Source organism: Leiobunum rupestre, chromosome 9 (assembly GCF_980474605.1).
Source record: "Leiobunum rupestre chromosome 9, qqLeiRupe1.1.hap1, whole genome shotgun sequence".
Taxonomy (NCBI): domain Eukaryota; kingdom Metazoa; phylum Arthropoda; class Arachnida; order Opiliones; family Sclerosomatidae; genus Leiobunum; species Leiobunum rupestre.
Window position 1 is genome coordinate 47,692,979 of NC_143392.1, and position 72,089 is coordinate 47,765,067.

Below are 72,089 nucleotides of genomic sequence, written 5' to 3' on the forward strand. Positions count from 1 at the left end.
GTAACAAGCTCTTCAAAAATAAGACGAAGCTGTACATTAACTGATCCAATCCTATTATAACGTAAGTGATATAAATATGATCTCGCAAAAACTGACTGTTATATAAATATAATTCTACATATGTTAAAACATTGTTCCAGTCGTAAAGACAAATCGAAGAAACAATTAATAGCGTCGCGTTTAACATTACTATAATTAAAAAGGCAAAATCAAGAAACCGTGTTTTCGGGCTTTTGTTGATCTTTAATTCATTGCGTAGTGATAATAGTAGCTTGGAACAGAATTCGACTAAATGAAGATAAAATATTGATGAATCGATTATGAAAACTGACGTTATTACATCGATTATCAAAAGAAGTTGATAAATAAAAGTTACATAATTTTTCGGGCTCAAAGTGTCGCAAATCGCGTTGTGAAATATATATGAGATGTAAATGTTAACTGCCAATAAAATCAATAAAGTAGATTTGGGAATATTTTTGATAGATTTAAAACACAAACTGTTGCTCGCCAAACCAAAGAATGTCAAAATTTTTGCTACTCGGCTAAATGAATTAAAGTTATCGAATTTCTTCATTTTTATAATTCATCTTCTTTTTCCCTCGCACTATATCATATTTCCAAATGCGATCTGTAAAGACAAGACAAAGAATCACTGCATAAAACTAATTTTACTTGATTAAAATAAAAGTGAATTGCAATAAATTGATGAATACTCCCTGATATTTACAAGAGAGGTAAATAAATCATAAATATATTGTGAATGATAAATATAGAAAAATTAAAAAAATTAACAATAATTAATTAATTAGTTAAGTCTCTATGCTATAATAAGACCGAGAGAATGAAACAAATTTAATATTAAGTTCTGAGAAATAATCTTTAAGAAATTGTATGTTTTCAATCCGAAAAATGTGCGCGCATCATCGTAGCTTGCGGCCACTGGATTTAAATAATCGAGTATTGTGAATTTTTCCAAACGGAGCTTTTAATTTCAGAATTTTTAAGTAAAATGTAACCAGCTAAAACTATTAAAATCGTTATTCAAGTTATATCACGAAAAATATACCACTTCTATTTCTCTTAGTGTTCGGAAAAATTTATCCAAAACCATATTACTCCTATGGGACACACTGGTAGGAAAAGATAATTTCAGCTCATTTCGTGTATTTGTTCTACCGGTGTTATACAGTAACTTTAGGATTTCACTTTGGAAGAAATTAAAATAGGGCTTAATTTTTGCCTGCTTTTTTATTTAGTTCTAATATATAATGTGTAAGAAGTCCCTATTATTTATATTTATAAAATATTCAAAAATTTGCAGACGCAATGACCAGCTTTATCCTGAAGTATAACTTTTGTATCTTATTCGCGGTTGTACAGTTACTTTGGGTTGACTGTGTTAATGTCGGTAGTTTGCACTTTTAAAAGCCATCCGAAGTTTGAAAATTGGGGGAGTTCTTGTGGGTATGTGGCAGCAATTTCGTTTTATATTTTAATTTTACGTTTAATAATTCGGTAATCTATATATGTTGCTACCCTTCACTTCCTTATTGAGGTAATAACATAATATACTTTGAACGAATCATAATCAATTAAGCTAGAAGGAACACCAATTTGTCATAAAATGGAACGAAAACTTTCATTAAAAAAATGAAAAGCGTACTCTTAAACCTACAACAAAAACTTCTTTAATTGGAAAATTAAAATTTTAATTTAGATCCTGTACAAAACACTGAATTTTTTGGTAATAATTTTATAAATGTTTTAAAATTATTCTAGTCAATTTTCGACACCATTTCCTAAATAGATAAATACTAATAATCAGATCGAAATGTATATATTTTAAAACCATTTGCGTAAATTTGAGCCTTGAAACCCAAATTTTAAAGGATAACGTGTGTACGTCCAGGGTTTAGATTTTGGAGAAACATTTTAAACTTAGTTTGTAGCTAGCCTGTTCCTATGCCAAACACTATCCGTACGATACGCCCTCTTTTTGTGGTCGTCGAAAACTATATTGATAGCGTAAAAGCAGACTTTAGATTTCTGTTATGGAAAGCTTATATTTGGTAATGTTGACATTCGAGAAGTCGTCGTCTGCTACACTTATTAATATCCGATCCGTTGTTGGTCCATACTTTGCCCTCTCCATTAAATCTGCCTTTAAACTGCTTTGATAAAAGCATTTTTGTTTTAATATCTATCTCCTTATTCTGAAGTGAAGAGAAGCACATTGTGAAAAACTAAATGAAAAGAGACTTAAAACGGTTTTAAAATTCACAATTTATTTATTTAGAAAATCCAACGTTTCGGAGGAACAGTTCCTCCGAAACGTTGGATTTTCTAAATAAATAAATTGTGAATTTTAAAACCGTTTAAAGTCTCTTTTCATTTCCTTATTATGGCACACAGTTCATAATTTCGCCACTATTCGTTCGAACCAGAAATATTTAGAAACCTGAAAAATGCCAGGGAAATTTGAAATAAAATAGAAACATTGATAGAGTTTAGAAATAAATTTTCTATTCGTGGGAATAATGTAAACGAACTTCCTATTAATCAACATTGTTTATCTAGCTCTCAGGCTAAAATGTAATCAAGCTGAGAATCGATAAAAAAATATTTTTCTTCACTGTATTAACCTTGTTTGCCTCGAATTTATTTTTAAGTTATCAAAAATGAATGGAACTTCCGACAAACCTGGGTGAAAACTCGGAACAACTCCTTCTGCGTTGAGTTTGCAAGTTCTCTCCCCACTGGTTTAAGGGGTTTTCCTCCGAGATCTTCGGTTTCCCCTTCCATAAAAACTTGTTGAGGTGAACGGTAATAGTGAGTGTAGGGAGCTGTTGGCTCGCGTGGCTTGCAGGGCTTGCCACCACCCTCCTACGCATTGTAACCCGGCCACCTGAATTAAAGGCTTTAAAAGTCGCTCGATGACTTAGGCCTAGGGTGGGGCCTTGGGTATTAGCCGAGCTGATTATTATATAAAAAAAACTTAACCATAGTCAGTAAATCGAGGTCATTGCCAAAATCACTAAATAGCGTATGAAAACGGAAGAAAATAAACTTTTATTTGAAAATTTAAACATGACAACACTTTTAATCCTTGCGAAGAATGAACTGAACAGGTTATTCGAGTATAAGAAAAAATCCCAGAAATCGATGATGTTCACGAACTCACCTAGTTCTAAAATTCGCGCCTTTTGAAACCTAACTAGAGTCATCCGAGGTACACGTTTAGTTAGTATTCACTTCTGATTTAATAAGTTACTTTAAAAAAGAGTAATATCTATTTATTAAACATAAAGTGCATAAACAAATTTAAAATACCAAATAAAATTTGATTTACCTGATACGATTGTCAAAGGCTAGATGAATTGAATATAAATTTTCTTATCTTTATATTTCTTGGGAATTTAATAGTACTCAACCAGTAGCTAACAGCGGTCTGAAGATATTTTGGTCGACTATGTTTCAAAGACACAACTTAAATAAAGTGACTACCAAAAGCAGCCTGGGTAAATGATATTCTTACACGAAAAGCATTTTTGGCGCGTGTGGGATATTATATCTTTCCATTATTCGTATCTTGCAGTGCGTTCAAAAATCAATAGCAAAATGTATCTACGGAAATATGTATTCTTTTCTGCTAAGAATATTAATAGACTTTGAAATATTTATTAACAATTTAATAGTATACTAAGCGTGTTTATTGACCCTTTTGCCATGGGGACACGAACGTGGAATAAGGGTCTTTTATAATATAATATTAAATAAATAAAGAATCATACAATGTTTTTCTTAACAGGGGAAATGAGTTTGGTGCGTGCGATTTGCACGCGCTTTAGAAGATGTCAATTTTGGCTCTCTTATACGTGGTGTTCGTAGACTTGTTGTAGTTGAAAAAACGCAATCATATAGTAGAAAAAGGAACGTAACTTGATTTTGCAACAAAGTGTAATACAAATAATTAATGAAAAACACTTTCGGCTAAATAAATCTAGCCTTTTCTTTTTACATTGTATCACATAAATATATATTTTTTTAAATTGTATATGTCTACCTACTATGAATGATTTTTATTTGCAATACACCTTGATGACTTAGGCCTAAGGTGGTGCCTTGTGTATTAGCCTAGCTGATTATTATTATAATCACTCCGTCTCTTCCCTCACTCAATGTCTTTGGCCACATATAAGTACCTTTAGTGCTGTTTATCGATTTCTTTTTATACCTGCACATCTTCTGTCATTTTTTTTTATATCTTACCGTTATTCTGGTAATAATGTCGTCTTATAAGTTGTGATATTGAATTAGTAATGCTGTTAGGTAGCTTTAATTTAAAGAAATCTTTTTTTTTAAATAACGATTATCGATATTCAGATTTTGTTGTGATTTCAAAATGGTTAATTTGAAATATATTGTAGCAGTTCAATCAATTAAGCGGATTTAGCGTATGCTAGAAATATACTTTAAAAGGCTTTGAGTCGCTGCGGTGCTGTTCGTTCTTTTAGATGGTTAATTTAATTAAGCATTAATCAAGTTAATATATCTTATTTCTGGTGGAATTACTTTATACTTTCGTGTGGAGGTGACTACAATTGGTTAAGTCTCTCTGTGGATGATTTTAGGGGTTTCGGAGATTAAATCTATATTGCATTGTATACACTCTTTTTAGAAATTTTTACTGGGTGCCGCCATTATCGTACAGGCAAACCACCAAAACCGGTTTTTGCATTACAATTCTCTTAGATGGTAAGTTATTAGCGGTCAATTATTTAGGCACGTTTACGAGTGTTTTTGTCCATTGTAATGTAATGGAGTAAGGTTTCGGTGCGGAGTGGCCATAGTGTGCAAACTATCCTGAAGCTGCACATGGTGAGACAGTACTAAATGCGACCGGACCATTTCGAACAGTAAATGTTTCTACTTCAATTGCCTTTAGGTTTTCTAGAGTTGTTTCTAGCTGCCCTTATTTTAAATATGCTAAGTATTCCAAGGTCTCTTCAGGTGAAATGGTCTAGATAACGATTTCCTCTCCATATTTTCTTGCCACGAAAATCTCTGGGAATTTCATTTCTTATTTCAAGAAGGTGCGTACATTTTAAATCGTTATTATCAAATATGTATAGCTAACACCACCCGTTTTGCAACTAGTAATAGGTTATCTAACTGGACCCTAGTTAGAATCTTCTTAATTAATCTAACACGTCGGGAACGCTTACTGGGAAAAACTCTCCTTTAAATAGCTCTTTTTAGGGGAATTTATCAGCACTTAGTTTTTCCTCATATGGTTAACTATGCAGTCATTCCAATAACGTTATAAAATTGAAATAAATGAATAACAATATAGTAATTTGGGAAACGGAGAAAATGTTAAAACTACCAGTATAAACAAAATACCAAATCAAGACTAAGAAATCGAAACATCGAATAACTGGAAAACAATGCAAGTAAACTTGGTTTGATCCTTTATGTCAAAACATGTATAAGCCAATCAATTTCAATTTATCAAGATTTTTTCCTTTAAAGCTTCTTTTGCTATGGAAACCTTAAGCTATGTTGCATAGCTTATATTTTTCCTATAATTTAACAACGACACAAAGTAGAAAATATGGCGAGAATCTAAGATTAGAAAAGGTTATTTCTAATGAATTAAAAAGGACCGGTCTCTTCAAGGGTAACGAAAATAAATATTTGCTTCTCCCTTTCTATTGATTACTTTTCCCTTCATTTATTCGCGCTCTCCAACAACTCTGCAAGCGCCTAAAAATATTTTGGTAGCTCCACTAATTTTTCCGTTCAATAAGCCTACCGCCTAAGAGATGTCCATTACAATAAGAATGCCAAACTGTTGTATATTTAATATTTACTATATTCCTTTACCGCGGATTAGGAGAAATGAAATCATCAAGCTGAGCTTCCACGGTTACCCGTCTGGAAAAAAATAATTTAAAAATTCAAATATTTACTTTTCTTGATTAAAATTTAAATTAAATGAGAAATAGCTACATAACAGTATTATTTCGTATCTGAAATAAATTTATGGTTTTAACAAAGTGTCTTGGGCACTAAAATTGACGATATTAATTTATCTTTTACCAAAATTAACTTTGGTTTTATACACTCAAAACGCAGTTTCCACGACCTATATTTACTTATGTTATTGTCATGAAATATATGTGGAAAGATTACCGGCAGGAACAAGAAAGTTTGGTAAGTGTTTATAAGTGTCATTCATTTATAAGGTTTGTTTTTAGGGAATTTTCTCCATAATCCTTGCTTGTCAGGTGGGGATCATCCTTTTCCAGAAGTTACGACAGTTGTTTGCCCTCTGGCCCAAAGTCTTAAGTAACTCTCCAAAGAAGAAGGCTTAACAAGATAAGACCGAATGTAACTTTCATGCCCCGAAAAGTACAAATAATTTTATCTATTTGCATTAAAAGCCATAATTTCAATATTTTTAAGAAGACATTTTAAGTTTTTGAAAAATCATTTTGTTAGGCAACAGTACTACAAGCGTAAGTATTAATATTTTTTCAAATTTAACTTTTCAAAAGGAATAATGTCTTGAATGCTACAGTTATACAAATAAACTGTCGATTTTTCTTTGTATATGTGGTATTTAAAATATTCCAACTGCATTTACGTAAAAACTACGGATTGTTACGTTTTTAATTTGTAAATATACCTTTAAATTTTTTGGTTTTTCCCCAGATGAGTTTGCGGATTTTTAAAAACTCTTGTTATTTTTAAAAGAAAAAGGATTTGCAGTTTTTGGTGGAATTATTGATTTGTATCGAAAAAATTCTAAATTTTTATATAGAACTTGTGGATTTGTAAATTTTGTTTTGAACATATCATAAATTTATTATATATTTAGGTCTTAAAAAAATTAAAACAATTTAATGGATTTTGAGTTTTCCGATGAGTGAACCAGATTTATCTCAATTACAGATCCCTTATTCCGTGTATTTTTGGTATTTTTAAAAGAGGTTGTTATTTACATGATAAATTTTCAGCTAACGGTGGTATAATTGAAGCACATTTGTAAAATCCAAGTGTTTAAATACAACAAAGAAACATTTTTGCAAATTCTGATTATAATAAATGGAATAAAAAGCTATTCCCTCCTACGACCAACTTCATTTTTTCGTAACTTAATTATTCAGTGAAAATCGGAGGATTTTAAGCAAACCAAGTCTGCTCTTTCACTCTCTAATTGAAACTTTTTATTTGCAACCTACCGGTGTAAATATATTTTTTTCCATAACTACGAAAAATACCCCGATTTTCGTAAAAATTAAAATTTTAAACAATTCCAGGTCAACAAATAGCCCTTACTTCTACAATACATAGTTTTTTGCGAAAAATGCTGGTACCAATCCAGTCCAAACATGCTGTATAAAGATAAAACATTGTTATGTTATGTTTTATTTTAACTAGAGCCAAAATATCAATAAATAATAAAAAAATTGATTAACTGTTTATTTATAGATATTAATTGCAACTTTTATAGATTTTATATGCAACAAATAAGTTTTTTATTTGGACAATTTTCGGATAACGACATAAAAGAAATGAACGGAAATTTTTTTATCAGAACGCCAAGCCCTAATTTTAACCATTAAATAAGGACTTAGCAACAGAGTGATCATTTAAAAATAAAACAACAGTTTTTAAAAGCCAAGATACTTCATGGTTAAATTTTTTTTGTTTATTTACATTTTGTTTATTTTACAACAAAAAAATTTTTAACCATGAAGTATCTTGGCTTTTAAAATACTGTTGTTTTTATTTTTAAATTTTAACGCCATGGTTTATCAAACCTTTAAAATTAATGAGAGTGATCATTCTCTGGACTAATACATAATACTATTAACTGTGAACTATGAAATGTAGAATATTTAAATTCCCAGGGTATTTTTATTGGAAAAGGAAAGTTTAAATTAGGCTATTAAATTTTGGAAAAATCCAAAAATATTTCGTATTTTTCGGAAAATAATTTTTTTACCGAAATATTAAATAATTAATTAAATTAAGTAAGAAAGTTGTAGAGAGTACTCTCGAGCCAACAAATAAAATTTGTTGTATCTGAAAAAGTCAATTATCATTTATGGCGTTTTTCTTTGGACTGCTCTCTCTGCTCCCGGAGTGCTCCGAAAGTCCATGCGTGTCCCATTGGGCTTCCGAGAGCAGATCCCGCAGAGATTCGTGTTTACCATTGGGACGTTGCTCCGCGAGAGAGTGGGCGATTTCTTGCTCTCTGTTGATCCGAGATAAGTGACGGATCAACGGATTCGGAGCAAGTTTTGTGGAAAATGGCGGCGGTCAGGGAAGAAGATTTACGAATTATTTTGTTATTATTAGAATCTTCATCATCAAGTTCAGAGGAGGAAGATTTTTTGGAACATATTTTTAAGGATAAAGCGGAACATCCGATAATTGAGGGATTTATTAAAAATGTAGTGCATAGATTTTCAAATGAAAAAATACATACATTTATTACTACCTCTACTATATTGTAATGTAAATGTAGACTGTTACAGTAGACTAATAAGAAAAAACTATAGTTTAGGGATAATTTTCGATTAACCCGTGAAATGTGTTATTCCCTCGTCGCGGAATTTGAAGCTTCAGAGTTCTTTCCATTAAACAATAAAGGACATGGTGGCCGTAGTGCTATTTCTGCCGAAAATCACCTTTTGACTCATTTTTACAGCGCTCTAGGCCTAATAAAACGCGTCTGAATTCTGTACAATAAAGTTGGAGAAACAATTGTTTCTCATTGGGAAAAGCGCGCCAAAAATACTGATCCGAAAAAAGTTACGTTTATCATTGGAAAAGTACTCTCGTCCGCTCTCTTAAGGATCGATGACGCCACACGTCAATTTTTTTTATCCGAAAGGGAGTTGAGAGCGGTTTCGGAGCAACCCAAAGAAAAACGCCATGTACAAAAACAAGTTGCAACTTACTAACTTAATGCTTACGGAGCAATGTTGAAACTAAACTATAATAATAATAATAATCAAATAGGCTAATACCCAAAGCACCACCTTAGGCCTAAGTCATCAAGCGACTTTTAAAGCCATTAATTAAGGTGGCCGGGTTACAATGAGTAGGAGGGTGGTGAAAAGCCTTTCATGCCACGCGAGGCAACAGCTCCCTACACTAACTAAGCCGTTGCTAGCAGTCCTGACGCTTGCTTGAGGGTAAGTAGCAAAGTATATATAATTATTTTATTGTAACTCTGACCGTGGAACCTCGGGTTGACAATACCATAAATTTCAAAGTCACGAACACCTCGGAGGACAGTGTGGTGACATGGAACCAACTAACTCTAGGGACGGGTCACATAAATACATTTTACCGCAGCTCGCGTGAAGAGCGTTCTTTAACAACCCCGCCCTCTTTTTTACCCACGACCAAAATTTGGTGATTCAATTCGGAAACCATTAGGGTCTTGACGCTACCCATCGGTAGTTTTAGAAACTAAAGTTCGTCTGGCAACGTGCTTTTTTGTAGAAGTTACGTGTACCTATTTATCGTTACCTATAACTGCAAATCTCACAAAATTTCCATCACTGTCATTTGTTTAATAATTTTCATTTACTTCTATCATGATTAATTTAACTACACAAACTTTCCAAGTCCTAAACATGTCTAGTATTTCGAAAACAAACGCACCTGATAAACAATTATTTCCTTGAAAGGGTGGCCGTTTTTTCGTTTTATCGAATTCCTATGATTTCATATGAATTTCAACTAAACATTACCACAGATTAAGCGGTTAATTGACTACCGTCGTAATTATCACAGCTTTACGGCATTAGTTATCTTTGCTACAAATTTTAAGCCTTGTTCATAACCCGCGTTGCAGACCGCAATTTTCCGCAAAACGTTTTTCCCCTTCGATTGTCGTCCCTCCCTTCCAACGAAAAAGAATCACCTATCCGGAGTTGCGCGAAATTATCGCTAGGCGCGTTGTCAAAATTAACTTTCCAGGTTTTCTTATTTGTGACCTGTCCCTAGCGTTAGTCGGTTCCATGGTGGTGATTAGGTCTACTATTAGGGTAGCGCCTTTTGCACAATTGGCTAACTCTAGTAGCACTACGATGGCCTTCATTCAGGAATTATTCTAACACAAACACTCGATATTCGAAAGAATAAAGAGGCATACTTATCTTAAATTAATGACTTGTCAGAATGATTTTAATAACAGAGTGTAATAATAAATGTCAAAAAAATATCCTTTGACAAAGCATTGAAATTCACCAAAAAACATGTTTTGTTGTATCTGGTAGTTCTTAAATGTCTAAGAACTGAATAATGTTATACTTATAACTTTAATTAGAAGTGTATCCACTATTTTAGTTAGATTAAACTGTTTTTTCATGATGTATTCGTATGTTGCCATTTGATAAAAATAAAAAGAAGGACCTTTTTCAGCTGTGTAAATTTATTATCTAATGGAAAATTTACTTATTTCGATAATATAATTTATTTTGTCGTTTCATAACTTTCGTATACAAACGTTTAATTTTTCGCCTTTTGGTGAAATCGTTGTTTTTAGTATACTACAAAATCTTTCCGATCTTTTCGACAAATTAAAATTTTTCTTGCCAATCAATATACCCTGAAATTTTAAGAACTCTAGTTTATATTCTTTTTGAGATAAATGCCCTGGGCGATCGCCCTGAGACACCCGACTTTAAACCTAAAAATATATTGCTTGTTGGGCTAGTTGGTTGAAATTATACAATAATAGAATTTAATAAATCTTGTTTATAAAATTTTGAAATCACGAGTTAACGATGAATCGTGATTTAAGGAATAACGCAGAAATTACATAAATAAATTTTAATGTTGTTCTTTTAATATAAATTTTTTAACATTTAATTAAGATTTTTTCACTTTATTTGGCCAATCACGAGAGGTATGCGCCCGAAAATGAAAGCAAGGAAGCAACTTCTGTCTTAAAACTTTATTGCTTTAGAATATTTATTAAAATACAATATTTTACGTGATAAATATTTTAAGTAAAATCTTTTCTTCAAAAATATATGGTGGTTTATTTTGTGATCATCTTTAAGTTTTTTTTTAACTTTACTTAAATGATATTCCCTTAAAAAGTGTGTTTTGTAAGAGATGGAATACTATACGGGTGTAAATGTAGGTCCAATCGGGGATTGAATTAACAAACCTGAAAAATTTTAAGAACGGCCATAGAACATTTTTATCGTTGAGTGGGTATATACATAATAAATTTTTCAATGATGTCCTCATTAAATTATTCTTTAGAGTTAGACTTGTACATGCATACATTAAAAACGTAATTATTCCGATCCAAAATCTGGAATTGAGAGGACAGAGATACTATTTTTTTCGTGTTCAAAGCATACCAGATTGTGTTTCGACATTAAATATCTTCAAAGATTATACAGGGTTTATACTTCTCATCCGATTCTGGAATCTAAATTAATTGGCAATATTATTTTATTTTCAATTTTAAAATTGCCAGAAAATATACAAATCCTAAGATTTTTTAATACGAAATTATATTAAAATCGAAAATAGATATAATAACATGATTTAGAAATCTGGCAACTTGTGGGGCATTAGGGAAAATGGTTAATATATTTTTGTCATAGTTTATGAGGTGTCCATGGCACGATAATGTTTATATTCCAGTGTTGCAAGACACAATCGGTAACTTTAAAAAAAAAGCTGTATTTTGACTTTTTGTAGATTACTTTTATATGTTCAGACATTTGTTTTGATTAAAATATAATTCAGAAGAATTGATTACTTCGCATTGTCGATTAAATCACACCAGTGTTTTTAAAAATTCTGGGGAGGAAGACGTTTAAGGCACTTAATTTATAACGGGAATTACAATATAAATATTAGGCCCGAGGATTCATTACAGAGCCCAAGAAGCTACGAACAAATCATGTAACATCACCGCGATTATTTCACGGTGCTGCCTGAGCGTTCCGCACATGCGCAATCTTAGAGTTAAGCGCATTAGTGTTTCTCGATGCAAATATATAGGTTTAGTCATCGGCGTCAATCATCAGAATTGGTTGTTCTTGATTTTCGTTGTTGGCGAGTCGCTCTCCCGGTTGGCGAAGTAGTCGTTGTTGGTCGGCTCTGGCGTCACCATTTGGTCTTTGAACCCTTTGTTGTGGGTCGGGTTGTTCAACCAATGGACACCAACTTCCATTCATCGTTGCTGACGCTGAAAAAAATGATTCCGGATCAATACAATTGGTACATGTATTATGGTACTATTTATGGAGAAGTGTATTTCCTTTTGGCCATAAATGCTTACGTATGACCAGATTAGTTTTTCAAAATTACCATTTATGTACGAGGTTACTTTTATTTGCAGAACTGATAAATAATAAGATAAGTTATTATCAAAATAGCAATGGATTTAAATTCTTCGTTCAATTTGCTTAAACACAACATTCATAAATAACAATTCCTTTTTCATAAATATATATAAACGACTGGTTTACATTTGCAGTTAGGCTAGATAACGGTTTCAAAACTATAAAGACCCAGCTGAAATATAACTAAAATTTACAAATGATTAGAATAGCTAACGACATTTGAGTATTTCAAAAATTTATCAGCGCTTGTGAGATTTTTATTAATGGGTAAATTGGCTAATCCCTAAATATTATCGTTAGTTGATAAATTGGAAATCAAGTCCTTAATTAAGTTTGTATTTTGCATTTGAGACCTCTCCTTTGCGGGTAACGTTTAGAACTAGGGCGTGCTATTGTCAAATTCTTATTTTAAAGATTAATTTTATTTTTCCATTATTTTTATAGCAGCAAGATCGTATTTAGGTTACTAAGAAAAGACAAGTTGGCCTTCTTATAGAAGTGGGACTGAAAATTGCTACAATAATGGCATCTGTTTAAAAGTGTTACAAAAACGTATTCGATGACTCCCTAATTGATAATCTGCTTTCTTTTTCGCTTTACCCTATATGATTAAAAAAAAGCGAAATCATTAAATTCAGTTAAGCTAATTCTCAAAGGTGCCACATGGGCTTAAGTTAACTTGTGATTTGTGAAGCAAATAACCTGTGTCATGATTAATTTGCGTTAGAAAGTGGTCTGAAGCCCTTCAAACCAACAGCTAACTACACTTTCTATTACCGTTCACTTCCGCAAGTTTTTATGAAAAGGAGAAATGGAAGAGCGCAGTGAAAAACCCCTCTAACGCGCAGTGAGTGGTTCCGAGTTTTCAGGCAGTACAAGCTTTGACAGAACCCAGCTCTTATTACTTCGAGGCGAGAGTGCTTCACCACCCCACTATTTAAAGTTAGTCTAACTAAATTGAAAGTAATTATTTATACACCATTTGGTTTATATAAAAAAATTAATACGATCAATACAAAAAACGCTATAAAGAAGATAATTATAGCTCACCTGGTAGCAAGACTCAAACGTTCTTGGTGTTTATAACCTTATCAGATTATTAGTTTTTGGTGGATTTACTTACGTGGTACAATTCCTCCTCGTCTTTGTTTCTTTTTTATGTCCATTCTGCAGGACCTCAAAAACGTGTGATAAAAGAGAAGGTAGAGAAGTCCGAGTGAAGCCGAGAAGATGGCGATGCCCCGGAAAGTCCAACGAAGTCCATAAGCCTCAATGAGGAAATATCCGATCACAGAACCCACAATTCGACCTATATGGTTGAACAACATACTTTAAAATACCAAGACTTTTTTCTAAGCCGAACAGAAAATCAAGATAAATTTAGTCAAATCTGGGGGATTACAGTATTTGTAAAAAAATACAATAAATTAAGGTAGAATTAATGCTACGTTAGTCCACCATTCAGATTTTCAAACCTCGTAGAAATTTTAGACAAGTCGAGAACAAACTAATGCGAAATGTTAATCAATTAAAACACGTGTAAAATTAGGTGCATACTTTTCGCTTGTTTTATAAAAAAGGTATCGAGTAAAACTTTTAAGCTTAATTAAACTATTATCTTTTTCTGGTGGAGATAATTACTATTTGTCAAGACAGAGTATTGGGGCTACACGATTTACTCCTCCTGATAAGCAGGAGTAAATAGAGTAAACTCCTGCTTATCAGGAGGAGTAAATCGAGTAAACTGATCAAGTTGTCATGCAGACATTTTGGGAATATGTTTTATTGGTTTGAGTCTATTTTATCGATTCCCAAATGATCGAACGGGTCCCATTTGATCGAATTTCCATTTGATCGAATTGCATTTGATCGAATGGCATTTGATCGAACGAAATTTGATCCAACGAAATGTGATCGAAAGCTACTGTAGGGTAAAACTACTAGTTTTTGGGAGTAAATCGAAAAGGCAACGGTGCATACGCGCCTACGGCGCGCGTACATCAACCTAACCTAACCTAACCTAACCTGACCCTATTTATATATATCAAAAACAACGGGCCGTTATCGTCGATGTCATAAAAAATTCCATCATATAGTGTATAAAGTAAAAATCTCTTCATCTTTGTGGCTTAATACAGTTAAAACAATGAATTATTCCATCATTATTCCTTCTGCACTTAAGCAATGAATTATTCCATCATTATTCCTTCTGCACTTAAGCAATGAATTATTCCATCATTATTCCATCTGCACTTCATATTGACATTCGGTAAAATAAAAACATACCAACTGGTACTATAAATACTTTTGAATTCGATCAAATAGTATTCGATCATTTGAAGGTTCGATCTTATGAAACAAATGACAAATGGAATTCGATCAAATGGAATTTCGATCAACTGCAACGTATAATGATCGACTGTCGATCACATATTTTTCGATCAAATGGACCAACACCGTTTTATTTGCCACCACAGAATGGGATTAACATGACGTAATGTTTTACATCATTTTGAATCAAATTGTTTCACCATTAGGGCTATTTATATATTTTGAGTTTTCAACGGTAATGTCTCGCGTTGACATACATTATTCCTATAGAAGCAGTTCAAATTTAAATATTCCTATTGAATTGAACTCCGGATATAAGAAAAATAATAAATTATAATCAGCTAGGCTAATACCCAAGGCACTACCCCAGTCCCAAGACATCTAGCCACTTTTATTGCCTTAATTTCAGGTGGCAGGGCTATACTGTGTAAGAGGGTGGTGGCAAGCCCTTCATACCTTGCGAGGCAACAGCTCCCTTTACTTACTATAACCATACACCTCAACCAGTGTTTACGGAAAGAGGAAACCGAAAAGCTCGGGTAAAACCCCTTTAATCAGTGAGGAGATAACTTGTAAACTTAACGCAGAAAGAGTGGTTCCGAGTTCTCACCCAGTGCCATAAACTGGGATCGAACCCGACTTGTGTTGTTGCTAGGCAAAAGTGCTGACCACTCCGCTACCCCACATTATTTTAATATTCAGTGATTTCAATTTCCCGTGACATGACTTCATCCATGTTTTCTCGCATAGAGCAAAATGGCGGCTATAGCCAAATCGACGGAGTTCAATAATTCTTTAGCATTTTTAATGCAGAAAAAGGTGACACCATCTGGTACGGAAATTGAGGAAATTGTTAAACACGCATATATGCATTTTGTTTGTCATATTAAATGTTACATATAACATATTTTAAAAAACGTTATATATCATGAAACAATTTCGCGTTTCAGAGGGGGTAACACATCTTTCTCAAAATTTGTTTACCGATTACAGGTATATGAAACTGAGCACAACGCTACAGGGTTGTACACTGAACTGAAAGTGATCAGTTAATCGGTCCGTAGCTTTATTATCCAAGGAAATAACAAGCCGGCCCAGGCCGTAATATTAGTTCCACATCAGTGTATTCGAGTGGGCAAAGCCATACACCCTTAGTAGACACAGGTAGGCAAACTAATACAAAGCTTTTGAGGCTTTGTGATTTCTTATCGTTGGATATATAAATTGCCACCCTAAGTGAAAGGGTGGATGCCACCCACCATCAGGAGACCCGGGTGGGCAAACTAATATAAAAACTGTTGAGCCCATGTGATTTCCTATAGTTAGATATACTATTTACCATCCTATGTTAAAGAGTGGCCACCGCCCACCCTCAGGATACACGGGTGGGCAAACCAATTCATAAGCTGTTGAGGTCATTTGATTTCCTATCGATAGATAGACGTAAAGTATCAAAGGTGAAATAGGTAAGCAAAACCCGACAAACATAATTTTTTTTAAATTATTGAAATTAGTGGAAAAATGATTTAAAGAAATTCTTAAACTGGGATTTAAATATGTTTATTTTAGGAAGCTTATATCAAACATTTGGGTATGGTTCAAACACCAAAATTCCTATTATTGCACAAATTAAAAAAAAGATACCCTTGAATGTAATTAAGCTTAAGTCCGACTGCTTTGGATTTTTTGGTCTCCCATATTCTAAGTACATAAATTCATTCTTGATTAATGCATATTGGTTTTGACTTAACTTGCCAGGTAATTTGACAAAAAGCTATATTTTAAATTTCGATCTATTTGTGGTAGAGCTATAAACGGGTAGTCTTTACGTGAACTTGTAAGTTAATATACCTAAGTTTTCCGAATGGTATACGGCAAAGATTATCGTAATAAAAATTTACCTTCATAGATATAAAACTACATATGCCCGAATGCCCCTAGTTTTTAGATGAGTATGGGAGTCCAATAATTAATAATGGCGGTAAGTAAGTGTGTGAAGGGAAATAGAGTCTTCAATGCTTTAACTTTTTAAGCGTACGCGTGTTCTTAATAATATAATACCTTCTCCCGATAGTGACTTCAATGTATAATTGTTTCTCTATGGTTCTATTGCTTTTATTACCCAAAAGGAAGTTCGTCAGTGTGGATTGAACTCGTAGTTTGTCTTGAACCTTTTGTTTGGTGTAACGAGTGATGAAGTTTTTAATGTCTCTTGTTGATTTATTTAAATAAGAAAATAAGTATCTCATTGTGGGGCTTTTAGAGCATTTATAAGTACATATGGGGAAGAGGGCATTTAAAATTTTCGAGCTCGTTTATTCGAGTACTCACTTTCGAGCGAGGCATCTTAAGGGAGTGTGCCCACCTACCACTGCTCACCACCCGAACATTTAAAATTTTCAAGCTCGTTTTTATTCAAGTACTCACTTTCGAGCGAGGCATCTTAAGCGAGTGTGCCCACCTACCACTGCTCACCACCCGAACATTTAAAATTTTCGAGCTCGTTTATTCGAGTACTCACTTTCGAGCGAGGCATCTTAAGCGAGTGTGCCCACCACCCACCACCCACAACCCGACGCGAAGTTTGAGGTTCACTTGACCTTAAACTCCGAAAATATACGTAAAATAAGGAGGAAAAAGGGACTAGAATTTCGACAACTTAACTAGCCAACTTCCCCCACTGACGAGAATACAGTAGAAGTTCCGAACAAATTATGGCGAGCTTCCAGTGGCCGAGAGCGTAAAGGCGTAATTATTTGGAGTTTTTGACTGGCCGTTTGAGAGTACGAATCCCGGTTTCGCCAAAACTGCAAATTATTTTCGCAGCGCCATCTGCCGTGTCGTTGCTTTCCACACCAAACAAACAAACAAACAAACACACACACAACACTTAACGACAATCCATCCATAGCAATAGTCCCACTTCGATATATATATATATATCTCGATGTGGAACTAAAAACGGACTGAAAAGCTTACCTATTCCAAAGTGAGTGAGCAACAACATGTAATGGGTACGCAATCGGTAGCGGTCTCCTCCTCCGGCACGAACCACGGAAGCGATGGACTGTCGAGTGTTGGCATTGGTGAAATTGACAATGGCGTGTCCGTACGAGACGCAAGTTATCCACACCACGCCGAGAGTGAACGACTTCATGGCCTCAAACGGATATGTCCAGTACGGATCGCTGACAAACGATATGCCAGCGTATCGTATTCCGTAGAACAAGAATCCGAACACCAACAAGTGCGCTCTACCGATATTTCGGACCAGTTCCTTGGACACAATGAGGAACGGAATGGTCCCGATGAAAGCTAGGGTCCATTGAATTCCAATATTGAATTTAGTGGAGCCGATTTCCGCGGACACGTAATGCGGAGGAAGAAACGTGTCGAGGATATTCCACAAAGAACCGAGCACAATCAGCAGAAACACGAAAATGACCATTTCCCCGACCCAATAGTTACTTTCGCTTTTACTTGAAGCCGTTGCAGGATCCCTGATTCTTCTTTGTGGTGAATTTACAACGTATTTGCCTGAAAAAGTAATAATATTTGTGTTAATTACATCGGTTATTATCGTACATTTTTATATAATAGATCTAAACAAAAGGTTTTCAAAGTCATAAAAACCGTACGAGATCAAACCAAACTAAACTCAAGGAAACTTCCATGTGTACTTCCATTAAAAAAAAAAGCAATTCAAACTATTTTCACAAATTTCAAAAACACACCGAGGATCCTTTTTGGGACGCCAGAATTATAATTTCAGACTTTATCCTTCATATTAAAATATGGACTAAAGCCTGGTTCACACGGGCAGTGTTTTCCTGGTTTTCTATATTTTCTAGTTTTACCGCCTTTTCCCGTGGTTCTGGCGCGCAGTAACACGACTGTACACACGGACAAAATATACCGGATTTTATCACAGCGAGCACGGATAACCTTTTTATGACGGGCGATGGGCTCGACCAGTCAGCGAGCGTTATGCCGTCACGTGGTAGACGCAAAAATTCTTAAGCCTACTTTTAAAGACTTTCAAAATCGCTCCTTATATCACGTGACAGCGAAACGCTCGCTGATTAGTCGAACTCAAAGAGCTTCAAAAACCGGGAAAATAAAGTAGAGATATTTCAACATTTTTTTCTCCGTTTTCTCGTTTACCGGCAGCGCTGACGGTGGAAAAATCCTTTAAATTTTGTCCGTGTGTACAGTCGTTTTCCCGTGCGCCAGAACAACGGGAAAAGGTGGTAAAACGAGAAAATAGAGAAAATCAGGAAAACACTGCCCGTGTGAACCAGCCTTTAGAGTGCTCCAATTTCCAAATGGCCCCTGGGACAGAATCGGTTTAACCCGGTCCTCCTAACTAAATTGGCTAGATGTTGCGACTATCAATTATGTGTACGTCTTTTATAAAATATAAAAGACTGTACAAAAGTTTATAATATAAATGTGACAAAATAAATATCCATCTAGTCCAGGAAAATAAACACGTACTTATAACAAACAAACTTTTCTGGAGTTATAGTTTAGAACGTCGTCATTTCATATATATTTTCCCCACACTATTCCGCAACATATTTTGAAAAAACAATGGAAGCCGGAGAAGGTGCTTTTGTTGGCTAGGGATATGGATACTTATCACGTAACACATATAATATACAATGTTCTTGATGACACTTGCCTTTTACTCCAGCGACTGCCACTTCCAACGGTAAGGCTACAAGTAAGGCACTCGCTACTAACGCTAATCCGTCAAATAGAAAGAATGGCGGCGAGTAATCGGGATGTTTGCCTTCTTTGTTCTCCAGCGAACTATAGTAGTCAATCAGAACCCCGGAAATCGGTGGGAAGATCAATAAGCCCAGAGCCGAAGCCCATCTGCTTCGGCCGTAAAGGCCATCGTAGTCTCTCACGGATGCTAATATGGCCACTTCGAAAAGAGCTATGGTGGCAAGAAGACACGCGTCACCGATGGCTCTCGCTCCAGTGTAGTACAAAAAGGTTAGCAGAGGGTCTCCAGTGACGTCGTAGCAGAGTACGGGTGTTCTTGAGCCCTTCAGTTGTACTCTGCATCGAACTGAACAGCCCGCTGGTAAGGGTCTGCAGAAAATGTCGTCATACGATTTCCCACGTACTACCAACGGGTAAACCGGTCTGAACTTGCAGGCGGAAACGTAGTCATCCGGGTCCCGGGGTTTTATGTCACTGCTTAGAAATCCGTCGTTGAGAAATATCTCTTCCAGAGTCGTCTCAATATTCGGGTCTTGGTATGAAAGGAAGTCTTGGAGAGGCGCATCTTCCATGTCGTCTGCGTACCAGTTACGAAGTCTCGAATGAAACGTAAAAATCCTACTGGTGTTACTTTCCAACTCGTCAGCTGAGTCCTAAGTACAATATTATAAAATTAAGCTTCAAATGTTTATTCAAAAACGAAAAATTTCTTAGAAATATATTAACGTCTACAGCAATATATGTGTAAAGAATTATTTAAAATTGTTATAGAAATATAAAGAGGCGTAAAGAAATAAATAGAAATGAATATAAATAGAAGAATTATTTATAATTTGTAATAACCTGAAATAAATTGAAATATCAAGCAAAGTGTAGAATTTTATTAAGCGTCTAGAAATATTATATCTATTAGCACAAAAAACCAAAAATCTATTTTTTTTAAATCAATTAGACAATAAACTATTATGAGTAACGTTTGTGCCCGGAGTGATTATGCAAATTATTGGAGCTCATAAATGTATGTATTTTCAAATGAAACCACGGATTTTTTATTCAAACATCATACGTTATATTTCTGACATATAAAAAGTTGGTTTCCAATGTCCAACGATAGTAGACATTTATCCCAAATTAAATAAATTAGGTTAACTCAAATATTGATAACCCCTCGTTTAAAATAGCTAAAAATAAAATAGCTTAGAACGGAAATTTGTTGAGACTGAAGATATTTCTTTGCGAGTCCCAAATGGCAGATGTGTACACCACGTAACAGCTCAAAATTTACAGTGTGTATTACCTCGCTGATTTTAAATATAAAAACTACAGTGCTGACTACTATACTTATTTAAAAACCGTATTTCCCAATGTAACAGTTTGTGGAAGGCACTATTTTTCATTTACCTATTACGAAACGTCTTTGTAAACGCGAGCAGTGGTGTACGTATTGAAAACGAGTAGCGAGACGGCACCGTTTTCTCTTAGAATTCCTTTATTTGAGACTATGAGGGGAATTCGAGTACATGAGTGCGAGTTGGCATCTCAAAGCTTACCAATACTCCACATGTTTGTAACGAAATAATAAGGCCTATAGAGAAACCAATACTTCATCAATACACATTTCTACTTATTCATGAAGTCAAAATAGCGGCTTTATGGATAAAAGAAGGGGGAAGTTGAAATTGGTGAACCTCAAAGACGGAAGGAGTTCCTCCCTGTGGATCATGAACGTGGCAGAAATTGCCATTTTCGCTGCGGAAGCAAATATGAAGGGGGAAAGCGGCGTCCGGCGGCGGTCTTGTGCCCTGATGGCCGTGGCAGATGTAACGACAAGACGAGATTTCGAATTCGGTGAAGTTTGATGAAGATGAGGTGGCGTCGGCGCAGGAGTTCCAGTTCGGACATCTCTCCATTCTCAGAGCGTCTCGACAGTCGAAATCCATTTGGGGAGCTCGTGGCGTTCGCAGTGACCTTGAATTAGAAATATTGACTATTTTATCACAGAACATTCAAAACTGCTTTAACTTAGCTATAACACGAAATACGACCAGCGAATAGGGTTTTTTCTAGTCTAATCTTGAATTAATTAATTAAATCAATGAATGTCTAACAAGTAAGTTGCTTGGGGTTAATTTATCTTCGAATTGGTGTACAAACCCGTAGCTTTTATTATACTAATGTGATTTAGTAATTGGTTACAGATTTAGCATTACCAAAGCCTATGCTAAATTTCATATTCCTATAATCGTTGTATACATTTTAAGGGAGTTGCTAACCTCACTCGAGGTTGAACTAACGAACTAACTAAGGATGTTAAGTTTTTGCGTATAAAATGTCGATAAAATCAAAGTAGGAGAATAGGATGGAATTTGTACGTGGTCATTTTTATCCTTCAAACGTAGTAAGCTTCCAATTGTTAAGGATAAAAAAAATTTCGAACGGGAACGTTTTAGCCAATAAAGGGTAATTTCTCTGGAGAAATTTACCCCTATAGAGTGTTGTCGTCTGAAACCCTGCGACGTCACCATTGTAAATTGCCAATTGATAAAAAACGGTAACTGTCATGGCGGCCACTATTAACACTACAGCTGTGACGTTACAAAGTTTCAAAATCGTATCAGACGACAACATTCTATTATGAGAAACGTCCCTTAAACGTGTTTCATGCGCGGCCCAGTGCCGGCGTTATAAAGTAGGAAGGTAGGCTACAGTCTTCCTAAAATTAAGAAAAGGAGCCCCAAAACCTACCAAATAGTCGCAAAAATTTAAAATTAGTAAAATCCTTTCACAGTTTATTAATAAATTATTTAAACGTTCAACTGTATTTTAAAGTGACCATAAAAATAGATATTTTGAAGGTGGATAATTATTATGATTATTATATTTGCTAATTTTAGGAAAATAATGGTTCCACTGAATTATATCAGAAATACATGTACCAAAATTATCAGAATCCTATTCCTCTAACGCTAAACACAAGTATTGATAAACATGATGGTCAGAGCATCCTTAATATAACCTTTAAAGGTTCAATGAAGTTAAATATCACCACGGATAAAAGCGTAAATGTTGATAAATTAAAGCATTCATTAAAATGCATGACTGGTAAACTAGGACATATATTTTGTTTTGGAATTAACCCGGTTGAATTTGAAAATTCAATTTGCACAATGCCAAAGAATTTTATTGAAATACATTATCCATTTACACGATACCAATCTACTTAATGGTCAGTTTATTACGAGATACCAAGAAACACTAATGTTAATTCTAGAAAAGTGAAAAAGGTACAATGTCGGTTTGTTGGAAATAGCATTGCCAAACTAAGAAGCGTAAGGCAGAGAAATCACCAAGTACAAAGAAAAACCGCTCCTATATTTCAAGCAAAAGTATCCAAGCTGGAGGCTGAACTTAAGCTTAGAACAATGAATTTAAATGCTGAGAGTTCTGCAGAAATGTCAAATGAAGTAAAAATTATGAACAAAAAATTCACCTCAACGGTTGAAGAAAGTTTAAATTCTGTAAGTGGTCAAACACAATCCATTATAATGGCCTCATGGGAGAATGAATTTATGAAAACCAATTATTAGATCAAAGAGTTTTCTTTTTACAACAAGAAAAGTCAATGACTTCGCACGTACACGAGTGGAACGATAACATTAAGAATGACGATAGTTGTTTGCAGCCGTTGCCCTTCAGCTTACGATGCTTTAAGAAGTTTTAAAATGTTGAATTTACCAAGTAATTCTACTCTGAGAAAAAATATGTAATCTTAACCACAAGCCAAGGGTAAATTAAAAATACCTGGCTGAAGAACAAATGAAAATTGAAAAACCGGCTAAGGGTGAAAAAATTCCCAATAATACAGGAAATCTTATATTTGTGGAAGTACAAGTTATTGACAAAATTATGTGGAACAGCAAAACCTATGAGTTTGCTGGTTTTGCTATGGACCAAAATGACGGACCAGAACTAACAGACATATATATGGATCCAACACCGCAAGCGCAATCTCCTACCCATTACATCCTACAATATCTGTGGAGAGACTGAACTTCCTGGGTTAATGATGTGACCTTATTTCACTCCAACCCATACATTCCAACAAAAAAATTAATATCAACTTAATATCAAACTCTCGAGGCTTTTGAACTGTACAATTTTAAATGCATTAAAATAGTTTGTGATGGCGCACAAAGTAGGAATTGTTGTCTTACATTTTTCTTCAACTCTTTGAAATAGTTTAAAGAGCTCCAATAAATAATTTTGTATATTTTTGAAATCTAACAATTCTAAAAACAACGCCTTTCTTTTCACAACAAACGGACGAATAACTTATTTTAAAAAACTTAATCGTCTGACTCGTCTTAACTGCTAAACCTAGGTGTGCAGACGGCGTTTACAAGAATTTCTTTTGGAAACTGTTGACATAATTCTCTCTAGATCGCGCATTCTATTATTTTGCTCTGCCTGAGGGAGGGACAATTTTTTTAGCACTTCTTACCCTTTGCCCCCCTCGTGACAGAGAAAACATATCCCGCGAAAATAGTGGCTTCCGATAATGTAGGTTCATGTATTTCTGATAATATGGTTCCCAAAAATAAAATAAGCGGACTCCACCTACTTAGCCAACCACTATTAATGGTCCTGGCTTCACTAAACATCAAATACGCCCCCTTGTAACAAAGTTCCGAACTAAAAACCTTGTACACAAAAAATATTTTGGATGATCATACACGTTAAATTATCGTTATAAGATTTATAAAATATGGCAAAGCACCAAACAGTGGGAAGGAAGTAAGCCTACAAGGGAAAAAATTTCGAATAATAAATCTAATGGGATACGCTATTTAATAGAAAGACTAATTACCGGAAGAGAATCGGTGAATTTCATATGCTGCAGCTAAAAATTAAGTGTAGTTGTATAAAAACGAAACCACTGGTAATCCATAACTGTTCCTTCGTCAAAACGTTCCACGATTTAAAAAAAATAAAAACTCAACCAGGAACTTCGACTACTAATTAATTTCCTAACTGCAGGTTTTATTTGTCGCTATCACGAAATTTCATAAAGTAGTAAAAGCTTTAAAAGTAAAAGTACCTGGGTACGACGAGCAAAGTTGTGTACGATAAAGCGGCGATTATTATGCAGAAGACGGCACAAGTCTTGTATCTTGAACATTTTTCCGCCAGAAGTCCAATTAACGGAACCAAAACAATAGAAAATACAGCAGAGGCGCAATTTGCCAGGAACGTCTCTTGATTGTCTAAGCCCAAGTCCTTAGCGTGCAAGTCCAAAAACGGCACTAAACATCCGATTGCTGAAATTAAACGAATTCAATTTCATTGTTTAAATTAAATAAATAAGCTGCTGGAGTTTTAATGAAATATTAGATTAAAATATGTTCTCAATTATTCTGAAATTAACGTGGAGTTTTAAATTTTAAAATAATTGATTATGTTTTTGTTTAATGTATGTAATCAAAGTCTAACAATTGGATACAAAACGAGGCATTTGGCTATTTTAATGAGATGGAGCGCAAAGTCCTTCAATTGCGATATCGCTATAGTTGCGCAAGTGCTTTTAGGTAAAACCTGCTTCGCTATATAAATCAGAAGAGTACGAATATAGATTGACAAGTTGGTGAAACTCAAACAATTAATTAATTAATGACTGGGAAAGTTATCAATCAGCCGAAGCTCTTAGAAGTAGAGGTGTTTGGTATTAAGTTTTAATGCCAACTACTTTGGAATAATTAGCTGTCAGTTATTCGGTGCACATAAACTGGATTTAATCGGTGTCCTGTATAAAAATTAAACCCCTCCGAAATCTAAACTTACAATGGTTACGCAATTTTTAAAATCATTTTACAAAATTACCATTGCAATGAAAAAAATTACTTGTACCTTAATTAAAACCAATGAAAGCTTAAATGTATCAATATTTACCAGAGTAAAGAAAAAATCCTAATATTGAAAGTGGAAGCAGCTTTTTCTGTTGACGCCTCTGAACTTTTCCCAAAGTTGCCATGTCTAAGGCTTGTTTGATTTACCATCAGATTCAGATTCGTATTCCTCCACTACAAATATCAATTGGAAAAATTCACTTCATGGAAAGAGTAATTTTATATAGTAAAAATCACGGAATCGTGTAATATTTATTGAACACATTTTATGATTTCTTACACGTTCCGTTTTCAAAAATTAAACCAAATTACTCAATAATTTCTAAGAAATTTAATTAAACACTAATTAAAATTATCACAAACCAGAACTAAATCTACTCCTAATGGACGTCACTTAATTTATGAATTCAAATATTTGTAAGGTTTTTATAGACATTTTCCATGACCGAGTTTTCTGTATTTTTTAAAATCTTGGGATTGAGAATAAAAGAGAAAACGAAACGATTGAAGGGACTTGGTTTCATTTTCAACAGTGAAAAATTTATAAGCAAAGTCCGTTAATTACACTGTGATTAATAATAATAATAATTTAAGTGATTGTAACACATTTGTCATAAAAATGGCAGAGACGTTATCCAATCAACATGGATTGGAAATTAAATCATTGAAATAACTCTGAGCGCCTTAATATCAATAATATATTCCCAGCCCTATCTCGTACGTATGTAGGTATCTGAGAAAATACGAGTCGACACGTTTTTGGAAGCAATAAGATCTTAAGAGTTGGAACATGGAAGATAGACTCCTACAATAGCAGTAACGTATAAATAAGTTTTATTTCCCACATATAACTATTTACCTTATTAAATTTTTTTAAATCTAATTGGAAAATTGGCACAGAATTTCGTTAAATGTCAGAACAATCTAAGTAAAACAAGAGCAAGAGTGATTTATATATAGCCGAACCTTTCCTGTCAGGGCGACTAGCTTAACTATTAAAAAAGACGCGTGAGTGATGGTTTAGCAACGAAACTAGACATAGCGATAGAGTTATTATTAAATAACGACTGCACCAGGTTAAATGCTTATAAGGAGAGTACCCGAGGTGTTTATGGCCAATTGTTTTAGAAGTCGGGCGTAATGTAGACCTATATGAGATATGAAATTTACCAAAAGGAGACGTTGCACTACCCATTCGATTAGCCATGGCAAGCGAAAATGTTTTTGATCACTTAAAACAAAAAATCTCCATTTAAAAAAGCATGGGATTTTCTGCGTTTCACAGGGTCCTAGCCACGAAAACTTTTAAAAAAAAATTGAAAGCACGAAATGGGTAATTTGGACCACATTTAGGTAAATTTCATCAAGTTTGGCTAAATTGAAACATTTTTGGGGTAAAATTGTAAAAGGTTTTGGTAAAAAAATTTACAAATCTTATTGTGCTTTAAAGTGGTCACAAACCTTTTCGGTTGCCATGGCAAATCGAAAGGGTACTGCAACTTCTCGTTTTGGGAAATTTCATATCTCATACCGGTCTACATTACGCCCGACTTTGAACAAAATCGGCAATAAGCACCTCGGGTACTCTCCTTGTTAGTATATTTAACTAGAGCATAGGGTAGGATCCAAACAAACGCTATGCTAAATTGTTTTAAGAACACCAAACAAACTATTTCAAATAACGCAATAAAATATCTAAGGTCTTATTTCTTCCAAATAATGCCAGTTCCCAATGGTGTGTCTTCTAAACGCTATTATTTCCTCACTTCATCGGTTTTACGGTTCTTACTACGCATGCGAGTTTGTGAAAATATAGAACCACCTGCTATGATAGGCATTTGCGAGGAAATCTCTCTTCTTTTGCCTGCGAGTTTAGTAACCCCGAATGTTCATATTTCACGTTCTCACGTCTCTCGAGAAGGAGTCGAGTCTCAAGTCGTGCGGAAAATGACGGACCGAATTACGATCAAAAAACATCAAAATGGGAAAAACCAGACCTGTAAAACTTTACGTGTTTGCGACGATGAAATGACTGCCTTTTTGGCTATTTTTTTTTTCATTATGAGCTATATAAACAAATTATATTTTCAAATATAATGGATAATAACCAAATTTGCATAATTATTCTTTAAAAAAACCTTACTAACCGTTTTCAGAAATTTGCGCAGTTTTTTCGTTATAATAAATATAATAGTAACGGAGTTTTAATTTCGTTTTGTGTTTCATCTAATTATAATCATAATAAAAAACATTTCAATTGAAATGATAATATGACTAAATATATACCTTGACAAATACTTGTATTAAATTTAAATAAATTACACATACATTAAATCACAATAAATTAACTCTAATACCGAAATCTTTGAGCTTTTCCGGGACAAACTTTTATTAATTTTAGTTATAATTATCTTTCCTATAGGTGCATATCTAAGAATTATATAAATTTATTGAACTGTTTTTTTTTTGGATGACAAAATTGTGACTTAGGAATAAAGTCCGTTCTATCTTCCAAACTCACTAAAAAGCTGGGTGTTTGAAGATAATTGTCAATTAAGTCATGAACTTGACTCAAGTTTATAGTGTTCCAAGTTGTGTGAGCTGTTGTAAAGGGCGCCGGTTACATTTGAATATAATTTAATCTATAGGATTACAAATCATTTAAAATTTTAGTCTGATGAAAATGAGAAACTGATTCAACTACTAGCTTACAAATACCTGAACCGCAAGAACTCTTTGATTTTTTTTCATCTGGCGTAGCTCTAGATATTTATTGCTTCAAGTCCTCATTTAACTGGCTCTTCTTTAATTAAATCAGATTTAGTTATGAGATAAGGTTTTTCTATCGCCCAAAAATAATCACGAAGGAAGCAACAATTTCGGAAAATTTATATTCCCAGAGATTTCCAGGTCTCTCCGTAGGGTCATTCCACGACAAAGGGCCACAGTTTGTCAACCCTAAACCCCCAAATTTCTTTAAAATTCGTTCGTCGCGTTCGTTTTGGCGAAAAAGGCGATTTCTTAAAATTATTTCACATCCGACGTATAGTTTTTGAGGTATGAGACGTTGAAAGATTGCCAAAAATGCCAAAAAATGGCTAGAACCTCAAAAATAGGCATGTTAATATCTATATGAAAAATTATCCAATTTTAATGTTACAAAAATAAGTTTAAACATTTGGTATATTTTACCCTTGACCTCTTTAATATAGGTTAAATTCTTTGATTTTTGCGCTTAACCTAGGTTCTTTTTTATTTTTAATATTTATTTCGAATTCCCTGAATGTATTTCAGTAGAAAATGTTAAAATCCCAGTATAATATTTTTAGTCCTCGAGAAATATATTTATATTAATATTTTATTTTCCGGTTTTTGTCTAAAATTAACTTTATCCAAAAAATGAACGATCAGAATTTTTTCAATAATTGTCCGATTTATTGAGACGTTGCTCATTTTAAATATATTTTATTGTGTTTTCAGATTAAATTTTCCATAACCCTTAAAACTCAGCCTAAATTAATTGATATCTGACTTTTACTCGGATATTTGAACTCAACAATATTTACAACCTGGTTTTGGATTTCCCGGAGTTTTTGTTACTAAAAAATGCTTAAATGGCAGTATTTTAATTGTCGATGATAAAAATATTTTGTTTTAAAACCGTCATTATTTTAGATTACATTTTAAAGGAAAAAGGGTTTATTGGTATTAATTTATATAAATTATACATTTATCGAGAACTAAAAATATTATACTGGGTTTTTATCATTTCCTAATGAAATACATTCAGGGAATTCTAAATAAATAATTAAAATAAAAAATAACCTAGGTTAGGTGCAAAGATAAAAGGTCAAAGATTTGTACCTTCATTAAAGAGGTCAAGGGCCAAATGTACCAAATTTGTAAAACTATATATGGAACGTGCAGGAAAATGTCTGTCAATCAATGTTTGTTTCATTAAAATCAGACAATTTTTCATTAAAATATATACTTGCGTATTTCAGGAGTTAAGGCCATTTTAAGCATTTATTGCAATTTTTCAATGTCTAAAATCTCAAATACTAATCATTGAATGACACAAATATTTTGGAAATCGGCTTTTTCGGCAAAACTAACTTCAAGAACGAAAATATATCTGAGGGGTAGGGTTGACAACCGGTGACATGCAGGCGAATTATTTCCTAAGATTTTCATATTTCAAGAAAACTTAAAATTTCCTGTTAAAGTAATTTGGTCGTTGATTTCATTGAATTACAGCGACACTGATCACAGACTTAGAAGAATTTATATTATCGTTTTGTTTAAAAATAGGAACTTAAAAAAATACATAAAGAAAACCAGTAAGCCGCAATAGATTTTATAACAACTCCGAAATATCAGTGAAACAGGGGCAGGTGCAGCAACGGGCTTGCACCTGTATGTAAGCGTTCATATCGCACAGGCCACCATTCAGAATCGGATCTCGTACGTTCAGAGTCTTGGAGTAGATACGCATTATCGTGTACTTCCGAGAGTCAGATCGTTACGCACGCATCAAATTAAGCGAGACAATTGCTGATGGCCTGAGTTTCAGCTGAAGTCAGTCTCATACAAATATGGCAGTGGATCTCAGTGCTAGCTCCTTCGTTATACGCTGCCAAGAGACTTTGCAATTATGTTTAGCCTTTTCACATTTAAGCTTCATTGCTTCCTTTTAAAATAGCATTATTTTTATTGTTAACCTTCGAAATATAAAATTAATATAGTAGATATATTATGTTAATTATACATTATATATTATTAATTAATGGAAGTAATAAAGCTTTAAGCGTTAACAACATTTCAAAGTCTTTTCACTTTGGTAATCAAACACTTAAATTTGTATGTATTTATAATATCTGATTTCATTAAATTTGCTGAAATATTTAAATTTCAATTAATACATTCAATTTAATTCGGACCTTTTTAGTGCAATCTTTTAACGTGCTTTTATATTTGGAAAACTTTTACAAGTTAAAACAAAACAATTTAAATATGTTAAAGTGGAAGTTAACTCAGATCGTTTTATACAACTGCCATGTACGGTGGATGAAATTCTCTTAAGTACTATCAAACACCCAAGCATTTTTGTTTAGACAATTATACAGGGTGTCCATTTATAATCGAAAAAGTGATTTTTCTCAATAACCGTTGTAGTTAGAATTTTGAAAATTTTTGTGTGAATTATCAGTACCGGGGGCCATTGTTGAACATAATGTTTATCGATTTTAAAATAATATTTTAAAATTTTGAAAAAATAAATTTTGATGTCTTGGAGTTCGTCAAATTTTGCCAATGAGAAAAATGTAGAGCGACGTCGAAAACATAATAATAACGTTTGGTCGTTGAAAACACAATCATTTTCACGAAATTACACGCGTTTGAAAATTGACTTAACGGGTAAACAAAATAATTGGAAAAATAAAAAACTATAATCTTTTGGATGCAGTGGAAGTCGTAAGACAATATTATTTTTAGGATGAACTAAATATTATTTTTATTTATTTAATGCAAGATTCTAAATTTCTAACTCTCATTTAAATGCTATATTACCCTAGAACATTTTCCTTCAGTAAATACTCGGGGAACCTTCAAGATATCGCGTATCTAATTTCGGAGATAATGTTTATGGACTTTCGGTTATTTTTCATTAAATTTCATTTAATTAAATAAAAATAATATTTAGTTCAGTCTAAGAATAATATTGTCTTACGACTTCCACTGCATCCAAAAGATTCTAGTTTTTGATTTTTACAATTATTTTGTTTACCCGTTAAGTCAATTTTCAAACGCGTGTAATTTCGTGAAAAATGATTGTGTTTTCAACGACCAAACGTTATTCTTATGTTTTCTACGTCGCTCTACATTTTTATCATTGGCAAAATTTGACGAGTTCCAAGAAATCAAAATTTATTTTTTCAAAATTTTAAAATATTATTTTAAAATCGATAAACATGATGTACAACAATGGCCCCCGGCACTGACAATTCACAAAAAATAAATCAAAATTCTAACTACAACGGTTATTGCTAAAAATCACTTTTTCGAGAAAAAATGGACACCCTGTATATTTATGTACAATAACAGCTAGTCAACTATCATGGTTAGATGGATAGAAATTATTTAAAAATATGAACCTATTTAGTCTCAAAGCTACATCCAAAACATTATGACTTAAGTTTTTGGTTATTAGTAAAATGTTTTTACTTGTAACTCTCGATACCTAAATATTACTTTTCTTTTAAAATAATGCTTCATTAACGTCTATTGACAGTTAAAGTTTTCGACGAAACCTCTTTAGCGTTTGTAGCCCACTGCCAATACTATCTGAAACCGATTTTGAAACGGGATGGTTAGAGTTAAGCTTCAATTACAAAGAACCCATTTTTCTGCCAGCTTTAAAATATATTCCAAAATATAAGCACGACTTTACAAGAAATATTTTTTGGGGAAATCCCGAAATACATTTGGAAATATATTTCCTTATTTTTTGAAGGTTTTCATGGATTCAGAAGCCTCCATATATCTAACGACTCTCCTATTATTTTATGGAAGCCAGATATTAAATAATACTGGGAATATATTAATGCGGCAGGTGCCTCTGTATGATTAAATATTAACCGAGGTGCTTCTGAGGGTATCGTGGCCAAATGATAATTGTGAATAATGATAATTAAATGATTAGAAAATTAAATTTGTAGGTCCCATTCATGTGCACTTTAATACGAAAGGGCAAGTGGAGGATAACCAGCTTGAACAAACGAGACTTATTCTATCCATTAAAATATAGTGAAACTACCAGAATTTAGTTGGTTGTATGAGTATGTATCGTATATAGATCGCTATATTTTTAATGAAGGACGTGGCGAGATAGGCTTAACAGTTCTTGCGAAACAACACTTGGATCTTAGGCAAACGATTCACGAAATTATAATGGGATGAAAAAACTGGTTTAATCATTTGTTTTGTACTATAGTTATAAAAAATATAGTTAAAGGGGTTCGTTAGGTAATTTTTGAGGTTGGTTTTTTTCTGTTATTATTTGTTATTAGAAGGATAATAGAGTCTAAAAGAAGGATTTTGGAGCTACTTAAATATGTAAATATTTTTTAATTACTTATAAATTTTGCCTCTTTATTTTGTGCTCTAAGACCTATTAGTTCCGGTAAGTAAATTTTGTAATTTCTTTTAATTTGATTAGGGTTTATCATTTTTGCACTTTTTCATTATGAATTTTTCTACCTTACAAAACTCGGAACTTATTTGGTACAAGCTAATTTCGGTGGAAATATGTTCATCAAAACCAACCGAATGTTAAAAAACTACTGATTTTGTCATAAACGAACATGTCTTAAAACTGTCTGCAATATTATCAATATTTGCTGATATTTCCAATGTTACCTTTCACATGACATTGCATATTGAACATCACTCACGTCACAATATTATCCAGAGCAGGCAATTTTGAAAATAAATTTACTTTATTTCTATGTATAATGCTTGTGAGACCATATGAAGCGTGTTAAGTATAAACTGAACACTTAAATTTTGAATTTGTTGGGACAATTGTGGAAATGACTACCAATAGTTTTAACGTTTCATTTTGAAATATTTCAACGAGCTACGGCTTCATTGTAGCTTAGGATCTTACGGGTGATCCTCATAATACATCTAACATTCATCAAAATGCTTAAACGCCATTCACAAGTTAAAATAATTGTTTTTCAGTTTGAAATATATTAACTACTAAAATATTAAAGTCATGAGAATATTAGATAAAGAGAGCGTGCTTTATTATTTTTATGGTATGAATTTAAAGGATCTGTAGCTGGATTTTCATATATCTAAAACTCAAACATATTTCCACAGAAATAAACTTGTAGCAAAATAGTTTCGGGTCAAAACTAAATTTGAATGAGCTATGGTTGCTCTTATAAAGCTCAAGCCTAGAATTGAATAATCTGCCATTGATAAGAGCGTCAAAATCAAAACTCTTAGAAGTTGGCTCGAAATGTTTGTTTCCCTTTAAAGACATACTGAACCTGTTTATTACGAACTGTAACCTTCGGGTATCTGCAAAAGTAAATACAGCTAGTATTATCAAAATCTCGCGTTCCGGTTGATGGTTTTATATTTATGAGCATTATGAAAGTTCCTCCGCAATTATGGCCTTCTTTTACTTATTCGTCACGGATTGCTTAGCTTCAATCGCGGTTTTTTTACTTAAAATTCGATTTACATTCCAAAATCGCGTCTGCGCGGAATAAAGTTATTTCCGTTGAACATCTTTTGACAGGAACCGCGCTCGAATGTGCCTCTTTTTTAAACACAAAATTATAATGATACTTCCGTTTGCAAAGAAATGCATCGCTTGGACCCGATTCACCATTCAACGGTTTTATACTTCCGGTAAACTATTCGATTTAATTTAAAAGTTCTACAGGCTCTACGAAACTGGCATGATTTAGTTTATTTGAAAGGGTCTCGTCTCGTAGCAGATGTTTGCAAAGTGATGTCTCTTTCGATTAATTTTGAGCAGTCTAATTATAAGTCGTTAGTACTCCTCATAGCTATAATTTAAACGAAAAGCCATGATGTTTTCCACTGATTTTCCTTTAAATTCTATTAGACAAATCTTTGTTACCAGATTAACAGTGTTAGATTAAAGGGACACAGCACCGTTTGAATGAAAATAAACTCGCTCCTCCTCTTCTTTGATAGCACATGTGTCTATACATAGTTCTGTTAGTTGGCAATTCTCATTTCTACAGATTATTATGTCGAAAACTTATACTACTTAGAAGAACAACTACTTGTTTATTCGAAATCTTAATTAGCGTTAACAATTATGCAATACGTTATTTAAAAATTAAACTCAGAAGAATGTTATTGGAGTCTTTAACATAATTTAAAAGTTACAAAATTGCTAAAAATTATTATTCATCCTAAAATACATCACTTTTTCCACACGCTTTGAGATATTTCTTAATAAACCTCTTATTTTAAATAATTTCAACTATTCTTTGGTAATTAAAGTTAATTATTCTATCAAGTAATTTGATTAATATTCAACTATTTTAAAATGGATGAGTTCTGAGGGTTTATCAAATAAACTTAATTTTATCCATTAAAAAATAAAAACCACCTTTCAACGAATACCATAAAATCCTTTAATTAAAACAATTGAAGGATTTTCGCGATTTTTAAATTATATTTTAAATATGTATAGTGTATATATTATCAAACCTGGTGGTTCTTATTTTAATTCAGCACTACATACACTAGTTTCAGGTAGTTTTCAAATAATCTAAAAATAAATTATTGATATTATTGAGATTATTAATAATTTGAGTAAATTAATAAAGTTTTCATTATGGTCTTTTCTGCAATTTTCGTTAACTTTTAATAAAATTTGTATTTTACTGCTTTACATTTAAGTTGGAAAATCTACCATGTTAATTTAATTTATAATTTCTGCGTTAAATGCATAATTACCCAGTTAATAACAGATTAAACTTACGGCAAATGGAAAACGCATGACTAAAATGGCCCCAAGCCAATATAATTAAACGTGTAAGTAGCGTTTCATTTTCATAATAAGGCGATTGAACCTGTGGTATTTCGCAAAACCGTTGCCGGCTTAATCTGTGTCCATCTTTTAATTGGATTCTTACTAGGGGTTAAAGTAAATCGATTACATTACGTTTAAGTCGAAGCTAGGCTCACTAAAGAACACTGAGCCAAAGGCTAAAAATAATTCGGTGTATCTCAGTGTAAAGTCTCAGATAACGTTTAGCGTAATAAAGCCAGGCCTAATGTTACCTAGTAGTTGTTAGCAAACGGATAAATAATGTTAAATCTACGTTGTCCTGGTTTTTTCGTGTTCCGAAGTAAATACTGGTTTCGACTATAAAGTTCGAGTTTTGGGTTATTTGGAAGTATTGGCCAAGGCAGAGACGATGGTTCCCCTCCGTTGCTACCGCATTTCGGTAACCCTCTTTTTGACGCTATAGGTCTTTGAAAACGCGCGAGGCTTACGTGTGGAGAAAGTGGGCCACCGCAAGTGGTCTCGTTATGAACGGCAAGCTATTAAGTTTCCCACGTGTGCCGGGAACGTCTAGAAGCGTTTTAATAAGGGCAAGTTAACATGACGTCCGCGTTCTGCACTTATAATCTTTTATATTATAGAATACGGGGGGGGGGTGGATAAAGAGGCGAGACGCCAGGGTAACGAGGAGGCCGAAAGTAGAGAAAATGTCTGGTTCGCGGCACCTAGTTCGTTGCGAAATCTCGCTTCGACGCTTACAAATTTTCGAAATTTAATAGGGCCTCTTCTATAAAAGCAGCTTTTTCTGAAATGGTTGACCATTATGTAGTAATATTTATGTCAAATTTCCCTTTTGTCATTTCGTTTTAAATAAACAACTATTGACTTTTCTACAACAACTGCCAGTATAAAAATAACAAAACAGATTTAACCACTTGACTCAACAACCATTTATTCTCTGAGGTATCTTAGGTGGGTGTCACTCTCCGTGTATTTCATGGTGTACGAAACCATTTCATACTTACAAACACAGAAAGGAATTGAAAGTTTAAAATAAATTTAGTGTGACGAGAGTGATCTCATTACTGAGGACGATAACAATTTCAATTATTAATACTAGGGTAAATGTTTTTACATTTCATTTTAGTTCTTGGTCGGAAAAGATTTACCACCTCTATTTTGTATATTGAAATTAAATATTATCAAAAAAAATATCGATCTAACAATCGCATTATAAACCAATAAATTATAATATAATAAAGGTACTTATACTTACTTTCAATACAACGAGAGTTAAAAGTACACAAGAGGTTTTATAAAAAAACCTTTTCACTTTTGTAAATAAAATCTCTTGTGCACTTTTAACTCTCGTTGTATTCCCTATTTCAATCTATATATTAAAAAAATAATATAAATAAATTATAACAAATAATATAATTATTAAGGTAATAGTGTTAACAATTTATTTCAACTCTTGGTCTGAAATGGTTTACAACCTGTACTTTAAGGATATTTATATTAATTATTATAAAAACTTTGATATAAATTTAAAGGTTTTCTAATAGTGTAAAACCATTTTCACTTTCAGAATAAAACGCCATTCTGGAAAATACCAGCGGCATTATGGGTTCGAAACGAGAAGAACCTCGAAAGCCAGATTTTGAAATAGAAGAAAAAGGCGGGAGGGGGCCGGCGATGAAATTCGCCTGGAGGGAAATGCTTCGTTTCTGCTGAATATAATGGCTCGCCTTGACCCCTCTCTGCGCAGTTCACCGGCGGAAGAAATCATTTTCTCCGAATGAGGTCTATAAATTTAAATATAATAGAACTAGAAATACAAAGGAATAAATTCTTAACGCAATTGACGCCACCGGAATATTGGATTAACTTTATCCGAAAACAAATTATTATATCTTTGAAAATAAATTCTAGAGAATGCCAAAAAAATAGGAAACAACAGTTTGGAAGAATTTCCTTGGTCTTAGGATGTGAGCTACGTATTTTGGCTAAGCCGTCATACGTTTATAAAACTGTGTTTAGGAATATTAAATATGGGTTTGCAGATACATGATTAATAACAATTTGTTATTTCGAAACGTATGTTGCTCAGCATTGAAGAAATAGGTCCATATTGAATTAAATTATGTGAGACGTTAATTGTTCTTTAGCCAGCCTTACCCTGAACGCAGAAATAAATTAACTAAATTATTTAAAGAATTTGACATTTTTTTTACCAAACATAATTACGAAACGAAATTTGTAACCAAAATATTCAATGCACGTGAAATAATTATTAAAATTGTAAAATTTCCTTATCCGTTATTAGGAAGCATAGATAGAAACAATACCTATGAATTCGTTAATATATTTTTTTACAAAATGGAGATTATATCCAAAAAAGGTTAAAATGCGTAAAAGTCGGAAAACGAAAACTATATCGTGTAGTGCATAACTAATATTTGACTATTATTATGAATATAACAACATATTTTAAATATACATCACGATTGCTTTACATAACTCTGCTAACAAATTCAATTAAGGTAAAAAGTAAAAATGCTGCCGAATCTAGAAAATGAAGGATATTACTTATTTAATTTTGTAGAAAGTTCCTTTACCCGCGCTATGTCATATAAAGCGTCATCGTGCGCGATATGCACTCTAAGACGCCTGGTTTGGGATATAAGTGGGAAGTGTGATGCGTCTTTAGTCATTGGAAGCGTTCGCTTCTTCCATATATATATCTCTGCGACTCAGTTTCATCTATTAAAATTGTATTTTGACAAGTGGCAACGCAGCTGAGCGTGTGTGTTTAAAAAGGAAGTCGGAAATTTGGTCCAATCTAGGGTGCATTACAGACAATGACTTCGTACGACACTCTTAAAAATCAAACTCCTTGTTGATGATTCAATTCTCATACGCGAGAGGAAAACTGCTGCGAGTCTTTTCGAATTTACCATTTACTGTTGGTATATTTTATTGTTGTAATAAATTATAGTAATTATTGCATAGAATATGTGAATGTTTCGTAAAAAAATCGACCTTAAGCTTTAAAACAAGAACAAGTCAAATTTAATATTTTACCAAATTATCTATTGATCACCTTTAAACAAATATGCAATTTAGTTGCCCAAAAATATACTTATAAGCCAAAGAAGGGTGTAACTAGTCTAGTATTTAAACCGCTAACTGGAAATTTTATTAAGGTACAGTATTTAAGTCTAATGTTTTTAAATGAAAGCTGAGATTTCATTATTAGGATAAAGTCGTATTTTCAGCGTGCCAAACCAGAGCACTGCTCAATTTTAATACGACAAAACTTTAAGACTGATTAGTTCCGGTAGTAAATATAACAACCAGAACGAATATTTTTTTATAGTGGCAGATTACAATGAAAAAGCGATTGTTGACCTCCGAGAAAGCGTCAGTTATAGCTTGAAAAGCCGACTGAAAAAACATTAGCTTATTTCCCGGCCATATTCAGAATGAAATAGAACACACGCAACGCTATTAAATCTATTTTAACATAACCGTCAGTGTCTTTAACTCAAAAGGTTTTTAAAGATTTTTTTAAATACAAGCTAAAATCTTTCTTTTAGTATGGCACATACTAAAAGAAAGATTTTAGCTTGTATTTAAAAAAATCGCATAAAATATACTTAACATACTAAATTTATGTTTTTAAAACAGGTATAAATTATTACCCTCTAACGTCATCGTTATATATTTTAGTGAACCGGTATGCATGCCTATAACTTAAAAACAGACTACGTTTCGAAGGCTATCTAGTGGGTGTCTAGATTGTATAAACGTTATTATTAGAATACCAGCATATTTTTAAAAAAGGGGCTTAATATTTCCACAATGAATTTCATTAATACGGCCCTTAGGAATTAAAATATTACGAACGTCACAGCGTGTATTTCATAAATTTGAACAATAATTTTCAACTTGCTATTGTTTTCTGTAATACAATTTAGATTGATTTTGTTTAACTTCTTTAAAATTAGAGTTAAATTATTTACAGCTGTTATGATGAAGAAAATTCTTTCCGGATTACCTTTCTTTTGTTAAAATTAGTTTATGATCGATATTTTGGAAACGGTGATTTATCGTTTGGAGAAATACAGTAAGCAAACAGGAGCATAGACTAACCCACTCGCATAGCGTGTAAGGCCCTTAAAAGCGCATGAAACATTAATCATAACGAGCTAACTTGTTTTCAAGGCGTGAATAAATAAAGTCCGATGAGCGATATTGTTGTTTTTATAGTTTTTATCGTATAAACTTACGTTTTAATCCAGATATTGTACATGGCCTTTAGGTCAACTTGTTTATTTCACGCCTCGAAAACAAGTTTATCTGATAGCTTTCAACTCTATGTGAGTGGGTTACTCTATGTACAGGAGTAGCCAAAAATTTTGAAGTTTATTGGTTTCTTCGAAGTCGGATTCATTGATTCATAGAAAGATAAATTAATATGCACTTAGTTCTACCTTACGAAAATAGCTGGTGCCAAGCTAAAATGAACCCAACATAGACAGATGGGCTCTTACCTACTGGTATCCACCCCCACCGGTTTGCTACTCCTGTATGCCGGCTTTTCTCTAAGAACACGTTGGCCTACCACCAGGATATTTGCGACGCGGGAAGAAAACTTACAGGGAAACTGGCAGAGTTAAAATAGGGAGATAAATTGACTTCATATTTTGCTACATCTTTAAAAAATTCCTATAGACGCATTCACATATTGCCTAAGGGAAATATGCAAAAAGGGGCGAAATCCACCAGAGGTACCTTCCTATTTAATAATGTTTGAGATAGATGGCGACACTATAAAATTTATGAAAAATAAACTTTTAAATTAACAATTAATTTTAACAGTAGTTAACAATCCAATCAGGGAAGTGAATTTTGTATTTTAAAGCTCGACAAAACCGTTCTCCACTAAAAACTGAAAACTTTCAACCAATCATTGAAAATCAAAATTATGATGTCATGTTGCTATCAGAGCGCCATCTACTAACAAATAACGCCATCACCATGTTACCTCGGATGAATTTTACCCATTGAAAGTCATCTTTGCCCGTTGAAAATTATAAATCAGGAAAATGTCTTGACTGAAAAACGTCACATCATTTGAAGAATTTGATAATTAAACGTATCACAATTTAATCAAGTAGATTTACAGCTAGCAACACCTATTTGTAAAATATTCAATGGCGAACTATGTTGTGTACGAGATTTTAAATTATAGTTATGTTGTCGATGATAATGAAGAGACTTTAATATTTCTTTATCATTGTTATTGTTATTTTTTATTTATATTAAAAATATTTAATTGGATATTGTAATCCATATGTTAATATCAAAAATATTATTACAGTTTAAATTATTATTATATATTTTAAATCATTGAACATTTCAACCAATAATTTCTATCAAATCATATTTATTTTGAATTTCTTAGTTTATGTACAGTTTCGTAACCTTTCCCGACATTTTATCTGACTTTTCTTAAAGGGCCACAAAAACCTTAAATGATTTTGATCTCCTTTAACTGAAACCCAAGTTGTGAGATATAACATTTTTATAATTTCGCAAAATATTTATAATGAAATGAAAGACAAAACAGTCTGATAATCTACCATATTAATTCACCTCACCAATAATCAACTCATTACATTACATTTTGATAACAATACTTTCATACAGACGAAACTAATTAGTGTGTTGAGTATTTACTATGGTATGAATGTGGAAAGTGACTACATCGAAATTAACAGACTTATATAAACCTAGAAAATTACTTATTTAAATTAAAGCTACAATAAATTAGGAACGCATTACAAGGATTATTACCGATAGTTTTTTCGTTAAATTGGGTTAGTCGTATGCGAGAAGAGAAATATAAATATTCAACACCGCGCGCGCCCGTAAAGGTACACGGGAAAATCATCTACATCAAAGTACAGCTGCTCCGAATACAGTATTTAACATCCTTTTGCAATCAACTATTATTAATTATATGATTAAAAATAAATTAGGATTTTTAACGTTACGATTAATAACGACGCTGAAAAAGTACTAAAAACTAGTTTTTCTGAATATCTTGTGTCATTTTCCACGTAGAACAACTATTAACATTTAATTAATTATATTTTATTAAATTATTTAATTGATGACGTTATACAATAGAATATAATAACTTAAAACCTCTTTAAAACTATGTATGGGTATTCTGACCAATATAACAGTATGGTAATATGTATTTAAATTATTTATATATTTTTAAATGAAATATTTTTGTGCACTTGTATACCTACCTTTTAATTAGTTTTTTTAGTATGGCAATATTTGGTAATGCTTTCCCTATTAATTTTAAAATTAAGTATTTTAAATTGCGATATTTTTTCAAAAATATCATAACCACTAATAATCAAACAACATCGATATAAAACAAAATTGCGATGACATTATTACCTATTGTGGTCCCAAAATATTCCCAATGATGTAAGCACTACAGTTCGCATCTATTTACATTTTGCCGACTGTACGATGGCACGTTTGGTAGCAAAGGCTTCACAAACCGGACTAACTCTCGTTTAAAATACGAAATATATATATTTTTTAAAGTGTAAAACTTGCAGCGAAATCCCACACGGCCGCTCAAGGTAAAATTCCGTGAAAAAATGCGCTGGTGTCTCGAACACGGGCCGAAAGCCGTGGCTCTATTATCAAAGCAGCGGAGGGAGGGGGGAGCGCCACTTTCTAATGATTCCCGCTCATCCGCTTCGAGTCGGGTGGCAGCCCTCCCTCCCGCAGACTGATTGACGCGAACAACACCGCCTCTCTCGCTTGGAAGCGGCTATCGAATAGTCAACTGGAAACGAACTAGCCACAATTTTATACGCTTCGTACGAAGATTGAATGTCGCTGAGGACTTAAAGATCAAATTAAAAACAACACTACTCTTAAGTTATAAAAAAAACCATATTTAATAAATTAAATTTATTTTTACGTGAAAAAGAGACAAACGCTTCGGTGACTTCAATGTATTGAGGGCGAGTTCGAAATGTTTTGTAATTTTTATAAAGATGACTCCGCATAAAAACATAAAGGTGGGAAGCGTCTGTAAATGCACTTCATGGACGTGCAATTCAAGATTCGCGGAATACATAAAAAAATGTTATTCATAATTGAATTTCTTGTGCATTTTAATAATATCATCAACGGTGTTGAGAAAAATCATTAGAAACTAAATTGATTTTGTTTTATTTTTGAATGACAAAAATAAGTAGGCTGGTGGCGTGTAATTCCGGACACTTTATAACAAATGATTGAAACTTAACACAAACTAATTTTCTGAAAAGAATTAATACTGTATCTTATAATTTGAGCTTATAGGCCAATTTTAAGACAATTTCGGGGGGGGGATAACTCATTTTTATTTAGAAAAAGCCTTTATTTAAACTACTAGTAGCGTCCAATTCCGGACATTTGATTCTAATTCCTACTCGCTTTTAATTCCCGATCACTCCGTTTTAATTACAAAGAAAAATATCAATGTAAGTATCTGAAAAACAAAATGCTGTTCAGTAATGAAATATTATCTAGTTTTAGGAGTTTAAAATGTGATATTATTTATCTTAAATGAGACATATTAGGTGATGGTCCAATGAACTTACTCTAAATACTATAGCACAAAAATTGGCGAAAATTATTTGAATGCCCGCTGACCAAGGCTTATATATAAATTTTTCCTCAACTTATAAAAACTATTAATTAACTATCTATTTCAAGTCACATGTATTACCTACGTGCAAAAAATATTTAATCATTCTTAGGTATATTAGTAAAATCAAAGCTATTACCATAACCTTCGTTAAATTCCATCTCGAAGAAGAAGAGAACGTCGAGTTTTCAAAACGAGCGCCATACCTAATACGCTTCACTTTTTAGACGAGAAATACTTATTTCCGCACCTCTTCTAATTCCCGAAAGAGAGAGAAGCGTAGGTCGAAGGGTGAAACGCGCCGTCCGCTTTTGTGTCGTAAATCGCGGGATAATATAAAGTGTTGAGGAGAGTAGTTTAATCTCGGATGAATAAGCTACTAAATTGTCTTAATTTCGGGTGTTCAATTTAAAATAATCGTCGATAAATGGTGGGTGAAAGAGTATGGTTTCAAAGTAGGCGGAATTGGTTGCCTGATAAAGTTTTTTATAATCATTCCTATTTTATTAATTATCCCCCTTTAAAATAAAGCACCTCTTTCGGGAAAGTCGCGAACTACGCAAAAAACCAGCCTCCGCACTAGACGGCGCCATGTTATGGGCATCGAGTTTTACGAGCTACCGTCTGTATGGCTGTAGGGAATAGCGATCTGGACGTTTTTGAATTAGTATTTTAATAATTTTAATAGTTAAAAGTTCATGGTAAAAATGACAGTACAATGTGTTTTACTATTATGTACGCAAACGGGTTCAAAACATGTTTTGGAGGATGGCACGGAAATTAAAGTAAGTTCAATTATTCCTTTTGGTGGGAGCTAAGACTAGGCTTAATCATGTCTTCTTTTTAAAAGGATTCATATCATGGTTTTCCAAAAGAGAAAAATTTAATGAAGATTTGGTTAAGAAATATAAACATTATAATATCACTCAACATACGAAAGTTTGCTATTTTCACTTCTGGCCAAAAATGGCAAGCGGAAAAGGCTCTTGAAAGAAGAAGCTGCCCCAACTATTTTCTCATGGAATGAAAATACGAAAGATAAAGAAAAAATTGTTAGACAATCCTCTGTTTCTAGAAATAAGGTTGACAAAGCTATGGAGACTCTCGAACCTACTCAACCAATGGAAAACCAAGGAGCTAAAATTGAACAAGCTGTTGATTTGGAAGACGAAGAAGAAGAAATTGAAGACCTGGATAGTGAAATGAAAAAATAACTAAATTTACTAAAATTAGTTTTAAATAGAAAAGATGACGAAATTAAAGCATTAAAAGAGGCCAATAGCTGTAAAGAAAAAGTTATTAGGGAGAAAGAAGTTGGAATTTCTACTCTACTCAAGGAAACTACAACTGGAAATAGTGAAGTGCCAAAATTAAGGGATCAATTGCTTGGTGCTAATCAACTAATTGAAAGTCTTAAGGAAAATATAAAAGCTCTTGAAAAATATGTTTTCTCAGCTAAAGGAGCCAATTTTTCTAAAGATATAAATATTAAAATGCTTGAAAGAACCAATGAAGACCTTAGCTTGCAACAATCTCGTGCCATAAATTACTTTCGACTGATTAAAACATAGAAGCCCAAGAGATGTATCTTTTTAGACTGGCTTACCAACATACGAGAAATTATGCAATTTATATGATTTCTTAAACCCGGGAGAATATGTAGAAAATATCAAAATGTGGAATTCTGTAAAAAAAAAAAAGCGAATGTAAGGAAAATTACCCCACCAAAAATTCCAAGAAGGGTCGAATGAGAAAACTAACGCCTCAATATTAGTTTCTCTTACTCATGATGAAGTTGCGGTTAGGTCTTTTTCATCATGATTTGGCCAATAGGTTTGGAATATCTGAGAGTACGGTCAGCAAAATTTGCATAACCTGGATTAATTTTCTTCACTTACAACTGGGACAGGTGTGTATTTGGCCAACTCGTAAATATATAGATGATTACATGCCTCCCGAATTTAAAGAACATTATCCCTCAACTAGAATTATAGCGGATGCAACAGAGGTCAAATGTGAAACATCGAACTCATTAGTCCTACAATCGGGAACTTATTCTAACTGTAAATCCACAAACACCTTCAAGGGTTTGTTAGGAATAAATCCAAATGGATATGTTACGTCATTTGCAACTGAATGTAGAAGTTTTTATCATTACAAGCTTCTTCGGTAGTGCAGGATTTCATAGAATAAGGACATTTTATTTCCAGGATTCCATATTTGTCTTCTTCAGTAGGATCATATACCAACCTATTGGGAGAGGATCCTAGCCAAGGTTTAACTGATGATATTATTAAACCTTTTCGGTTGACGATTACTGGGTGACCAATAGATATTAAAACCTCCCTATATTTCTGAGCTGCCACATCTTCAAATTGCTTCCCATAGATTACTGCTGCTACTTTTCCTAAATATTTTGGCTTAAAGAAATTATTGACTCCTACATCTGACCATTCAGACACCCGTTTACAAACAGCACCAAAATTGGAACTAGTCAATCTGTTTTCCTTATGTTTTTTCCACAAAATACTCGCAGACTGACTTCTAGTATTTCTTTCAATAGCTGCAGCTTCGTCGATTTCAACCATTAACTTGTGGAATATTGCATCCTCTTTTTCATTCGGAGGTAGGTACGAGCCTTTAATTTTCCATGACTTCGGTAAATGAGCAGGAAATATTACTTCTGGCACCGTTTGATTATTCGTATATGTTTAAAAATTCTACGTGAATGAATTAGCTGATACCCACTTTCTACAAACGACAATTGATTACTTAATGGAGAACCAGCTGGACAACCTCCGAATTTAATATTTAACCATGGATGGCTTGAAGTATTCGTGGATTCAAGAAGATCAGCGAAAGCGTTATCACCCGTAACTTTTAGTTTTGCTATTTGGATTTGGTTTGCTCTGACAAGTTTTTTTTTTGACTTCTTGGACTAGTTCTTGCTTTATACAATTCATCGGTTGTGTACTTCCACATTCTTCCAGAGATTTCCAGTCTATGTCCATGACATTTAAAGCATAAATTTTTGTGCCCCGAGGCCTGTTCCCCCGCTGTGGTAGCTCAGTACAACTAATGAGGAGACGACCCGAGGTGGTTCTCACCGATTTCAAAGTTGGGGGATTGTTAGACCTAGATGTAACATGAAACCCGTTAAAGGGAAAAGTTACGCTGGGCTTCCGTTTTGCCATGGCAACCAAAATTGTTTTTGACAACATAAAATGAGAAAAAGTCTATGTAAAATAACATGCGAAAATTACAAATTCTAAACAAAACATCAATAAATAAAAAAAAAATATTTTTAAAAAGTTTTTCATTTTTGGATTACTTTGAAAAAATAGGGGGGAATAAAAACCATTTTGGGTGAACTCGAGATAATTTGAATAAATTGGTCGAAATTTTAGGTATAATACAAAATATTTTTCAAACTTATGCCGTGATAACTGACATATATTTTCGCCGATAAATCTTAAAATTTCTACATTATATTATCTGAACGATGTTACCAGATTTTTAGATTTCGATAGAAAAACGACACCATTTTATAAAATGGCGGATACAAATATAAATCATGGTGCAATAAGTTAGGTAATTTGTATCCGATTAACCTGAGATTTTCGACGTTACGTTATCTGCCCGAATGAATTCGTACGATATATTTTTATAGAAATCCGACACCATTTTGGAAAATGGCGGATATCAATAAAACTCATCGTGCGATAAGTTCCGTAAATATTCGTCGATTAATTAGAAATTTTTTTGGTTTCATTATCTGCCCGAGCTAATTAGACCTTAGGGTTTTCCAATAATAATCTGACGCCATTTTGAAATATGGCGGATATTTATGATGCGATAACTGCCGAAATTATTTGTCGATTTATGTGAAATTTTTTCCATTACATTATCTGACTGCATAAATAAGCCCCTTACACTGTGATAGAAATCTGACGCCATTTTACAAGATGGCAGATATCAATATCTCATAATGCGATAACTGCCGAAATTATTTGTCGATTAATTTTAAATCTGCCGTTTGCAAAATAGCGCATAAAAATGTATCTCTTGATTGTTATTGGAAAATTATGGGGATATTTTGGCAAATTCAACTAATATTGGATAAGTTCTTATATCATTGGGTTAACTGAAATAATTAAGGTTAATTTCACGTTAAATTAGGAAAGGAATACATTTAGGTAAATTCGTATAATTTGGTAAAATGGAATTACGCTAAATTAGTTCAAATTACATTATCGACATTCATATAAATTGGGAGAAATTCAAACTATATTTGGTGTTTTTAATAATATTGAGTATCTTCAAATAATTTTGATTACATTGGAACAATTATGAGTAAATTCCAATAATATTTGGTTAATTGAAATAATAGTGGGCAAATGGAAAAAATATTGTGTATATTTATATAAAATTGGTAAATTAAATAATATTGAGAAAATTCCAATAATATTGTGCAATTCACATAATTTTGTTTACAGTCTATTAATTTTCACTAAATCCAATTTATATAGTGTAAGTGCATTAACCAATGGGCGAATTATAATAATTTTGGTAAGTTTATATTATAATATATTATATGGTTAAAATAAATATCGAAAAAAGTATATTATATTTTGTAAATAGACGAGTAAGGAAATCAGCTTTCAAATTTTGCAACGATTTTCCTAGGGAATTGTGGGAAGGAGAAGATAAAGTGATTGGCTATTTCAGGGGTCTACACATAACCTTACCACAAATTAGTAAATATATATAACCAATATTAATTATTATATTATATTTATAACCCTACGCTTTTGATGTAGTGAAGTCCAAACGTTAAAATACTTTTAATTAATTCTACCTTACATTGGGGCTGATTTTGACAATTTTTTGACATATTGGCATATAATTTCCCGAATTACCAAAGACTTCCCGAATTACCAATAATTTCCCGAATTACCAATAATTTCCCGAGTTATCAATAATTTCCCGAGTTATCAATAATTTCCCGATTTACCAATAATTTCCAGAATTACCAATAATTTCCAGAATTACCAATAATTTCCAGAATTACCAATAATTTCCAGAATTACCAATAATTTCCAGAATAACAAATTATTTCCCATATTACCAAAATTTCCCAAATTAAAACCATTTTCTGAATAACAACCATTTTCTGAATTACCAAAAATTTCCCGAATTACCAATAATTCTACAATGCCAATTGAACTAATTTAATTATATTTCATTTTACCCAAATTATGCCTAAATGATGAATTTAACCATAATTATTTTCTATAAATCCAATGATATAAGAACTTATCCATTATTATTGGATTTTGCCGAAATGTATTAAAATGTACCCATTTTATATGAAGTTTCCTATAATTTTTTTATAACAATAACATTACGGAATTTATCGCACCAAAAGATACATTGATATTTTGAAAAACGGCGTATTTCTCTCAAAAGAAATCGGACTAATTTACTCGGTCAGAAATAGAAAATGACAGAATAGTTGACGAATAATTACGGAACTTCTCAGACATGCGCCATTTTGCAAAATCACTTCGGACTTTATTTATTCGATCATTTAATGAAACAGAAAAATTCAGATTTATCGTCGAATAATTACGGAACTAATATGACCGTGAGACATTTTGACATCCGCCATTTTTCAAAATGGCCTCGAATTTTATTAAAATTAATAGGATTAATTATCTTTAATAGGTAATGTAAAGTAGAAAATTTCAAGAAATTGGAACAATAATTTCGGCAGTTATCGCATTATGATATCTGCCATTTCGTAAAATGGCGACAGATTTCTATCACAGTGTAAGGGGCTTATTTATTCGGTCAAATAATGTTATGTAGAAAATTTCACGTAAATCGACAAATAATTTCGGCAGTTATCGCATCATAAGTTATATTTATATCCACCATATTTCAAAATGACGTCGGATTATTATTGGAAAACCCGTAGGTCTAATTAGCTCGGGCAGATAATGAAACGTAGAAAATTTCTGATTAATCGACGAATATTAACGGAACTTATCGCACGATGAGTTTTATTGATATCCACCATTTTCCAATATGGTGTCGGATTTCTATAAAAATATATAGCACGAATTCATTCGGGCAGATAATGTAACGTCGAAAATCTCAGGTTAATCGGATACAAATTACCTAACTTATTGCACCATGATTTATATTTGTATCCGCCATTTTATAAAATGGCGTCGTTTTTCTATCGAAATCTAAAAATCTGTTTACATCATTTAGATAATGTAATGTAGAAATTTTAAGATTTATCGGCGAATATATATGGCAGTTATCACGGCATAATTTTTACCAATATTTTGTATTATACCTAAAATTTCGACCTATTTATTCAAATTATCTCGAGTTCACCCAAAATGGTTTTTATGCCCCCTATTTTTCCAAAGTAATCCAAAAATGTAAAATTTACTATTTTTTTAATTTTTTTAAAAATATTTTTTTTTTCATTTATTGAGGTTTTGTCATTTTCGCATGTTATTTTACATAGACTTTTTCTCATTTTATGTTGTCAAAAACATTTTTGGTTGTTATGGCAAAACAAAAGCCCAGCGTAACTTTTCCCTTTACCGAGTTTCATGTTACATCTAGGTCTAACAATCCCCAAATTTTTAACAAAATCGGTGAGAACCACCTCGGGTCGTCTCCTCGTGAGTTCTGGTGGCGCCTCCTCATATCCTTTAGTTTTCAGCTTTTGAATAAGGCGTAATAAATTGACCAAATGAGTGCACGACTTTCCTCTGCCAACAGGACAGCCAGAACTACAATCGATTATTGTGCGCTGAGCCATGTCCAAAGCTACAAGTAATGTGTAGGGCGACTCTCTCTTCTTATTGCTTTTATAACATTTGTCTCTTAAAAAGCATTCACCTAAGTCTCTATTTACACTGCATAGAAGAGAACTGGACTCATCGTACTGTTCTATCATAAATTTATAACTTCTGTTATAATGCTCCTTCTGTTTAGTATTTTCTGTGTAATATACCTTTATTTCATCATCTGGGATGTAAGGAACATCATTTAAGGAGTTATTGTATCCCGAAACAGGAAAAATAACATTTCGTCGATTCCGAACTTCCAAAACTGGTTCAGAACTAGCTGTAGAGGCAGGGGCTGTGGCTGTAGTTTTATTAGATTCCATCTCCATGTATAAATAGACGACCGAGGTTAAACTATTGACGTAGAACAAGTGCAGTTTACGCGATAAAATAGGAGTAAAACTTAATATAATTTAAAAAGCAACTTCCACATAAAAATAAACTATTTAAATATATAACTGCAATAAAGTAACGTATAAGTCTAGACAATTAAGACAAATCGCTTGACTAGGTAGTACGCTAACCGCGTTAACTCGATGCCCAAAACATGGCTGACGAAAATATTCTTCGGGCAATAAATGTAAGTACGGCTTCACGGAAGTGCGAAGGGGATAATTTTTCGGTCAGAAAGACTATTAAGGTGACTAAAGGCTTTAAAATTCGCCTAGCTGATAATTATTATTATTATTATTTTATATAGAAATGTTTGTAGTTTTCGCATATACAGGGTGTTTTGAACTGCAAGAGATAGAGTTGCGAAATTTTCAGGATATTATTTCTAGTGTGGGATCGCTTTAAATCCTTAATTTAAAAAAAAAACGAAAATAAATTTGGGTGTTTGTAAAAAATATTTTTTCACCGGTATAGGTGCTAGAACAAACGTTTCAACGAGAAAGTTGTAGAGTGCTTTTGAAAAAGGTTCAAAGAAATCAGTTTCATTGGCAAAGAACACTTTTTTTTTTAGATATGAACTGATGAAAAAAACAAGCTGTGTATAGGGGCCAAAAGCCTTCGCATTTTTGTACGTAAATGAAAGAAATGTCTGAAAGATTTAAATGAACATTTTATTCGAATAAACATAAGAATTTTACAAGTCAGGTTCTATGATACCTCCGTTTTCCGCGATACATGTTTGGGTACGATGAAGCATGTTTTGAAACGAGCGTCTGATCCTATCAGGAGTGAAAAGTTCGAAGGCTGCAATGATTCTGTGATGCAAATCTTCGATGTTTTCAACGGGCGTCACGTAAATTTGTGCTTGGATGAACCCCCACAAGAAAAAGTCCAGGGACCTTGCAGGCCATCGAACGAGACCGTTCCTGCCAACCCAACGCTGAGGGAACTCGTTGTTTAGATGCTCCACTACACATCTAGGTACGTGGGGTGGTGCACCGTCATGTGGTACCACATCTGTCTGTAAGCTTAAAGCGGAATATCTTCTTAAGCGTCTTAAGTTGTTGTTGTTGATGATGATGAAAACCCCAGTGAGAATTTTCGTCACACCACATGTGGGTGTTTTGATGGTTGAAAGGTCCATCTCTCCCAAAGGATCACTCGTCGGTCACCAGCATTTGATTGATGAAATTTGGGTTCTCATCAGACATGGTTATTAGCCAGTTTCAGAAATCAAATCTACGTTCCAGATCTCCTTCGTGCAGAGCTTGGTGGAGGGTCGCTCGAAACGGATGGAAGTTGTGATTGTGAAGAGTGGTCCACACGTAGTTCGTCGATTATCCGAGATCGTTACTTGCACCTCTGACGCTTGCTCGAGGATACGCAACAAAATTTAATTGCTGTGAATGAGGAAGATAGAGTTAGAATTCATAAAGGTATGTTGTTTGTATGTAGTTTTGAATGAACGAGGCTGAGTTTTAAAATTAGTGTTACTGTTTTTATTGTGTAAAACCCTAAGCCCTGGCGTTAGAGGTGGATTATGCACTATGCAATGCATGTCTTGCATGTTAAAATTACTCGTGTTATATACGAATATTTTAATAAATGAAGTACTAATTATCTAGATAAATTTTTGCGAGTTATTATTTGTATTAAGCAATTAATCCAAAAAATCTCCTGTTTGTAGTAGTTCGAGTGAAGCAATAACCAAAGATAACACACTAAAGAGTAATTAAAAAACATCTAGGAAAGAATTGGATGAAGGTACTTATAAGATATTCATTGAATTTAGGTGATTCTTAAATATTTCGTCTTTGATAGATTCGATACCAAACTGGAATTGAAAATGTGTCTTATTACTTATTGACTTAATTGTCTAATTATTGTTTCTACTTAGAAAATATTTAAAAAAAACAATGTGTGGAAAAAATTGTCCATGGACATGAACGAAAAGGGATATCACTGAACTGCAGAAGACTGCGACCACAAATTTCGTAATTTTTTTTATTGAATTAACCTAGCAGCTAAAAATGCCAGTGTTAGCTTTTTTCATAAGTTTGGAATTATTAATTGATTATAAAACGTTTTATTCTATTAAATCATAATCAATTTTTACATTAGCAACTAAATACAGTAACTTTCTATTCGTACTATTTTCTGAATCAGAAAGCCTAGCAGCCGCCATTTTTATAAAAGATCTTGGATTTCAAAATAAGCGTTCAACACCTTTACGTTACCAAAAAATCGGTTTCTGAAATCTCGGAATCATTTTCTTGGAGAACCTCGAGAAAGATATTGAACGCAGCCAAGGGATCTTTCGATGCTTTCGCTGAATTCTGAACCCCTCTTATATAAGGAAGCTGTTTCTTATCGTTGCGGAAAAAGCCAAAATTCAGAGCCAAATTGGCATCGGAGTAGACAAGGTGCTGCAAATCTTGTGCTTAAAATTTAATTTTACGGATGTCATTTGTTTTTGTTTTATTGAAAAACTTAAGTGTTACGTTTATTTTGCCGTTTCTTGATTTATTCACCACCGTTTCTTGATTTATTCACCACGTGGTATGAACATCACCGAAGAAGTAACGTGCGATATGATGACTTCGTTTTCGGTCGCGAAGCTTTTTTTAATTAAAAGTTGAGCTCTCCCAGGTAGTTAGAAGAAGTCGGTGTTTAGTACATGGGGTTTAAACAATTATAATTACCCAAATTGGGTCCATTTTAAACCAAAATCTGGGTCAGTATTGCACCTACCAAGAAACTTGGGTAAACTTGAAACAACCTAAGATGGGGTTAAAAAATTACACATGCTTGGGTCAATGGAAAACTACCCAAGCGGTTGGGTAGCATTTTAATAACCCACAAAATGGGTCACTTATTTAAAGACCCAAAATATATAGTTTGTTTTTTTATTTAACCCAAAAGTAAGGTATAGTTTACTAACCTAAAAATTTTAGTCATAAGCGACTTTTACCCAATTTTATGGGGTCACTTAAGTTGACCCCCCAGTATCTCAAAAATCGCGCAAAAGCCTATAATCGAATTGCACCGACCTTGCACCACCTTGCACCACCAAAATAAAAGCTTGCACCAGAGGGGGTGCATAGCATTAGAAAACAAAACTGGGGGGCCAACTTAAGTACTAGCCCCCCAGATCTGATCCATTCTAATTTTGGTGATTTAAACCAAATGCACCAACCTTGCACCATCTTGCACCGTCGAAATAAAAGCTTGCACCGCTTTAGTTTCAAAGTTTCGTCAAAAACCAACTGGGGGGATAACTTAATAGGCAGCCCCCCAGGTAACCGATCGCCAAATGAACACGCGATTCTATGCGCACCGACCTTGCACCGTCGAAATTAAAGCCTGCACCGCTTTAGTTTCAAAGTTTCTTCAAAAACCAACTGGGGGGGCTAACTTAATAGCCAGCTCAGGGAAATTATTGCTTTTTATTTAAATTTGGGCCGCCAAGGATTCCATCCTTACGTGTAGGTACGTAAAGTTTAAGGTTAAACTGCTTAATACCAGTTCAATTATTTACCCATACGTCTGTTGCAAGATTCTAATATTCACTACCGCACTATTTTGAAGATATTTAAAATTTATATACGTACAAACTTATCACTAGTAAAGTGTTCTATAAAATGTCGAAGTAAATGATTAAAATATTAAAACATCACACCATAAGTAAATATGGACGTTGCTCTTTTTTACCTTTCGCTAGTGCAAGTCATCCATTGACTTCAAATTCTTTTTATTTGGCGGAAAATCTCGGTTGAATACATTATTTAAAAAATATTTTAAACTATATAATTAGTACCCTTATGAAAATGGAGGATCAAAATTTGATCCAAATTTCATAAAAAATGGGACAGATCAAACTAGGGGATCCAAATACAGACTTCTCTGGATTAAATTTTGGATCCAACTGTTATCTTTTTCGGATCCAAGTGTCTTGATCCAATGAGAATTGGATCCGTTCGGGATCCAATGACAATTTAATCCAGTCGCCATCCAATGAGATTTGGATCCGCTCCTGATCCAATTAGATTTGGATCAGCTCTTAATCCAATGATAATTAGATCCAGTTGGGATCCAATAAGATTTGGATCCGGTCTTGATCCAATGAGATTTTGATCCAGTTGGCATTCAAAGAGATTTGAATCCGGTCTGGATCCAATTAGTTTTGGAACAGCTTTTGATCCAAAGATACTTTTATCCGATCGGGATCCAATGAGACTTGGATCCGGTCGGGATCCAATGAGATTTGGATACAGTTGGGACTAGCATTATAAGTGCGGAATCTGGGTGGTAATCAATATTTTGAAAAATAGGTAATTTTAGTGGCATGAATTATATTTAAATAACATTAACAGCAGATACTACATTTTTCATTTAACTGTGAGAGTAACTCACAGTAAAGCACATTTGACAATTAATCATAGCCTAAAGGACGAGAACAACGCCAAACTGTGTGGATTTTTTTTTACATTCATAACAAATCATGCCAAGAAATGATAAGATGCGAAAATGAAAAGCTAATTTTTAGGCCAAAAACCTAGGTAACCTACGATATCTGCCAAACGTCGTCTACTTTGGCCTAAAATAAAAAAACTGATAAAAAAACTGCACGTGCATCACGTTCTCCAAGTGCTCAAAACGCGGTAAACGAAAATAATTGAGGTAAATATAACAAAAATTTACAAAAACAATGAATTATATCCCCACCCAAATCCCTTGTTTTTACCCATGGTTCCGCTTAGATTGTAGATTAAATAAATCAAACAAATGAAATTGGCCAGAGCCGAGTTAAGTCACTGCAACTTTGAGAAGGCTAACTATTAAAGAACAGACTAGAGTGAAGAAGGCAGGGAACATACTTAAATTATGACGACGCGTAAACCAAAACCCCCCAAACTAGGCTACTTTTTATAGCATTTTTGACTAGCCTTGGGCGTTACTGACTAATATGCTAGTTTCAAATCAGCGCGTGGTCCATTGCAAAAATCGTTCGAGTTACATTCTGATTTCTATGCTGTAGAGTTTTATCAAAATTTCACCAGTTGTTCGATAAATTTAACCATTGAAATAAAAATATATTTACTGAGATCGATATTGTTCTTGCGGTCTCGCCAGACATAAAAAGCAGTCATCTAATCTCCTATCGCCTTCTATAATTATGTTTATACCATTGAGTTAGGAATATATACTCTAGATTCTTGAACGCTCAATTGATATCCGCTATGGTGTCACGGTTGGGACCACTTTCTAGAAACACTTACGGCGGCTGTCCTTTATCATTATACGGTGCCGTCATCTATTTTAGAAATAAAATATTTAACCACCGGCTTAAGTTATTCTCAGTGTTTCTAACCGCTGGCGGTAGAAGACGACACCGTACAACATTCCATACACGATTCCAAGAAAGTGTCCCGGCTAAATATCATTTGGATCCAAATTTGGATCCAATTCTTAGTGAGGATTTTTTGGATCTAAATTTGATAATTTTATTTGATCAAATTAATTTGGATCCAATGCTTTGGATCAAACCAATTTTGATCAAACTTGGACCCAGTTCTTAGTTAAAAGATTTTTTTGGATCCAAATTTGATAAAGATTATTTGATCAAGAAATAGTTGATCCTTATTTGATCCCTTCTGGATATAGCTTGATACAAATTGGATCCAATGTCCAAAATTGGAGCAAGTCATTTTCGTAAGGGTATCTCACCCGATTTACTGTAAATTTTGTTCGCGAACAACTCTTAGTTTGAAGTTTCCTCTAGTTATAGGTAAAAAGAGTTTGACTAACTTTCTTGTCCCACCACTCCAAACCCAACGAAAGGGCCACTTCTCACACTTACTTCTGATCACACAAACAATGTAACGCGAACAAAAATTTCGATTAGGCAAGTACAATAAAGAATAATAACAAGAAAGAAATTCGATGTTAAACCCCATTTTGCTTGTAGCTGATATAAAATATATTATCCGTATCCGCTTCTAGAAAGCGTGAAAAGAAACTTAGGAGAGCTCTATTAGCGAGTAATTTTTTATTTCAATGTTTCGTGAGTTTGCGAAGCGGAAGCGGAAAATATATTTTTGAAATTGGCGCTGAACGACTTTAAGCTTTCAAATGGGGTGGCGGAGTGGTTAGCACTTTCGCCTCGCAGCAAGAGGAGCCGGGTTCGATCCCAACTTGTGGCACTGGGTGAAAACTCGAAATAACTCCTTCTGCGTTGAGTTTGCAAGTTCTCTCCCCACTGGTTTAATGGGTTTTCCCCCGAGATCTTCGGTTTCCCCTTCCATAAAAAACTTGTTGAGGTTAACGGTAATAGTTAGTGTAGGGAGCTGTTGGCTCGCGTGGCTTGCCACTACCCTCCTACGCATTGTAACCCCGCCACCTGAATTAAAAAAAGGCTTTAAAAGTCGCTCGATGACTTAGGCCTAGGGTGGTGCCTTGGGTATTAGCCTAGCTGATTATTACTAAAAAAAATCAATTACAAAACCTACATTTTAAGTTTTAATTATATTTTTAAAATTTTCCATGAAGTAAGTTTCTTTTGCTAATTTTTAAATTTTATTAAAGATATATCACAGAAATTATTGACAGAAGCTTACATTTAAAGCTAATGCGGTTTGAGACGTTATAGCTTGTCTTATAACCAACCGAGTTAGTATGACTCATTGTCTACACAATTATTTTATGTGATTCATAAAAATATTAAATTGAGTAGTAAAGGACGTGCAAACAGATGATTTCGTTTCTAGAGCAGGGCCTTTTTTGATCCTGGAGATCGTCATAAATTTCCCAAGTTCGTTTGAATCCATCGTCTCGACATGAAATTGCTACATTGTGTCCTAAGGACTTCGCATTATTCTTCCCCTTATATCCAACTGCACCACGAAGCTTCATTTGGATATCGTTGAATTTTAAGGACAAAGGAATGTCATTTAATTTTATTAGGTAATCGAGTTCGCAATCTAATCTTTCATTGAAATTTGTCAATTCGATAAACATAAAGAATTTAAAATTATTAGTAGAAAAATGTCTCTTTTCTGTACATTTAAGGCAATGCTCTTCACCCTGTTCAATTTGTTTAGACGCTATTTCTTGTAAAGATTTAATATCGCGTGGAGGGCATTCAAGACATAAAATTTTGTGAGTAGCTTCAATTTTGGGCTGGGAGTAGCTTGCATTACAACACTGGCTATAAGAAGTATAAAGGGGATATTCTTTAAATAATTTCATTATTAAATCGGCTGCGGAAAATAGACAGTTGAAATATTTCAATTTGTTAGGCAGGATTTCCGGTTCGATTATCAATGATAAAATTTATCCCCTTTTTTGGTAGGTATTGGCTTTTATACCTCTCGTAACGATGGCATTCACTAACATTGTAAGTTTAGTATAGGAATTGTTTCGATCTGCTCCAACTTTTCTTTCATCGCGTCACTGTCGCAAATTGACGTAGCTAATATTTGAATGAATGAATCAAAGGCGCACGTGTTTGAGAAACTACAACTTTATCCTCGAATTTTAGGGGGTCGAAGCTAAGGGGTCGAAGCTCAGTAGTGCGATTTGCATTTTTTAGTAGCGCAATTGGCATGATTTTTTCTGTGAAGAAAAATCGGCTGTAGCCATTTCGCTAATTGGATTTAAGTATGATTCTCGACGTCTTTTTTTCGGGGGCGAATCTCCCAATCCTCTCCAGTTTTCATTTGAGGCCATTTTTGCGTTATACTGCTTTTCATTGTTTGAGCTCTTCGAACACTTTAGGCAGTGGCATCCTTCCCCGTAGCTTTCTTCGTTTCCAGTCGAAACGGAACAAATCGAAATTGCATGTACGTAAGCCCTTTCAAAATAAAAAAACTATACACTTTTCTTATTAATTTTTCCAATGAGTTGTACTTTGCATATCACACATCGGTGGGCACCGGAAGCCTCTTTGGCGCATGTAACGCAGTTAAGAACCTCTTCCGATCCTTGAAAATAGTTTTAAAGTGCATGAAAATACCAACTTGTTAATTTATTTATATATTAGTTATAAACTAAAAAAAGGGACTCGTAAAGAGCCAGAGGCGTAGCGAAGGTTTGTGGCGCCCTTGGCAAATATCATGAATGAAGGGTGCCGTTTTTACTTTAAAAATGCCTAAAATACAACTTTGTTCGTTGACAAAAAGGTCGTCAAACAGTTTTTGGCACCCCCTAATGAGTGGCACCCTAGGCTGATGCCCCCCCCCCTCGCTACGCCTCTGTAGAGAGCTGCAGGCTCGTTAAAATAGAGTTTAACCAAATATTTTCGTACAATTCATTTCGAGATTCAGTGTAGATTCCTCAATTTTCGAAGTTTTATTTAAAACATATATGTTCCGATATTATTCCGTTCCGTCATCTAATTATTTTCAATACCGATTCCGTTCCAGCTTCGCGGAAGGAATTTCGCGTTAATGGAATAAATTGCGTTCCGTTGCAGTTCTCTATTTGGGAGCATTCATGATTTCGTTCTTAACCTTTAATTCAAATGTTAATGATCATATTCCGTATACAGGGAGTTTGAAAATTCAGTACAGAAAATTCAAGATGTTAGAGGGGTTGGGTAAAGATGAATAACTGCGATCCTTTGCGACGAATTGGATAAGCGCTTAAGGGTCTTAAAGTTTGGCCTAAAGACGCCTAAACACAAGAACACGGATATGAAAGCCGATATTTTAGGGGAAGAAAGCAAATGGGACTTTACAAAAGAACGAAGTAAAACATTTGCGTTAGCGGTATGTAATTTTTTAAAGCAAATCCCCTTTTTCGAGTGTCAGCATACGTTTAAGCGTAATTAGGTCAATCTTTAAACTCTAGCGCTTTTCCATTTCGTCAAAGGATCGCGACTAGTATAGTTATACATCTTTACTCAAACCCTATAACTCCTTAAATTTTCGGTTCTGAATTTTCAAACACAATGTATAGTAGAACGCTTTACTTACTAAATGGATCGTTTCTTTGTTATGTTGGCAGGGTAGGTGATTTTGAAAGATTTCTACTTATGACGTTACTTTCACATTCTAAAGAAATTTGGTATTTCAATACTAATAAGTTTTTAAAACGGTCTAATTAATTATGCAAATAATACCATTGCTACCTTCTTCCTCAATATTTTTTCTGATAAAACCACAGATTTTGCAGGCAGGTTCTTCGGCTTTTCCGTCATCTTCGTCCTTAATTTTATGCCCTTTACTAAATAACGCAATTCTCAATTTTATTAAAATGAAGTAATAGACGTTAGAGGGTCACACCGACGTTAAAATTTACTAGTTTCTTTCACAAGCCTCCTAAAAAATGCAAGAATATGATCGTCCAGAGGTGGTATCACGACGTGCGCAAATTTCGAAAAGATTAATACTAAATTTACACGTTGATAATCTAAGAACACCTTTAAAATCGCTGCACCTCAATTAAAAACACAGAATTATCGTAGAAGAGGTAACCCCAAGGGCATATTTAAGGGGGGTGTGTTGATGACCGGGGGGAGTTACACATAAAATTCACAGAACCTCCGTCAGCACCCCTCCCTTGCAATTTTTACCTCAAACCCCCCCCCTCCCGAAATGAAATCCTGGATACGCTCTTGGGTAAGCCCCTTTGCTTTTGCAGTTCATGTTGAATCAAATCACGTGACCAACGCTTAACTGATAAATTAACGTGTAAGAAACTTAAAATAAGGTCTCGGTGTTCGTCGTTAAATCGAAAATTGCTCGGACGAGAATTGTTTCTTGCGTTTCTAGTTTTTAAGGTGATCTTAACCTCTCTATTGAACCGGTTTTCAATTATTCCAAATGTTTATATAAACTTACTAAAATGTGTTCACAAAAATTGCACCTACTACGTTATCTTTCCTTTCCGGATTCGGTTACTGGTTCTGTTTCTATATAAAGACATTTCATTAATTCTAACTCGTTTCATGACGCGCCCAATTCTCCTTAAACAGTTCTGAAAGTTGAACGCCTCCTACCTTTGCATGATGCACATGCTGCCAGCTTCATTGCGCTTTCAATCGAATCCACATAATCCTCGACAAATTCATCCACCCTTAGAGGTAGTTTTTTATGTGCAAAGATGACGTGTTTCACATCTTTAAACTACCATCACCCGACGCACTGCTTGCAACGGGATTTTTATCATAAAAATGGTGTCATAACTGCTGTCCACAATGGGATCAAGCGCGCTAAGCGACGTAAATCTGCTACTATTTTAGGTTCAAATTGTTGGTTTCCCGTATCACCTTCGTTATTCAAAATTTCATTCCGACATTCTTCGACGAGGGTATCCATCCATTTCTCAAAACTCTGTTCCAGTACTAGTATCGTCATCATAACCTTCCCGTCGGTCTGTATTCTCTCGAAAATCACCGTCAAGGTTTTCCGTTATGGAACTCTGAACAAAATGGATATCCTCGCTTAACCCCGTTGTTACTCGTCTTACTAGCCATTCCTTTCTAGTTTGGCAAATAGTTGGTTCTGAATTCTCGGAATTTTTCCCTTGGGTTTCGGAAAGTGCAACAGTGATTACTGCTTTGATTAGGTTTCTCATATCGTTTAAGTCACAACACTGCAGCATTTGACCCATAGCCCTCATATAGAACTCCTTCGTTCGCCTAATTTTATTTCTTTAACTTGGCCAGTCGGAAATAAGCTTTATAGTGTGCGCCACATCACATCTAACGAAACAAGTCGGTAATTTGGTATCATTTTTCTCAAAACGACGAGATCGAAGCACCTGGTTAAATAATCAGCTAGAGAGGTGGCATCGCTAAATGACCTGCAAACCGCCGATAGTAACACCAAGGACATATCAGTTATGACAGTATTCGGTGCAACTCCTCCAGTTCGCAGCCACGTATTTCACCAATAGGATATAACATCTGAATTGTGAGATTCTGACAACATCTGTACCACTGAGTACTGCTTATTGGTACATGGGTCCCTAACCACTCCTTGGTAGGGAAAAATGTGGGAGGATTTATCTCCAGAAGGCCACTGAAGTTTCTAAACGACACTTCAGGAGGCTAATCAAGATAAGTTCATCAAACAGTATTTCTGGTACACGTGTATCTGTGACGATTACCAACAAAACACTTTAAAAGGACGAAAAGAAATTTCTCTGATTACACCTTTGAATGGTCTTTGGTCCATCATTATACTTTCCCAGCTGCTAAAGGACGAATCCGAAGAATTTGAGCATTCTTCCTCACTACCTGCTGACAATTTGACATTGTCCCGCTGACCCAAAATATCTTCGGTTCCCAAACATTATTTTAATTTTTACGTACATACGTGTAGAGACCCCTGGCAGTAACGGCCATTGGCGCTAACGACAGACAAATGTCACGCCATACAGATTCCGATTTACCCGTAAAACACCCAGAACTGGAACAGAATATGTCATTTACGCGTAATATAAGCGCATTTGTAATTTTTTCTATATCATCTTTACTCCTTTTTATAAAAAAACATTTTAGACGCTTAACATTTAAGTATCTGAACAATAAAGAAGTTTTAGTCTAAAACGAGAGCTACAATAGGTTCATTTTTGTAAGAGATAGAAATTAGGCTTGAGGTAGTTTTACTTTTGGTTTCAAGGTCTACCCCCCGAACGTTGAAAATGGACCGATCCTCTCTAAAAAAACTTTCACTTGACCGTCACGACATCTAGCGGCCAAGCCCGTAAAGATGATTATAGGAGTAGAAGAATAAGATTTAGTAACTAGAAATAATGTGATTGTTTTTAATTTTCATAACGTTAACACAGTTAAAACAATTATCGCCTCCACTCCGAGATTGTTCTGAAAAGTCCGAAAGAAAATGTTACTTCGTAAATAATTTTGATAAAATATTACGGTATAAGAAAATTTATTATTAAATTATTGCACAGAAATATTTGAAAATACAAATACTGATTGAAAAGTAATTTTGCACAGTAGAAAAAACTGTTTGTCCTTTAAATACCTATTTGCTAAGTACTATATTAATAAGCTAGTAAATTTTGATGTTCATTAATATTATTAAAATGAACATTTTATTTTACAAATAATTTAATGATATTATTTTCATAGAAGGAAAGTGTGAGTTCGCGAACCTCTCCCCATAAAAACTCTCCAGATAGGTGACACAAATTTATACGCATGAGCATAGTTTTCGCACATGACGTAGCGTTACCATAGTAACGTTTGAGTAGGGTTCTTTTATCACGGTCTTACCATTATTAATTTCAAATTTGTTTTTATCGTGGATCTGTGATTCTAGTAAAACAAGTAGGCCTAATGTAATATTTTTACTATTTCCAAAACAAAAAAAAAACATGAAATTTGTAAAAAAAAATTATAAAATGCGTCTATCGGCGCGAGCAGTTAAATTCCTGTCGGTTATGCGATTGACTGGCTTTACGAGAAGTAAATATCAGTTGAATTTTGAACAAAACGTGGTTTTGGGCTTTGATTGAGGGGAAAATCACTTCCCTTATTAGTATAACACTCTCACATGATTAAATTATGATTACACTAGATAAAAATCAAATCTGTAGCTTTGGGTGTGTAAAGATTAAAAGATTAGATTTTCAATTATGATTATTAGGACACTTTGTAACAAACTGACATACCCCTCAGCTTTGATATCTGTTTAAGGCGATCAAGAAGTTAAAAATGAAAGCGGTCACTATCAGACAGAGTGATTTTATTCAACCTACGCTGACGCTGTTCATTCATGATATTTTAGAGTTGCCTAGAACATTGAAAAAATAAAAGATTCTCTGGGACAGCAATCAGTTACCTGGAGGGCTGCCTATGAAGTTAGCCCCCCAGTTGGTTTTTGACGAAACTTTGAAACTAAACCAGTGCAAGCTTTTATTTCGACGGTGCAAGATGATGTAAGGTCGGTGCGCATAGAATCGCGTGTTAATTTGGCGATTGGTTACCTGGGGGGCTGCCTATTAAGTTAGCCCCCCAGTTGGTTTTTGACGAAACTTTGAAACTAAAGCGGTGCAAGATGATGTAACGTCGGTGCGCATAGAATCGCGTGTTAATTTGGCGATTGGTTACCTGGGGGGCTTCCTATTAAGTTAGCCCCCCAGTTGGTTTTTGACGAAACTTTGAAACTAAACCGGTGCAAGATGATGTAAGGTCGGTGCGCAAAGAATCGCGTGTTAATTTGGCGATTGGTTAACTGGGGGGCTGCTTATTAAGTTAGCCCCCCAGTTGGTTTTTGACGAAACTTTGAAACTTAACCGGTGCAAGATGATGTAAGGTCGGTGCGCATAGAATCGCGTGTTAATTTGGCGATTGGTTAACTGGGGGGCTGCCTATTTAGTTAGCCCCCCAGTTGGTTTTTGACGAAACTTTGAAACTAAACCGGTGCAAGATGATGTAAGGTCGGTGCGCATAGAATCGCGTGTTAATTTGGCGATTGGTTACCTGGGGGGCTGCCTATTAAGTTAGCCCCCCAGTTGGTTTTTGACGAAACTTTGAAACTAAAGCGGTGCAAGCTTTTATTTCGACGGTGCAAGATGGTGCAAGGTCGGTGCATTTAGTTTAAATCACCAAAATTAGAATGGAGTGGCTAGTACTTAAGTTGGCCCCGCAGTTTTGTTTTCCTCCTGCTATGCACCCCCTCCAGTGCAAGGTTTTATTTTGGTGGTGCAAGGTCGGTGCAATTCGATTATAGGCTTTTGCGCCATTTTTGTGATACTGGAGGACCAACTTAAGTGACCCAATTTGATGGTTAATAATTTCATTTTACCCCAAGATTTGGGTAGTTGAAACTACCCAATTATATGGTTAAAATTGGTCATTTGACCAAATTAATTAGGCAAAATCTACCATTAAGCCTACTACCTGGGTTTGTCAAATAACGTTTTTAAGAATTAAAAAACACTTTATTTTAGTACTTTAAATATACAATAATAATTCACAAACTTATGGAATTTGATTTTAAACTCGAAATTTTGACAAACAGTTTTTAAAATTATGAAAATCTTCTTATCGCAGATTGTTTTACAGGAGTCCGAAATTTTGGTCTTAAGCTAAATAACAAAAACATTTATCCGGAAAGATTAATCTCTAATTAGGAAATTTATCACAATGGAAATAGAGTATACGTGATCTGATACTATTCTCACCTAACATAAAGGTGGACATGTCTTAGACGAAAAAGAGTTATTTAAAAATGAGAGTTTATGAAAAATATTCTTAAAGTGTTATATAGTGATGATAACTAGTTAATTTATCCCTTTCCCAAAAGGTGGTTCATCAGCAATAGGGCAAACCTCAATGTTGTACGAGCTACTTAATTGTTAGAACATACTACTAAATTAACCAAAATAGTCTTGAGTTAGAAAAACATAATATAATGAAGTGTGTGTTTTGTCACAATTAATGAAGGACATAGAATTCAATATTTCAATATTGAAATAGATATTTTCTGAAAAATATTCTAGACCATAATAGTCATAAAATAATTGTTATACTAAATTTTAACATCTAAAACACCACAAAAAATATTTATTTAAGATTATATATTTTTTAGTTCAGAAGGACCTTAAATTTTATGGATTGTCATTATTTCAGTATTAAAACAACATATTTTATGAAAATGTTCAAACTGAAAGTAAAATTAAAATGAAAAAATATTAACGGAAGCGAGATTCGATCTTTCACCCGTTCGCTCCAAAGTGCGCGTCCTTAACCATTACATGTGGATATCGAATCTAGAGCTCCGAAATACAAGGAATCCATATCTGCTCTCAGAATTAAAATCGGGCGAGTGCTTGATTTTATAATCACCAGCAAAAAATAACAGGCGACTTTAAATTTTTAACAGTGTTTCGATGTTTTAAATTGTTTGACGGTGTTAACTATTTAAATAGGAAAATGTGCATATCAAAGTCACTGCTACGAAATCCAAGGAATCCAAATCTGGTCTCCAAATTAAAATCGGGCGAGTGCTTGATTTTATAATCACCAGCAAAAAATAACAGGCGACTTTAAATTTTTAACAGTGTTTCGATGTTTTAAATTGTTTGACGGTGTTAACTATTTAAATAGGAAAATGTGCATATCAAAGTCACTGCTACGAAATCCAAGGAATCCAAATCTGGTCTCCAAATTAAAATCGGGCGAGTGCTTGATTTTATAATCACCAGCAAAAAATAACAGGCGACTTTAAATTTTTAACAGTGTTTCGATGTTTTAAATTGTTTGACGGTGTTAGCTATTTAAATAGGAAAATGTGCATATCAAAGTCACTGCTACGAAATCCAAGGAATCCAAATCTGGTCTCCAAATTAAAATCGGGCGAGTGCTTGATTTTATAATCACCAGCAAAAAATAACAGGCGACTTTAAATTTTTAACAGTGTTTCGATGTTTTAAATTGTTTGACGGTGTTAGCTATTTAAATAGGAAAATGTGCATATCAAAGTCACTGCTACGAAATCCAAGGAATCCAAATCTGGTCTCCAAATTAAAATCGGGCGAGTGCTTGATTTTATAATCACCAGCAAAAAATAACAGGCGACTTTAAATTTTTAACAGTGTTTCGATGTTTTAAATTGTTTGACGGTGTTAACTATTTAAATAGGAAAATGTGCATATCAAAGTCACTGCTACGAAATCCAAGGAATCCAAATCTGGTCTCCAAATTAAAATCGGGCGAGTGCTTGATTTTATAATCACCAGCAAAAAATAACAGGCGACTTTAAATTTTTAACAGTGTTTCGATGTTTTAAATTGTTTGACGGTGTTAACTATTTAAATAGGAAAATGTGCATATCAAAGTCACTGCTACGAAATCCAAGGAATCCAAATCTGGTCTCCAAATTAAAATCGGGCGAGTGCTTGATTTTATAATCACCAGCAAAAAATAACAGGCGACTTTAAATTTTTAACAGTGTTTCGATGTTTTAAATTGTTTGACGGTGTTAACTATTTAAATAGGAAAATGTGCATATCAAAGTCACTGCTACGAAATCCAAGGAATCCAAATCTGGTCTCCAAATTAAAATCGGGCGAGTGCTTGATTTTATAATCACCAGCAAAAAATAACAGGCGACTTTAAATTTTTAACAGTGTTTCGATGTTTTAAATTGTTTGACGGTGTTAACTATTTAAATAGGAAAATGTGCATATCAAAGTCACTGCTACGAAATCCAAGGAATCCAAATCTGGTCTCCAAATTAAAATCGGGCGAGTGCTTGATTTTATAATCACCAGCAAAAAATAACAGGCGACTTTAAATTTTTAACAGTGTTTCGATGTTTTAAATTGTTTGACGGTGTTAGCTATTTAAATAGGAAAATGTGCATATCAAAGTCACTGCTACGAAATCCAAGGAATCCAAATCTGGTCTCCAAATTAAAATCGGGCGAGTGCTTGATTTTATAATCACCAGCAAAAAATAACAGGCGACTTTAAATTTTTAACAGTGTTTCGATGTTTTAAATTGTTTGACGGTGTTAACTATTTAAATAGGAAAATGTGCATATCAAAGTCACTGCTACGAAATCCAAGGAATCCAAATCTGGTCTCAAAATTAAAATCGGGCGAGTGCTTGATTTTATAATCACCAGCAAAAAATAACAGGCGACTTTAAATTTTTAACAGTGTTTCGATGTTTTAAATTGTTTGACGGTGTTAACTATTTAAATAGGAAAATGTGCATATCAAAGTCACTGCTACGAAATCCAAGGAATCCAAATCTGGTCTCCAAATTAAAATCGGGCGAGTGCTTGATTTTATAATCACCAGCAAAAAATAACAGGCGACTTTAAATTTTTAACAGTGTTTCGATGTTTTAAATTGTTTGACGGTGTTAACTATTTAAATAGGAAAATGTGCATATCAAAGTCACTGCTACGAAATCCAAGGAATCCAAATCTGGTCTCCAAATTAAAATCGGGCGAGTGCTTGATTTTATAATCACCAGCAAAAAATAACAGGCGACTTTAAATTTTTAACAGTGTTTCGATGTTTTAAATTGTTTGACGGTGTTAGCTATTTAAATAGGAAAATGTGCATATCAAAGTCACTGCTACGAAATCCAAGGAATCCAAATCTGGTCTCCAAATTAAAATCGGGCGAGTGCTTGATTTTATAATCACCAGCAAAAAATAACAGGCGACTTTAAATTTTTAACAGTGTTTCGATGTTTTAAATTGTTTGACGGTGTTAACTATTTAAATAGGAAAATGTGCATATCAAAGTCACTGCTACGAAATCCAAGGAATCCAAATCTGGTCTCCAAATTAAAATCGGGCGAGTGCTTGATTTTATAATCACCAGCAAAAAATAACAGGCGACTTTAAATTTTTAACAGTGTTTCGATGTTTTAAATTGTTTGACGGTGTTAACTATTTAAATAGGAAAATGTGCATATCAAAGTCACTGCTACGAAATCCAAGGAATCCAAATCTGGTCTCCAAATTAAAATCGGGCGAGTGCTTGATTTTATAATCACCAGCAAATAATAACAGGCGACTTTAAATTTTTAACAGTGTTTCGATGTTTTAAATTGTTTGACGGTGTTAGCTATTTAAATAGGAAAATGTGCATATCAAAGTCACTGCTACGAAATCCAAGGAATCCAAATCTGGTCTCCAAATTAAAATCGGGCGAGTGCTTGATTTTATAATCACCAGCAAAAAATAACAGGCGACTTTAAATTTTTAACAGTGTTTCGATGTTTTAAATTGTTTGACGGTGTTAACTATTTAAATAGGAAAATGTGCATATCAAAGTCACTGCTACGAAATCCAAGGAATCCAAATCTGGTCTCCAAATTAAAATCGGGCGAGTGCTTGATTTTATAATCACCAGCAAAAAATAACAGGCGACTTTAAATTTTTAACAGTGTTTCGATGTTTTAAATTGTTTGACGGTGTTAACTATTTAAATAGGAAAATGTGCATATCAAAGTCACTGCTACGAAATCCAAGGAATCCAAATCTGGTCTCCAAATTAAAATCGGGCGAGTGCTTGATTTTATAATCACCAGCAAAAAATAACAGGCGACTTTAAATTTTTAACAGTGTTTCGATGTTTTAAATTGTTTGACGGTGTTAACTATTTAAATAGGAAAATGTGCATATCAAAGTCACTGCTACGAAATCCAAGGAATCCAAATCTGGTCTCCAAATTAAAATCGGGCGAGTGCTTGATTTTATAATCACCAGCAAAAAATAACAGGCGACTTTAAATTTTTAACAGTGTTTCGATGTTTTAAATTGTTTGACGGTGTTAACTATTTAAATAGGAAAATGTGCATATCAAAGTCACTGCTACGAAATCCAAGGAATCCAAATCTGGTCTCCAAATTAAAATCGGGCGAGTGCTTGATTTTATAATCACCAGCAAAAAATAACAGGCGACTTTAAATTTTTAACAGTGTTTCGATGTTTTAAATTGTTTGACGGTGTGAGCTATTTAAATAGGAAAATGTGCATATCAAAGTCACTGCTACGAAATCCAAGGAATCCAAATCTGGTCTCCAAATTAAAATCGGGCGAGTGCTTGATTTTATAATCACCAGCAAAAAATAACAGGCGACTTTAAATTTTTAACAGTGTTTCGATGTTTTAAATTGTTTGACGGTGTTAACTATTTAAATAGGAAAATGTGCATATCAAAGTCACTGCTACGAAATCCAAGGAATCCAAATCTGGTCTCCAAATTAAAATCGGGCGAGTGCTTGATTTTATAATCACCAGCAAAAAATAACAGGCGACTTTAAATTTTTAACAGTGTTTCGATGTTTTAAATTGTTTGACGGTGTTAACTATTTAAATAGGAAAATGTGCATATCAAAGTCACTGCTACGAAATCCAAGGAATCCAAATCTGGTCTCCAAATTAAAATCGGGCGAGTGCTTGATTTTATAATCACCAGCAAAAAATAACAGGCGACTTTAAATTTTTAACAGTGTTTCGATGTTTTAAATTGTTTGACGGTGTTAACTATTTAAATAGGAAAATGTGCATATCAAAGTCACTGCTACGAAATCCAAGGAATCCAAATCTGGTCTCCAAATTAAAATCGGGCGAGTGCTTGATTTTATAATCACCAGCAAAAAATAACAGGCGACTTTAAATTTTTAACAGTGTTTCGATGTTTTAAATTGTTTGACGGTGTTAACTATTTAAATAGGAAAATGTGCATATCAAAGTCACTGCTACGAAATCCAAGGAATCCAAATCTGGTCTCCAAATTAAAATCGGGCGAGTGCTTGATTTTATAATCACCAGCAAAAAATAACAGGCGACTTTAAATTTTTAACAGTGTTTCGATGTTTTAAATTGTTTGACGGTGTTAGCTATTTAAATAGGAAAATGTGCATATCAAAGTCACTGCTACGAAATCCAAGGAATCCAAATCTGGTCTCCAAATTAAAATCGGGCGAGTGCTTGATTTTATAATCACCAGCAAAAAATAACAGGCGACTTTAAATTTTTAACAGTGTTTCGATGTTTTAAATTGTTTGACGGTGTTAACTATTTAAATAGGAAAATGTGCATATCAAAGTCACTGCTACGAAATCCAAGGAATCCAAATCTGGTCTCCAAATTAAAATCGGGCGAGTGCTTGATTTTATAATCACCAGCAGAAAATAACAGGCGACTTTAAATTTTTAACAGTGTTTCGATGTTTTAAATTGTTTGACGGTGTTAACTATTTAAATAGGAAAATGTGCATATCAAAGTCACTGCTACGAAATCCAAGGAATCCAAATCTGGTCTCCAAATTAAAATCGGGCGAGTGCTTGATTTTATAATCACCAGCAAAAAATAACAGGCGACTTTAAATTTTTAACAGTGTTTCGATGTTTTAAATTGTTTGACGGTGTTAACTATTTAAATAGGAAAATGTGCATATCAAAGTCACTGCTACGAAATCCAAGGAATCCAAATCTGGTCTCCAAATTAAAATCGGGCGAGTGCTTGATTTTATAATCACCAGCAAAAAATAACAGGCGACTTTAAATTTTTAACAGTGTTTCGATGTTTTAAATTGTTTGACGGTGTTAGCTATTTAAATAGGAAAATGTGCATATCAAAGTCACTGCTACGAAATCCAAGGAATCCAAATCTGGTCTCCAAATTAAAATCGGGCGAGTGCTTGATTTTATAATCACCAGCAAAAAATAACAGGCGACTTTAAATTTTTAACAGTGTTTCGATGTTTTAAATTGTTTGACGGTGTTTACTATTTAAATAGGAAAATGTGCATATCAAAGTCACTGCTACGAAATCCAAGGAATCCAAATCTGGTCTCCAAATTAAAATCGGGCGAGTGCTTGATTTTATAATCACCAGCAAAAAATAACAGGCGACTTTAAATTTTTAACAGTGTTTCGATGTTTTAAATTGTTTGACGGTGTTAACTATTTAAATAGGAAAATGTGCATATCAAAGTCACTGCTACGAAATCCAAGGAATCCAAATCTGGTCTCCAAATTAAAATCGGGCGAGTGCTTGATTTTATAATCACCAGCAAAAAATAACAGGCGACTTTAAATTTTTAACAGTGTTTCGATGTTTTAAATTGTTTGACGGTGTTAACTATTTAAATAGGAAAATGTGCATATCAAAGTCACTGCTACGAAATCCAAGGAATCCAAATCTGGTCTCCAAATTAAAATCGGGCGAGTGCTTGATTTTATAATCACCAGCAAAAAATAACAGGCGACTTTAAATTTTTAACCGTGTTTCGATGTTTTAAATTGTTTGACGGTGTTAACTATTTAAATAGGAAAATGTGCATATCAAAGTCACTGCTACGAAATCCAAGGAATCCAAATCTGGTCTCCAAATTAAAATCGGGCGAGTGCTTGATTTTATAATCACCAGCAAAAAATAACAGGCGACTTTAAATTTTTAACAGTGTTTCGATGTTTTAAATTGTTTGACGGTGTTAACTATTTAAATAGGAAAATGTGCATATCAAAGTCACTGCTACGAAATCCAAGGAATCCAAATCTGGTCTCCAAATTAAAATCGGGCGAGTGCTTGATTTTATAATCACCAGCAAAAAATAACAGGCGACTTTAAATTTTTAACAGTGTTTCGATGTTTTAAATTGTTTGACGGTGTTAACTATTTAAATAGGAAAATGTGCATATCAAAGTCACTGCTACGAAATCCAAGGAATCCAAATCTGGTCTCCAAATTAAAATCGGGCGAGTGCTTGATTTTATAATCACCAGCAAAAAATAACAGGCGACTTTAAATTTTTAACAGTGTTTCGATGTTTTAAATTGTTTGACGGTGTTTACTATTTAAATAGGAAAATGTGCATATCAAAGTCACTGCTACGAAATCCAAGGAATCCAAATCTGGTCTCCAAATTAAAATCGGGCGAGTGCTTGATTTTATAATCACCAGCAAAAAATAACAGGCGACTTTAAATTTTTAACAGTGTTTCGATGTTTTAAATTGTTTGACGGTGTTAACTATTTAAATAGGAAAATGTGCATATCAAAGTCACTGCTACGAAATCCAAGGAATCCAAATCTGGTCTCCAAATTAAAATCGGGCGAGTGCTTGATTTTATAATCACCAGCAAAAAATAACAGGCGACTTTAAATTTTTAACAGTGTTTCGATGTTTTAAATTGTTTGACGGTGTTAACTATTTAAATAGGAAAATGTGCATATCAAAGTCACTGCTACGAAATCCAAGGAATCCAAATCTGGTCTCCAAATTAAAATCGGGCGAGTGCTTGATTTTATAATCACCAGCAAAAAATAACAGGCGACTTTAAATTTTTAACAGTGTTTCGATGTTTTAAATTGTTTGACGGTGTTTACTATTTAAATAGGAAAATGTGCATATCAAAGTCACTGCTACGAAATCCAAGGAATCCAAATCTGGTCTCCAAATTAAAATCGGGCGAGTGCTTGATTTTATAATCACCAGCAAAAAATAACAGGCGACTTTAAATTTTTAACAGTGTTTCGATGTTTTAAATTGTTTGACGGTGTTAACTATTTAAATAGGAAAATGTGCATATCAAAGTCACTGCTACGAAATCCAAGGAATCCAAATCTGGTCTCCAAATTAAAATCGGGCGAGTGCTTGATTTTATAATCACCAGCAAAAAATAACAGGCGACTTTAAATTTTTAACC

The 72,089-nt window shown here is 33.8% G+C and overlaps 1 protein-coding gene across 2 annotated transcripts; it reads right to left on the reverse strand.

Moving 5' to 3' along the window:
• Positions 1 to 10,998: 10,998 nt before the first annotated feature.
• On the reverse strand, positions 10,999 to 41,658 carry LOC149928563 (uncharacterized). Of its 2 annotated transcripts, XM_090159221.1 has the most exons (9): positions 41,418 to 41,658; positions 41,261 to 41,306; positions 25,413 to 25,543; positions 24,565 to 24,784; positions 21,155 to 21,434; positions 19,417 to 20,119; positions 17,712 to 18,269; positions 13,525 to 13,710; positions 10,999 to 12,244 (listed from the first exon to the last, which is right to left on the reverse strand). In XM_090159221.1, the coding sequence occupies exons 3-9, from the start codon at positions 25,492 to 25,494 to the stop codon at positions 12,060 to 12,062; spliced, it is 2,214 nt and encodes a 737-aa protein (XP_090015347.1). In that variant the 5' UTR covers positions 25,495 to 25,543; positions 41,261 to 41,306; positions 41,418 to 41,658; the 3' UTR covers positions 10,999 to 12,059. The 2 variants fall into 2 exon arrangements, with proteins under 2 accessions (XP_090015347.1, XP_090015346.1); XM_090159220.1 differs by lacking the exon at positions 41,261 to 41,306.
• Between the last annotated feature and the right edge of the window lie 30,431 nt (positions 41,659 to 72,089).

Excerpts from the sequence above, each read along its gene's own strand:
- LOC149928563 (XM_090159220.1), bottom strand. The coding sequence starts at position 25,494 with ATGGCAACTTTGGGAAAAGTTCAGAGGCGTCAACAGAAAAAGCTGCTT. Across the intron at positions 21,435-24,564 it reads ACTTTGCTCGTCGTACCCAG|GTCACTGCGAACGCCACGAG; the intron begins GTACTTTTACTT and ends TTCTAATTCAAG. Across the intron at positions 13,711-17,711 it reads GCTCACTCACTTTGGAATAG|GTCGAATTGTGGGTTCTGTG; the intron begins GTAAGCTTTTCA and ends TCAACCATATAG.